At 34.4% G+C, this 72089-nt stretch overlaps 1 protein-coding gene, 1 non-coding gene and 1 pseudogene across 2 annotated transcripts in view; all 3 read left to right on the forward strand.

Moving 5' to 3' along the window:
• The first annotated feature begins 13040 nt into the window (after positions 1-13040).
• On the forward strand, positions 13041-57566 carry LOC141664882 (uncharacterized; annotated as a pseudogene).
• LOC141669118 (small nucleolar RNA R71) lies at positions 33503-33609 on the forward strand. Its single transcript, XR_012553412.1, has one exon. It is a non-coding gene; the product is annotated as a small nucleolar RNA R71 (small nucleolar RNA).
• A 14423-nt stretch (positions 57567-71989) lies between the features above and the next one.
• Positions 71990-72089, forward strand: part of LOC141664883 (uncharacterized) — a 1143-nt gene continuing 1043 nt past the window's right edge. Inside the window, exon 1 of the mRNA XM_074470841.1 lies at positions 71990-72089. This exon is cut by the window's right edge and continues 1043 nt beyond it. Within this exon, the coding sequence (XP_074326942.1) occupies positions 71990-72089 (100 nt within the window).

Here is a 72089-nt window from a genome sequence, read left to right on the forward strand (position 1 = left end):
ATTTTTGAATATTTTTCGGAATAAAAACAGTCTCCGAATCATTTAGTAATAAAATAATAGGGCTCGAACACTCAAAAATAATTTTATAAAAATTATCGAGCCTGGAAAATAATTTAAAATAATATTTTAAAACTCGAAACTATTTTTTTGGAATTTTTAAATCAAAAATAAATAATTAAATCTAATTAAATAATCAATTAAAATTAATTAATAACTAATTAAATTAATTAATCAATTAATATTTAAATTATTTGACTAATTAAATAATTAATTATCAACTAAAATTAATTAACTAAATAATTTGGATTTGTTTTTGGAATTAAAAATAAATTTGTAGAATTAAAATAATGATTTTTAAAATAAAAATGAATTTTTCAGAAATTAAAATAGGATTTTTGAATTATTTTTAATAAGGAAAATCCAGAAACAGGTTTTTGATTTTAAAGTTGGGTAAAATAAGATCAAAACCGGGTTGCAATTTAACCCAAACGGGTCTTAACCGGGTCACCCAACCCCTCCGGGTCGGGATGAACTCCGACGACACCTACCCAGATTCCGGTGACGGAGTTCACCGCCGGCCGCCTCCGATACAGACCAAAACAACTGGGTTTCTTAACCTTTTTGCATCAAAATCGATCATTACTGATCGAAAAACACAACGGAAACAACAACCGCGCAAATCATCACCCAAATCGTCGGAATCAACGATCCCCGACTTAACGTCGGCAACACATTCCGGTGAACAACGAAAACAACAGTTTCTTAACCAACCTCGACGTGCTATACATCAAAATGACGCTTACAATTCGTACAATCTATCCATAATATCAGAATATACAAACAATCATCGATAAACCCAGAAAATAGAATAAAAACAATTGATTGATATGTCTAACTCGACCTATACGAATCTGTACTATAATGTCAATGAAATTGATATAAATCGATTGCATATATCAAGATAAAGCCATATAGAACATCAAAATCATCCAAAGATTACTCAAGTAAAAATCCCCAATTCGGTTCAAGAACCCTAAAATTCGAGATTGAATTTTTACCAATCGTTGAAACGATTTGATGGCAGATTAACAAAGAGAAGATCGAGGGCTTCAAAACGGTTACTAGAGCATCAGAATCTGGGTTCACTATCATTGTCAGATTGAGCTTTAATCCTTAGAGAACTCAAGAACAACCAAAAACAAATTAAAGGATTTTATGATTTTCTGAAAAATAAAGTAAACATCTGATTTTTTTAATAATAATTAATAAAAAAAAACTATTTATACTTATAGAATATTGGTACGCATTGGGTCATATTGGATCGATAAATTTGTTGTTTAGCCGCTAAGTAACTGTAAAACGATCCAATTCAATACCAAAATTGGATAATTATCCAAACCGAGCTTTTTATAAAACACTATATACGAAACTAACGTAAAAATATCCCGTCTCTCGAGAATACGGGTTTTATTGATTACCGAAATGATTATCATATCGAAAATATTGCGCCGGGCCACGCACGGGTCAAACCATAATCCGGATCGAAAAAGTCAAAACACGGAAAATGTCCGGAATTACCAGATTAGGTTAGGAAGGAATTTTCGGAAGAGTTTCGGGTTATAAAAACGCAAAAACGGTTGAAGTCGGATGATTCCCGGCTTTATAAAATAATTTTGGTAATTATTCAGAAAATAATTAATAATTCATAAATCAATATAAAATCATCTAACAGTCCAAAAATTACTAGAAAAATATCACAATTATCTATATTCTATTCTGAACATATAAAAATTAGAACACTCAAGGAATATCACATATAAACACCCAAACATCAATTCCACTTATCATATAATTCACAAAAATTTACATAAAAATCACATAATAATTCCAAATAATTATAATAATAATATTTGAAAATATGGGATATTACAATTATCATCTTGTCTATATCTTCAACCTTTTTTCTTGTAGTTCAATTGGGAAAATTATATTGTAGCTGATACTTTTTAACAATAACGAATTGTAATCCTTTATCAATAAACATATTGCCGACTTGAAGGGATTGATATTTCATACAGTGTTAATAACAAATTCTATCAAAATCTTTATTTTTTATTCAATTTATTTTAAATGAGTAATTGAGCTCTTATTCTAAATATTCAAATTTTGAACTTACATTCTAATATGTTGGAATTATATCATATCAATTTTCACGTTTAAAAATATCATTCAAGCAAATTTGAAGTTTAAAATAAATTTCATATTCTAATATTTGCCTTTAAGGCATTTGTACAAACAATGTTAAATTACAAGTGACTGAGTACCGAGTTGTTGAAAATAAATAAAATAAAGATACATGAAAGGTTTATTGTTACAACTCTTTTCAATGCAATCTTATAAAAAATATTCAAAATTTGGAAAGTAAGCCTTTTTGGGACTAAAAAATATTCAAAATTTGGAAAGTAAGCCTTTTTGGGACTAAAAATATTCAAAATTTGGAAAGTAAGCCTTTTTGGGACTAAAAATATGTGTTTACTTTCTTTCTTCTTTTCCTGAAAGAAAAAATATGTCTCATGTAACATGTGATATTAATGCATTAATTAATACTCAATGTATGAAATGAATGGATTGTTCCTTCGATCATTTAATTATCAGAAAATCATAGATATCGACAACCTGGGAGTGCCCTCTCAATCAGCGAAGGAGGACGTTTTGGGATAGGTAACTAGAATACAATTATTAATAATGTTTTTCGTGCAAAAACTTCATTTTAATTTGGATAGTGCCAAAGGGCAATTTTCCCAAAAAACTTTTATCATCAACTTTTCAGCGACATCTGGGTTTTTTGGAATATGTATACTTTTTTTGAATGTTAATTAGACTTACTTCAGATGAAGAATTTTCGTGTCTCTGGCATCGGATATGAAGATTACCAACTTCATATTTCCTCAAAATTTTCAACTTCAGTTTCTCGTATTTCCTCATCTTTTTTTTTCTAAACTAGAAGTAGATACACAATGCCTGATTTTGCCTATCATTTGTTCGACAAACTGTATTTTCAAACATTTTATAACATTCTACGCTACTAGCAACATGTTATGATTGGTTTGGATACTACTGAAATTTTCTCCTACGTCTCAGAAAGAACTCGTGTTTGACCAAAATTTATATGTTTTTTGACTACTAATATATATGCTTTCTCAGGGATAATATGAAGGAAATCACAAGGAAGGATTTTATAAGTAATCTGTCTGACGACATCAGTGAAATTATCCTAACGAAACTCCCAATAAGGGATGCTGTCAGAACCTGCGTTCTGTCAACCAAGTGGAGGTATCGATGGTCTACTATGAAACAACTTGTGTTTGACGAAAATTGTGTGTATGTTCCTAATGGCAGTACTTTTAATGAAAAAAAACTCTATAACTTTGTTCTGAGATGTCTTTTTCTTCATGATGGACATATTGACAAGTTCAGGCTATCTTCTCCGTGCATGGATAAAAATCCTGCCGTGGACCAGTTCCTACTTTTCCTGTCAAGGAAAGGTATTAAAGAGATAGAACTTGAGAAAGACATTCCCGACCCATTAATACCTACACCTTCTGCTTTATTTTCTTGTCAGCAACTAATTAGCTTGAATATTTCCGGGTTTGAGGTGAAAACTCCTGTAACGTTTCGAGGATTTCCATTTTTGAAATACCTTAGCCTAGAATATGACTTAATTACTCGCAAGGATGTTGAAAACCTTATTTCAAGCTGCCCTCTTCTTGAGAAATTTATATTTGCAAATTGTGAATATCTAGCAGCTCTTAGAGTCCATGCCCCAAATCTGAAGCATCTTACTCTGGATGACAACTTTGAACACATACATCTTGAGCATGCTCCACTTCTGGTTGCTATAACCATAGACATCGATACAGAGGTAATATGCTGAAAATATTTTCAAGCTTTTAATAAACTTAATAGATATAAAAAAGATGCTTTAATAATATGTACTCTAACCTTCGATCTCTTTGAGTTTACAAAGGCTTGCATTATTGCTGTACTTTTTTCCTGTTTTGCATCAGGCTTCAGAAGGTAACAGCCTTGTGATGGTTCCAGCTACATTTTACTATCTCAAGTTTATTGAACTAAAGTGCGTAAATTTAAATGAACTGAGTGAAGTGTTATATGTTCATCACTTGATTTTACAGTCCCCTAATCTACAGGAACTTCAAATTTCAGTAAGTGTTATATGTCTCCGCACCTTTACCTATCCATCATTATGTACTTCTAGCACTGTTTGTTGTTCTTTTATTAGCCCGCCCGTAGTTATCGTGAGTCATGTAATCCTTCTTATTTTTTGTTAATTAGGAGATTAATTTATTATCCCTTTTGATCACATAGGTTACAACAGACAAATCATTTGTTTTTTATTTCATATATAGAGTGATGCTAATTCTTTTTTAATGACACAGACTGCAGATTTCGAATATGCCTACTTAAAAGCTGCTGATATGGACTTCTGGGAGAAAGAATGCCCTGCTGATTTCATTTTTAAGCACCTTAAAATGGTAAAGATATCGGATGTTTGCAGCGAAAGAGACATGGAATTCATCAAATTTGTCATGGGACGTTCTCCGATTCTCGAGATGATGAGAGTTTCATATAATGAAAAATACAAATTTTTCAGAAAAAATTTGAGTATAGAAAATAACGTTCTGAATTTTCAACGAGCTTCTCCGAAAGTTGATATAAAATTCTTTACCTCTTCAACTTAGATAATTTCTCGTGCCTTTCGGTTCTTCCTTTTGTTTTAATCTGTTTATTTGGTCAGCTTTTCAGATGTAATTGAATAAGCAATGTATACAATAAAACAATCAGCTTGAAATCCAGTTGTGCATTACACAACTGCCACTAAGGTCCTTTAGTCAATTACAATAAAGGGTACTGGCTCGGGACCGTGAAAACTTTTATAATAATAAATTTATTATTTTATTGATCTTTTCATATGTTGAGATTAAAAAAAATATTTGTTTTAATGACTTTATTATTTTGACGGTTAATATTTATCGAGTTTCTAACCGTAATTTTCCTCCTATCTTGTTTTGTGTATGTTATTAAATATTTTGATAGCAGGGAAGCTTATTTTTTAAAAATAATAGAATCCATTGATTTATTAGAGCAAGTTCAATCCAAAATGCAAAATTGTTATAGTCGTTATAATTTAACAGTAAAATATGTTTTTAGTACTAATAAAAACTTTAACTTTAAAGCAAGATACATTTTGAAACCAAATATTTTCAAATTTACCTAAAATTTTGCCACATTTCCGTAAGTTTCATTTATAGCGCACTAACAATTATATCATTTGTAGTTGTTTGATGATACTTTGGTTATACATCATTGATATTATATTTAGAACTAATAATACATATATATATATATTTGTATTCAAGTATAGAATTCTTTTATAGTTCAAATTGTTGACACCAAAAATAACATTGCATTGGACTTGCTATTAGAGCCAAGTGTACACATTGTCAGATCAAATTATATTTTGATCAAATAACACAATTTTGTCCAAGAACAACAACTCTGACAAACCGCAAATCAGATTATTAACTGCTTAAAACATATACACTTGGCTTTATAAGATTAATAAATAAGGAACACGTGTTATGATTTTTTCTCTTCCCTAACTTCGCCATGTTGACTGTTGCCAACTGTGTGCTATTTTTTGTATCGTGACCATATGAAAAATTTGTACCTTCTGCACAGATTGTGAAGGTAATGTCCTTCTGAAAGTTCCAGCAACATATGACTATCTAGAGTCTATTTAGCATAAATTTTCAAGAGATGAATCAAGTTTTGTTTGTTCATCAATTGCATTTGCAGTCCCCTATTTGCAAGAACTTGAATTTGATGTAAGGCACACCGCAAATGTTCTGTTAAATATTCATTTATGCTTACATCTGCCTGTTCGAAATTGTATACTTTGGTTCGTATTTATTATTCTTTTATCACCATTTAGTAAATTTTTATCATCTTTGATCATATAGGTCAGACTTTGGAGGCGTGTTCACCTTTAAGCACCTCGAAGAAGTTAATATGTCAGACGTGTCTAACAAATATCACTACAAGAAAATAAGGCTAAATACAACTGCATAAATACAACCGGAATCAAAAACGGTTGCCATATCTGGTTGAATTTAAGAGGCGCGGCTAAATTCAACCGAAAGCAATTATATCTGAAAATGGTTGTATTTAGGCGGTCAAATTTTGAAACAAATACAACCGACTAAATACGACCGAAATCAAATACAACTGCTGCCGGTTGAATTTAGCCGCACTACTTAATTTAACGCATCGATTAATTTTTGCCTCGCATAAATTCAACCGGATAACTACAACCGATACATTTTACAACCGCAAACGGTTGAATTTAGCCGGCCCTCCTAAATTCAACCACACTCGGTCTAATTTAGCCCTCCCAAAAAAATTGGAGGGAGTTTTCCCGCCAAAGGAAATTTTCCGCCAAAAAAATAAGAGGGAAAAATTGGAGCCAAATAGCTGCTCAAAATTTTAAAAAACAATTTTCCAAAATATTTTTTTGAAAAAAATACAAAAAAATAAAATTAATATTTTAAATATTGCTAAAATATGTAAATAGACAATTATAATATATTCATCCTAGACCTTATAATTAATTTTTAATATTTTTACATAAGTTTAACTATTTTTGATTAATTTTACCAAAATTTAATGTTTTGTAATTAATTTTGTAATTAATTTTGTAAAAACAACGGCTTTCGGTTATAATAGTAAATACAACCGCGTGCAGTTTTAATAATAAATACAACCACAAGCAGTTGAATTTAGCCGCTTTTTTATTACAACTTAATTCGGTTGAATTTAGGAGATCCATTTTAGCAACCCTACTGGCCTCTTTTTTCCCAGCAGCCGCAATTCCTTATCTTCTCCCTTCTTCCACCCCATTTTTCATTATGTAATCATCCATTATCATCAAGTAAGTAAACTTATCAATTTTTTTATTATTTTATTTTATGAATTTTGTAAGTCATTGTTTTTTATAATTGAATACCTTTAACATATTTAGAAATGATTTGATTAATTTGAATTTGTTGATAAATATCAAATAATTTTTGTTTACTAACTTTATTGATAGGATGATGATACATAGTGTAATATGTTGATATTATTTTGTTTGGCAAGCAATATATTGATATTGTTAGTAGTTAATAATTACGTATATGTCCGCATTTGTAGATGGCATCCGATCGTAGTTGGATTGGTCGTAATCGATTTAATGAGGCAAAATATATAACAGAAGAATATAAAGCCGAAGTGGATCATTTCATTATATTTGCTATAGAACATGGTGAAGAAGAAGATAATGGTCTTATAAGATGTCCGTGCCAAGATTGTCGAAATAGGTATTTTAAGTTGCCTAATACCGTGAAAATTGATTTGTATCGACATGGTATCATGCAATGGTATACTATATGGAATTTTCACGAGGAGAAAGATATATCACAAGTCGATGTTGGAACGAGTTCTAGATACAAAGATGATGACATGTATGATGCACATGATGATAATGATTTTAAGGATTGCGAGATTCTGAGAAAAAAACCAAACGAAACAACAAAAATATTTTACAAGATGGTCAATACTGCTTCTAAACCAATTTATCCAAACAATGTCAATTTTACACCATTGGAGTTCTCAATGAAGTTACTTGAGTGGAAAAACAAGCATAATTGCAGTAATAATGGCTTTGATGACTTGCTTCATCTTATTGGATTAGTATTTTCTGATGATCATAAATTGCCCCAAAAGTACTACACCATGCGAAAGATGATTAAAGGATTGCATATGCAGTATGAGAAAATTGATGCTTGCGAGAATGATTGCATGTTATTTTACAAGGAACATAGTGACAAGACAAAGTGTGATATATGCAATGGAGATAAATACCAGAAGCAGAAAGATCCTAAAAAATAGAAGATTCCATGAAAAATCTTGCGTTACTTTCCTATTACCATGAGATTACAGCGTCTATTCATGGCCGAGACTACTACAAAATGTATGAGATGGCACCATGATAGAATTGCAATTGAAGGTGAATTAAGTCACCCATCAGATGGAGATGAATGGAAACAATTTGATCAGAGATTTCAAAGATTTTCAAAAGAGATTCGAAATGTAAGACTCGGGCTCTCTACAGATGGATTTGACCCTTTTCGCAACAAGCACGCGAAGGAGTATACGGTATGGCCCGTGGTAGTTGTTGTGTATAACCTTTCTCCCTCTATGTGTACAAAGGCTCCATATATGTTCATGCCTCTTCTTATTCCTGGGCCGACAGATCCAACAAAAGACTTGCATGTTTATCTTAGGCCATTGATTGATGAATTGAAAGTGCTGTGGAATACCGGGGTTGAAACATATGACATGTTCTCACATACAAATTTTATCATGAAGGCGGCACTTTTGTGGACTATTAGTGACTTCCCCGGACTTGTCATGCTTAGCGGATGGTCCACCAAAGGTAAGTTATCGTGTCCAGTTTGTATGGGAGAAGTAAAAGGTAAACAACTCAAATATGGTGGGAAAACAAGTTTTTATGGCACTGCTCGATATTTTTTAGAGGCAAATGATCCTCTAAGAAGGAGTACTAAATTTGGAAGTGTAGAGAGGCGATCAGTTTGTGCTCGAAATTCAGGGGCCGTACAAAGGTGGTGTGTGAGCAAATACAGTTTCCCCCTCCGGGAAAGTCACATAAGAAAAAACCAAGAGATTATGGGGTGAAACATAATTGGACTCATTTTTCTCCATTTTTTGAGCTTCCATATTGGGAGACACTAAGCCTTCGTCATAATATTGACATTATGCACACGGAAAAGAATGTCTTTGATAATATTTTCTACACAATTTTTGGTGATGCAAAAAAGACCAAAGACAACACAAAGTCAAGAAAAGATTGTCAAGAATTAGGTGTACACCGTGAGTTGTGGATTCGAGGTGATGGTACCGAACCGCATGCATCATATACACTTTCAAAGGTACAAGTTCATAAGTTATTCAAGTGGATTGTCTCATTGAAACTTCTAGATGGTTATGCCTCAAATACATCTAGGTGTGTCAATTGGGAAAAAAATTATATTCATGGTATGAATTCACATGATGGTCACGTCTTCATGCAAAAATTAATGCCTATCATTTGTCGTGACCTTATCCCGAAGCATGTAGCTGATCCTATCATTGAATTGTGCAACTTCTTTCAAGATATATGCTCTTAAACTCTCAAATTCTCAGATTTAGAAAAAAATGGAGAAAGATATAGTGAGGATAATGTCTGAACTTGAAACCGTCTTCACTTCTGGTTTATTTGATCCAATGGAACATTTGCCACTACATTTAGCAACTGAATGTAAGTTGGATGGGCCAGCTAATGGGCGTTGGATGTATTTTATTGAAAGATACTTGCACAACTTGAAATTGAAAGTAGGAAATAAAGCTCGAGCGGAAGGTTCAATGGCACGACGCTATATTGAGGAGGAATGTGTACACTTTTGCACATTGTATTTTGATTCCAGAAATGGAATAATGCAAAATGAATTAAGGCGAAATGAGGCACCTTGAATGTTTTATGATGAGGATTTGTTAGAAGTGTACACATATCCAACACATCCTAGTCTTCAGACTAACGATCGAATGTTGAGTGGTGATGAATATGAACTAGTGGCATACTATGTTCTTATTAATTCGCCAGAGGTTGTAAAGTACTTGCAGTATGTTATTTGTTTGTATTACTTTTGCATTTATCCGGATTACAGTATAGTTTTTGATTTTTAACTTGAATATGTAGTGGATTCCAAAAGTTGGTAGAACAACAATACCCATATTTCAATGATGCAGAAAAGGAACAATTTCAAAAAGTTATGTGGAAGGGACTTACGAGGAGGATGAAAGCATTCGTAAGATTATATTTGAGAGGAAAAGGCGGAACTGTTCTGAAGGGGACTACCCGAGGAAACCAGCAAGAGATGAAAGGCCAACAGTTCATTTTCTTCTGAACGAGAAAGGGTAAGGGATTTTACGAAACATACTTACACAACTGAGGGATAATTACTTGACCATTTTTTAAAAAATAATATTTTTTAAACAATAAATACTTATTTTTGTGAGAAATGCTTGTGTTGATTTTTTACAGCTTAATCTAATTTGTTTTCATTTTTGTTACAGCTTCTTGGAAATTACTCCCAAGAAAACTCTAGGGCACATTTTTCGTATGAAATTTGATGATCAAACTATCTGCACAAGGGGAGATTCACGTGAAGCTTTTTATACCTCGTGTATCAAGAATTTTAAAGTAAGTAAACACCTATATTTTTTCCACTGTACTGCTTGTTTAATTTCATTTAACATACTTTTAACTATTTTATATATTCCCTAAGTAAAAATTATGTGATGAAAGGGTGATGATTCACGCTTCTTAGTTGTTATGTTAATATTAACTCATTAATTTGCCTCTGTTGAGACTTGAGACATCAACTAAAATTATTATTCCCTGGCCATCTCACCCTAGGCCTTGGCTCTGTTATACCAGTATTTCCCAATGACAAAATCTGTTCTTATGTACACTGTAGATTTTCTTAACTCGACCTTGAAAGTACTTAAAAGAAATATTATGTCATCACAGACAATGAGTTCCTCTGGTTGATAGCAAAAACAAGAGGAATTTTAACTCCTATTGGCTTAACTCCCTGTGAAATTGGATATCCTATTCCAGTGAAGAGTTAACTAAAAAATTTGTTATTTTTTTTCATGTTTAGGACTCACTGTCATATACATGGCATAGCGAGCCGTAATTTGATCATTGTTTAGAGAATTTGTCTGATACATTTGTTCCTCCTCTTAAATAAAAGTACTATTTTATCTAATCAAGTTGGACAGATACATATGTTTTAACAAACTTGAAGTATGATACATTGTTGTCAGTCATGAATATAGACATCCTGACTCACTTTTACTTGTCATCACTCTTACTACTTTTTATTATTAATCTGCATCTCTCATTTATCTCTGTACATCGCATCTAAATTCACTGTTTCTCCTAGTAAAATATTACTTAACTAAATTTTGTTAAATGCCATCTATCAAGTTCATATTTATGTAGTTTTTCAAACACTTCTGCGGTACCCTTTTGCTTCTGAGATAAACTTGCATTTTTTTCAAGCAACGCGAGAGGTCCAGTTTCTTCCATATCAAAATGGGGAAAATGTCAATACCCTATTCGTAAAATAATTTGTTTAACTTTTAATTATGTTTTTCCAGCGGAAGTTCTGTACCATTAAAGAATATCAAATGCATACTAGCCTTTGTAGTGCATCATATTAATAATATTATGCAATTTAAAGTTTCATTTTTTTTAATATTATGCAATTTAAAGTTCTATTTTTTTAATTAATACTATGCCATTTTATTTGGCAGAAGTATTATGCTTATCCCTTTCCTTATGGTGAAGAAGACGGAGACCAAGTTGTGAGAGCGTATCTGCATATAAATTGAAAGTCTTATCTCAGTGCTGAGAGGAGCCGACTCGTGGAAAAAGTGAAGCATCTCTTGGAAGCTGGATATACTGAGAATGGTTTTAACATTAGGGACGAAGGATTGAAGCTCTACTACTACTCGCAGCGCACATGGAATTCTATATATGAATATTGGGAGGCTGAGGAGTTTAAAACAACAGTCCAGAAATGGAAAGAATGCCCGAAATAAGGTTGAATTTGTATCTCGCAGCAGGGCCAAACCATTTGAGCAGAGATGTTAGGTAGTTTCTCTCGTGCAAATAGATTATTTAATCTGTATTTTAATTTTTAATTGCTTCATGAACTGTTTCGTGAATTTTTTTCATATTATAGGAAATTAATGAAAAAAGAGAGGCTAAAGGAGAGTTGCCTATCTCCGAAGAAGAATTCTTGGGTATATCGTATGATCCCACTCAACCAGCTGTGCAAGATCTGGAGGTTTGTAATATATATGTATCTTAAAAGAAATATAGTTTTTATGTATTGGCACATTGTTTTTGTGTTTTTATGTGTATTTTTTTTTCTTTTTTGCTAAATATTTTTCTATGTACTTGATTGTATTATGTTGTGCTGATATGTTTTTGTGCTGATATGTTAGATATATAGTTTTACTGTTATACAAAATCTACCAAACACTAAATGTATTACAGTCTTCAAGTTCAGGTGCAACTACCTCTGTGAATCGATAGAAATTAAAATGCAGATACATTAATCTATTTGTAAGATGAATTATTTTGGTTTCGGGGTATGTATGATTGGTTTAAATTATTTAAAGAAACAGGATAGTGGCTATGAACTCAGCTATGAGAGCCCTGTAGAAAGACTAGAGCTTGAGCTCACATTAATATTATTTTAACTGACTATAATTTGTATCTCACTATCCTCCGGTTTGTTATTTAGAATTAATCTCATATATTAGCATTCCACGAGATCAAAGAATATAGTGCGAATGTTCCACCTGCATTTTTCGAGTATATGTATTAGTATGCATTCATGCATGTTTTGATTTCAATAAGTTTACATGTATGAGATTGATTAGTTCAGTTATCATAAGATGTTCAGGTTCTGAATTTACTTTCTTTTGGCTGCTTATTTCTTACTGATTTTGAATTATTGTGTTCTTTATTTGTGATATAAGATGGATTTCTTATTTCCAAACCCTGCAGAAAAAACTGAAAAAGGCGAGAATCGAGTTGGCACCTGAGTTTGAGCGTATTGAAGAACCAACATTCCCCCGTTCCCGAAGGGAATTCCATGAAAAGAGAGAGGTTATTGTGATGGCTGATGCAAGATCCCCAAGGAAAAGGAGGATCAACTTTCGTCCCCAAGACACTTTGGCTGAGCTTTTGGGTCCACGAGATGCGCTGCAAATTATTAAGAAATAAAAAATGAGCAGATCTGTAGTTGATGTTCCAGCCCGTTCCTGATGAAATATACAAGATGATGTCGGACATCTTAGATAGAGTGTGGCAAATTGTTCTTTCTCTACCCACGCGGGAAGTGAAGCAGTCCGTTCTTGACGATGAGGTGTTTAAATTAGCCTATGCTGCTCTTCCGGACCCGAGTCAACAATCACTACACAATCATTACGTACGGGCAACAAGTGGTTTGCTTGGTCCAATCTTGAAGAAGAATGACAAGATAATTGTAGAGGTAATATTCATTATTTTTTTAAATAATTAAGATGATGATTATGTTTTCTGTATATTATAACATGAATAATACTTTAGCTCTGTTAGAAGGACTATAATCATGCGATTATGAGAAGATAAAAAAACACGATTAATTCCCAGATTATTTTCCCTGTTTCATGGTAATATAATCAATAAATATAAGTGCCTGTTAGGCGAAAACACGCGCTAAAATTACACGCAAGTATACGCATTCGCAAGTAGTATAAGATATAAATCAGATTCGTTCCCACATAGACTCTTTATGGTTAACTTAAGATTATGCACCTATGCAACAATGGTATAGCTATCGCTCAATGCTAAGACAATAACAAGGTGAGATATTTACAACTAAGATTAAACTAACATGCAATTAACTAAGAATAAAAGTGATTGAATTAACTATATGAGACAAACATGAGATTCTAACTTCATTAAATACTTCATTTAAAGTCATTGTTCTTAACCTTAACATGCAATGATGATGACAATTAATCAGATAACACGAAACTAGTAAACACCAACTTTCGTTGTACGAATACCCTACTACCAGACATCCACAAAAGAGATGGAAGCTGAATAGACACCAATTATATTGAGACCCTATATGTCTATAGAATTTGACAACATAAAGGTTTAATGAACAAGTTATCTATCGTGATTACATAGGGCAAGTAAGATGGTTAAAATTACCTACGAATAATGCATAATAAATACAAGAACCTATGCTAACATGACAAGTTTTAAATATCTATATTCACTCTTACTTCAATAGAGATTAACACGCTATCTTATATGTTAGCTATGCACATAAGACGAATACGCACAACCAATACTAGGATATCAATCAATCACCACACACCAAGATATTGAAACAAATTAACTATAAAAATCCATAAGTAAATCCGTTGGAACCCCACGATAACGATTAGTTCATAACCGAACTCATCGTCACCATGGGTTCCAATGAAAACATGATATAAAACAATATAAGAGTACTAGGGTTTAAAGACAAATCGAAAACAAGCATCCAAAGTATCAACTATATTGAAGAATATGAAAGTCTTCTTCTCCGTAGCCATCTCGTGCTCTCTAGGTCTTCTTATTGCTCTCCCCTCGCTCCTTGTCGTTAAAAACATCTTTTTATTGGTATATATAAGCCCTTAGTGGACCTGGACCCTCAAAATCATCAATTTCTACTAAAATCAGGATTCTGGGGAAAAAAGGGTGGGGCGGGCGCGCTAAAATCAGCGCGGGTGCGCTGTTTTTTGGCAGAAAGTCGGGGCTGCCGCGCTGGTTTTGGCGCGACCGCGCAGGATTTCTGGATTTTTTTGCTGATTCTTCTTTTGTCCGTATATTGAGTTCTGCTCGTCAGAATTAGGTCATTCAACTGCCCACGCGAAGCTAACGAGATTCTCTATAACTTGAGAGCTAGGCTTCCAATTCTTAGCTCTTTTTAACATATTTCCTTAAAAAACTCCTTTCTTCATTTAACAGATGCCTGAAATATATAACACAAAAACATATTAAAAATACCAACTTGAGTCCAAAACACCAACTTAAGCTTGTAATGAAGTGTTCCAAGTAGATATAAAATCCACTTATCATACCCCCAAAATTGAATCGATGCTTGTCCTTAAGCATAAACAGACTCAAAAACTATAAAATAAACCTAATGCATGAAAGCAACTACGTGAATGCAACTAAATGATAATGCAATCGATCCCCTCAGAATAATCATAACCAAATGAATAAGCCGATGCCTCTAAGAATGCAATGACTTAAAACAGAGCTTGAATAAATCCCACAAACCCACTCATAAACCAGAAATGTGCGATGTGTGGAATGCTTAACAGAAATACTCTCGATACTAGATCAATAACCATAACTTATCTTTCATCAAAATAATCACAAGTTTATAACTAGAATAGACGTTAAACACATAATGACTCACAACACCTCCTTTCTGCTAGAGTTATACAAGGATTCATGCTATTATTGAACACATAACAAAGATGCTTATATTGACCGTGCAATGAATGAGGTCCCAAAAGACTTATACAATAATACCCATGTACCGAGCATTATGTTAGCGGATTCCAGACTATGAAAAACCTTAGGTCACTAGGCACAAAGTCCCTTAGGAACTTAATAACTCGAGTATTAAGGAGCTTGTAACGACCGAGGAATTACGCTTGTATTATATTATAATAATAATAAATTATGTGTATTATTATGTGATTAAATGTGTTAAGTTGTTGAACCCTGACTGCTATGTGTTATGTGTTGGTTGTTTTGATCCAAACGTGTTTTGGATATTTATTGAGCGTTCTATCGTCAGTTATATATATTATATCAAAACCTGTACAGCTCAAAACTATGTTTTAAAAGCCCGTATTTCAAACAAAATCATTGGCCCTATTTTGCCAAAAATGCCCTATACCGTATCGCTATTCTGAACCCCTAGACGTTTTACCAATTGACCTTTTTCGCGAAAAACGACTTTTTTTCCGGACCCCTTCGGGTACCAAAAGCCCCACAAAAATCACATTTTTATTTTTATATGATCATGAAATTATCATATATCATTTTTCTTTGCATTTTTGTAATATTCGCAATTTTTGGGAATTTTAGTATTTATTTTGTATTTATTGGCTATTTAAAAATTCAATATCAATACCCAAAAATTATAAAAATTGGGGCCAAATATTTTTATTAGGAGTGTAATTAGCCCCTTAATTTTATTTAGGGGTATTATTTTCCATAATATAAATAGCCTAATTTTTATTAATTAATTCAGTTAATTACAATAAAAAAATCAGAAAATCAAGAACTAGGGTTTGTTGGTGAAGAACACTCAAGGAATTCAACCTCAGAGTTCATAGTGATTCCGGAATCCAAATCCTTCATGTAAGTAGTCAAATTGAAGCTTATGAATCTTAGTTTCTAATTATGTAATCATTTTAGTTGTTTGATATCTCGATTTTAATTTCGTAATTTTCGGATTATTGCTTGAATTCGGGTTTTTCAATTGAGTGTTTGTTAGCTGTTTTGATTGCCTTGAGAGTGTAGATCGTCGAGTAAGGAATCGAACGACACCGGTTTTGTGCCGGTTGGGTTCTGTTTTCGATGTGGCCGGAAAGCGTCGCCGCCGCCGCGTTTCTCGGTTTTCCGGCTGCTGTGTCGTTGAACAAGGAAGGAGAAGGTAGGGATGTTGATACGATGTTATGGCTGACTGAAATCACTGAAAAACGAGACCGAACCAGTCGTTTTGGGCCGATTTTCCGTTCACCGGAGACTTCCCCGCCGCGCCGGATTCTGGGCACATGTTCTTCATCAACCCGGAGTCGACCTGGTTTCGACCCGGGAAACGATCCGGGGTTTGATCCTCCAGAACCCGAAACTTTTCCCTGTTTTCTGTTTTTGCATTTTTAATTATTTAGTTAATTTTGTAAAATCAAAATCAGTTTTAATAATTCTAAAAATTAAATAAAAATCAGTTTTAGATTCTGAAAAATATAATTAATAATTTCAAAATTATTTTAGTAATTTAGAAATTCAAATTTAATTATTTAATTATTTAATTAATTATTTATTAGTTATCTAATTAATTAATAATTAGGTAATTAATTAATAAATAAGGATTAAATAATATTAATAATAATCCGATAATTAGTTAAATATTACGAGTAACTCGAACCTATTCAAGTCGTGATTCGTTAAATTAGAATTATTATGCGATCGTTAATTTATTTGAAGAATATCGTAATAATTATTCGTATCGTATAATTAAATACCGATAGTTAAATAATTAATTAATCGTATAATTATAGTAATAATATAATAGCTCGATAATTATGTGAGGATCGTGAGTAGCTCGTATTTGTACGAGTAATTGATCTTGAGTTAGATTATGATTCGAGTAATAATTATTGATTCGATAAATAACGTATCAGTTAATTGTATCGATTGATTATTTGTAAATAATTGATATGATCGGGTAAGTGTTAATAATTTGTAAATAAGTGTAGTAAATTGTAATTAATCCTAATAATTAGGGATTAATTATTTTAAAATAAAATAATTATTAAATAATTATTTAAAAGTATAATTAAAGATTATTTAATTATAATTAATTATTTATAATTGATTATTAATTAATTAAATCTTGTTTAATTCATAATAATTCAACCGTTAGTCCGATTTGAGCAAAACGAAGACCCCTAGACTCAGAAAAATGAGACGAATCCAATAAAAATAGTTGTGAGTTATAATTTCCTCCAAAAGAGAATGGTTTGGTGATAATTAATAGTTTATAGGTCCTAGTAGGGATATAATTGAGCCGAATAAATCCCGAAAAATTATAATAAAATCAGATACGACTAGTAATGCAGGTATAAGTCCAGAATTGATTCTAAAAATAATTATAAATCTAGAAATTAATTATGTGCTTTACGTGCTACGTGCTTTATGTGATTATGTGAATAGATGTGCTGTATAAATGTATGTATATATATATGCGAGTCAGATAGAAACGCATGGGTAGACTGATAAGGTTGCGTGATATCAATTCAAGATACACGTATGTAGTAAATTATCTAAACACCTATCTTTCCATGATTTGTTCAGTGTTAGCAAGACAAAGCAAGCTAGGGTCAGAAGGCAGTGAGTTAAACCAGGTTAAGTACGCGCAAGGCAAGTTTTTCCCCTATTCTAAATTCAGAATAGTGATTTATATTTCCTTTCTATCGTATCGATTCTCTTTGATAATCATTGTTCATATACACTGTTACCTACTTATTATCACTTGTTCCATTTCATTTCAATGCTTGATTTACCCAATTTATTGAATTCCCTGTTCATATTTCAATTCCTTTACCCTTGTTACATATAGTCTGGTATATCCTGGTGTTGGGATATATCAATAGCATTCCGATTATTCCGGATGCTAAGCCTTGGACTGGATGGTTACTTTACGGACTGGGTTTTACCCAGACCATTATTTAATAGGCCATAGTTGCCTGAGTACTCCTAATGTTGGTTGGGTCTATGCAGTTGGGTATAGATCCGCACTATATTCTGACTGATCAGCAGGTTATAGTGCATATGTTGGTTCTTGTTCCAGTCTTGTTCATTTGGCACTCGCCAGTGTTGGCAAATTATTATCATATACAGATACAGATGGTTGTTCAAACCAGCAGCTTATTGGTTCATTTATTTCTCTCTCTTTATAATATATATATATATTGTTGCAGGCTTGTTGAGCAATTTTGGCTCATTATCATATACTGACTCTGACTGATAGTAGTAGCAGTACGACTGTTATATCATAGGTTTTTGTATCAAGCACTGACACCTGTAGCTGGTGTTCTACCTATATATATATGAGATAATCTTTTGCACGTTTTCTTTATTTTATTTCCAGTCATTTAAGCATTTACATTTATTTCAGTACCATTGCATATTTACAAATGTAGTTTTATTCACGATCAGGTTGTAAAAAAAAAAAAAAAAAATTTAAAACATATCATACTGTTTTATCTATTCAGTTATTTAATAAGTTATTTTATTTTCTCGAATCGACTGTTTTAATATATGTTTAATATACTGTTATTAAATAAGATCCATTATTTATTTACCAGAAAAATGGCACCTAAGAGAAAAGCGCAGCCCGACTCATCGAATGGAAACACCGAGGGCCAAAACAATAATAAACAGATGGATCAGATGTTTAATCTCATGCAACAGCAGATGTTGATGATGCAACAACAAATGCAGCAGCAGCAACAGCAGTTCCAGCAACAGATGTTACAGCAAGCCGCTCATCCAGGACATCAAATACCACCAGCAGCACCTACGACTACTTTCAAGCAATTTCAGTCGGTGAAGCCACCGGAATTTATGGGTTCCACAGATCCTACAAAAGCGAGAGCTTGGATGAAAGAGATGGAAAAGGCTTTTTCGTTGGTAAAGGTTGAGGAAGAGCAGAAGACAGATTTCGCTAGCTATTTTCTAAAAGGTGAAGCTAATTACTGGTGGGAATCAAAGAAAGCTTTGGAAGAAGGTGTGGTGACCTGGAACAGATTCACTGATCTTTTCTTGGAGAAATATTTTCCTCGTTTTATGAAGAATCAGATGGAGATCAAGTTCCTGGAGCTGAAACAAGACAACTTATCGGTTGCGGATTATGAGACCAAGTTTACTGAATTGGCAAGGTTTGTTCCAGAGCAGGTGGATACGGACGAGAAGCGGGCCAAGAGATTTCAGCAAGGACTGAAACCATGGATTCGTAGCAGGGTAGCTGTGTTTGAATTGACAACTTATATGGCTGTTGTTCAGAAGGCTATGATTATTGAAGGAGAAAGCGAAGCAGCTCAGAAAGAGAAAGGACCAGGAAATTTTCAGAATCGTTTCAACAAAAGGCCGGGATTTCAAGCTCGGGGAAAAGTAAATTTCAAAAGGCCAGAGCAGAACAATCAGAGGATGGGAAATCGACTTCCAGCCCCAATTCAGCAGAGACTTATCCGACCGCTTATACCTGATTGCAGAACGTGTGGTAGAAAGCATACAGGAGTTTGCAACAAGCTAAATGTTACGTGTTTCAAGTGCAAGCAAAGGGGACACTATTCTGGAGAATGTCCAATGGGAAAGGTAGAAGTTACTTGTTTCCAATGTGGGAGAAAAGGACATATCGCCAAAGACTGCAGAGGAATTGCAATGGCTGCCAGTATTCCAAGAATTTTAGCATTACCTCCACCTCCACTACCACAGCAAAATCAGCCCAGAGCAAGGACTTTCAACATGTCAATGAAGGAAGCGGTACAGAGTCCGAATGTGGTTGCAGGTACACTCCCTGTAAATTCCGTAAATGCTTTGGTATTGATTGATTCAGGAGCTACTAGATCTTTTATTTCTGAAGCCTTTATCTCTAAGATAGATTGTGAGATTCAGTGGTTGGATGAAGTGTTAGTCATAAAATTAGCGAATAATGATCAGGTTGCAGTAGATCGAGTATGTCCGAGCTGTGATATTGAGATAGGGAGATGTCATTTTTCAGTTGATTTGATACCTTTTAGGTTAGGGGAGTTTGATATTATTTTAGGAATGGATTGGCTGTCTAGTAATAATGCTCAAATTGACTGTGCGAATAAGAGAGTGAAATTGCAAACTGAAGAAAATGAAACGATAATATTTAAAGGTGAGAAGCAAAAGCAGAAATTCCTATCAATAATGCAGACGAGAAGATTGCTACGTCAAGGATGTCAAGCTTATTTAGCCTATGTACGGGATATGGATAAGGGAAATTTGAAGATTGAAGATATTCCTGTAGTTTGTGAATTTCTTGATGTTTTTCCGGACGAATTACCAGGACTTCCACCAGATCGAGAAATCGAATTCACTATTGACTTGACGCCAGGGACTGAACCAATTTCGAAAGCTCCATATCGAATGGCACCTGTAGAAATGAGGGAATTAGCAAAGCAGTTGCAAGAACTTCTTGACAAAGGAATTATAAGGCCAAGTGTATCCCCATGGGGTGCGCCAGTATTGTTCGTGAAAAAGAAGGATGGTAGTATGCGACTGTGTATTGATTATCGTGAGCTGAACAAGTTAACTATCAAGAATAAATATCCTTTACCTCGCATTGATGATTTATTTGATCAACTAAAAGGAGCAGCATGGTTTTCGAAAATCGACTTACGATCAGGCTATCATCAGTTAAAGATCAAGGCCGAAGATATTCCAAAGACAGCGTTTAGAACAAGGTACGGACACTATGAATTTCTTGTGATGTCTTTTGGATTGACGAATGCACCTGCAGCATTTATGGATTTGATGAATCGAATATTCAAGAAGTATTTGGATAAGTTTATCATTATATTTATTGATGACATCTTGATCTATTCAAAGACGGAAGAAGAGCATGCAGCGCATTTAAAAACGACATTGGAGATATTACAGAAGGAGCAGCTTTATGCAAAATTTTCCAAATGCGAATTTTGGTTGAAAGAAGTGCAGTTTCTAGGGCACATCATCAGCAGAGAAGGCATTCAAGTTGATCCAACAAAGATTGAAGCTGTGTTGAATTGGGAAAGACCAAAGACGCCGATAGAGGTTCGAAGTTTCTTAGGTTTGGCAGGATATTATCGAAGATTTGTCAAAGATTTTGCGAAGATAGCTACACCGCTGACCAAGTTAACTCGACAAAGTGAAAAGTTCGAATGGAATAGTAAGTGTGAAGAAAGTTTTCAAGAGTTGAAGAATCGGTTGGTGACGGCACCAGTATTAGTATTGCCAGACGAGCAAGGAAATTTTGTTATCTACAGTGACGCTTTATATCGTGGTTTAGGATGTGTGTTGATGCAACATGGTAACGTCATTGCATATGCGTCGAGACAACTTAAACCTCATGAACAGAAATATCCTACGCATGATCTGGAATTGGCAGCAATTGTTTTTGCATTGAAGCTTTGGAGATATTATCTGTACGGTGAAAAATGTGAAATCTACACGGATTATAAAAGTCTGAAGTATATCTTCACGCAAAAGGAACTAAACATGCGACAACGTCGATGGCTGGAATTGATTAAAGATTACGATGTTACAATCAGTTATCATCCAGGAAAAGCAAATGTTGTAGCAGATGCGCTAAGCAGAAAAGAAAGATTGAATCGGTTGACTTCATGCGAAGAATTGGCCAGGGAATTCGACAAATTGGAAATCGAAATTCGTATTCCCAATGAATCTGCAGAAACTATCTACGCTATGACTTTCCAACCAGAATTGCTGGAAAAGATTCGCCGTTGTCAAGAAGAAGTGATGAGTCAAGACGACAACTTAACAGGAGAAGAGATTACAACTCAGAAAGATAATGAAGGAATTTTACGTTTTGCGTCAAGAATCTGGATCCCTAACGTGGCAGAATTAAAAGAAGAAATTATGCGAGATGCGCACAATTCGAAGTATTCCATTCATCCAGGAAGCACGAAAATGTATCGCGATTTGAAGGAAAACTTTTGGTGGCCGAATATGAAGAAGGAGATAGCAGAATGGGTGAGTAAATGCTACACATGCCAGCGAGTTAAAGCAGAACACCAACATCCGAGTGGGTTATTGCAACCATTAGACATTTCAGAATGGAAATGGGAACATCTAGCGATGGATTTTGTGGTAGGACTACCGAGGACTAGGGCAAATTATGATGCGATATGGGTAATCATTGACAGACTTACGAAGTCGGCACATTTTCTACCAATTAATGAAAGATTTTCGCTCGACAAATTAGTGCACATGTATCTCAAAGAAATTGTGATGCGTCATGGAGTACCAGTATCAATTGTATCGGATCGAGATCCTCGTTTCAATTCAAGATTTTGGAGACAATTCCAAGAATGTCTAGGAACAAAGTTGAATATGAGTACAGCTTATCATCCGCAAACTGACGGCCAAAGTGAAAGGACGATTCAAACGATTGAAGACATGCTACGAGTTTGTGCGATCGATTTTGAAGGCAGTTGGGATGAACATTTACCCCTAGTGGAATTTTCTTATAATAATAGCTATCACGCCAGTATTGGAATGCCACCGTATGAAGCATTATATGGGAGGAAATGTAGATCACCCGTGCATTGGGATGAAGTTGGAGAACGCAAGATTTTGGGTCCAGAATTAATTCAGTAGACAAAAGAAAAGATTAATCTTATTCGAAAACGAATCGAGGCAGCACAAAACAGACAAAGCAGATATGCAAACCAAGCCAGGAAGGATATGGACTATCAGAAAGGAGAACACGTATTGCTCAAAATATCGCCATGGAAAGGATTGACCAGATTTGGCAATAAAGGGAAATTGAAGCCACGATACGTTGGACCATTTGAGATTTTGAAGAAAATTGGGAAGGTTGCGTACGAGTTAGCTCTACCACCCCATATGCAGCACATTCACAACGTATTTCATGTATCTATGCTTAAGAGGTATAATCCTGATACAAGGCATGTAATAGAGTATGAACCAGTAGAACTTCAGGCAGATTTGTCATATGTAGAACAGCCAATAAGAATTCTAGATAGGCAAGAGAGGGTATTAAGAAATAAGTCTGTGTCATTAGTGAGAGTTTTATGGAGAAACCCAGTGGTTGAAGAATCAACCTGGGAGCTTGAAAGTGAAATGCTAGAAAAGTATCCTCAGTTATTTGCATAATTAGATTCTGAGGACAGAATCTTGTTAAGGGGGGAGAATGTAACGACCGAGGAATTACGCTTGTATTATATTATAATAATAATAAATTATGTGTATTATTATGTGATTAAATATGTTAAGTTGTTGAACCCTGACTGCTATGTGTTATGTGTTGGTTGTTTTGATCCAAACGTGTTTTGGATATTTATTGAGCGTTCTATCGTCAGTTATATATATTATATCAAAACCTGTACAGCTCAAAACTATGTTTTAAAAGCCCGTATTTCAAACAAAATCATTGGCCCTATTTTGCCAAAAATGCCCTATACCGTATCGCTATTCTGAACCCCTAGACGTTTTACCAATTGACCTTTTTCGCGAAAAACGACTTTTTTTCCGGACCCCTTCGGGTACCAAAAGCCCCACAAAAATCATATTTTTATTTTTATATGATCATGAAATTATCATATATCATTTTTCTTTGCATTTTTGTAATATTCGCAATTTTTGGGAATTTTAGTATTTATTTTGCATTTATTGGATATTTAAAAATTCAATATCAATACCCAAAAATTATAAAAATTGGGGCCAAATATTTTTATTAGGAGTGTAATTAGCCCCTTAATTTTATTTAGGGGTATTATTTTCCATAATATAAATAGCCTAATTTTTATTAATTAATTCAGTTAATTACAATAAAAAAATCAGAAAATCAAGAACTAGGGTTTGTTGGTGAAGAACACTCAAGGAATTCAACCTCAGAGTTCATAGTGATTCCGGAATCCAAATCCTTCATGTAAGTAGTCAAATTGAAGCTTATGAATCTTAGTTTCTAATTATGTAATCATTTTAGTTGTTTGATATCTCAATTTTAATTTCGTAATTTTCGGATTATTGCTTGAATTCGGGTTTTTCAATTGAGTGTTTGTTAGCTGTTTTGATTGCCTTGAGAGTGTAGATCGTCGAGTAAGGAATCGAACGACACCGGTTTTGTGCCGGTTGGGTTCTGTTTTCGGGGTGGCCGAAAAGCGTCGCCGCCGCCGCGTTTCTCGGTTTTCCGGCTGCTGTGTCGTTGAACAAGGAAGGAGAAAGCAGGGATGTTGATACGATGTTATGGCTGACTGAAATCACTGAAAAACGAGACCGAACCAGTCGTTTTGGGCCGATTTTCCGTTCACCGGAGACTTCCCCGCCGCGCCGGATTCTGGGCACATGTTCTTCATCAACCCGGAGTCGACCCGGTTTCGACCCGGGAAACGATCCGGGGTTTGATCCTCCAGAACCCGAAACTTTTCCCTATTTTCTGTTTTTGCATTTTTAATTATTTAGTTAATTTTGTAAAATCAAAATCAGTTTTAATAATTCTAAAAATTAAATAAAAATCAGTTTTAGATTCTGAAAAATATAATTAATAATTTCAAAATTATTTTAGTAATTTAGAAATTCAAATTTAATTATTTAATTAATTATTAATTATTTATTAGTTATCTAATTAATTAATAATTAGGTAATTAATTAATAAATAAGGATTAAATAATATTAATAATAATCCGATAATTAGTTAAATATTACGAGTAACTCGTACCTATTCAAGTCGTGATTCGTTAAATTAGAATTATTATGCGATCGTTAATTTATTTGAAGAATATCGTAATAATTATTCGTATCGTATAATTAAATACCGATAGTTAAATAATTAATTAATCGTATAATTATAGTAATAATATAATAGCTCGATAATTATGTGAGGATCGTGAGTAGCTCGTATTTGTACGAGTAATTGATCTTGAGTTAGATTATGATTCGAGTAATAATTATTGATTCGATAAATAACGTATCAGTTAATTGTATCGATTGATTATTTGTAAATAATTGATATGATCGGGTAAGTGTTAATAATTTGTAAATAAGTGTAGTAAATTGTAATTAATCCTAATAATTAGGGATTAATTATTTTAAAATAAAATAATTATTAAATATTTATTTAAAAGTATAATTAAAGATTATTTAATTATAATTAATTATTTATAATTGATTATTAATTAATTAAATCTTGTTTAATTCATAATAATTCAACCGTTAGTCCGATTTGAGCAAAACGAAGACCCCTAGACTCAGAAAAATGAGACGAATCCAATAAAAATAGTTGTGAGTTATAATTTCCTCCAAAAGAGAATGGTTTGGTGATAATTAATAGTTTATAGGTCCTAGTAGGGATATAATTGAGCCGAATAAATCCCGAAAAATTATAATAAAATCAGATACGACTAGTAATGCAGGTATAAGTCCAGAATTGATTCTAAAAATAATTATAAATCTAGAAATTAATTATGTGCTTTACGTGCTACGTGCTTTATGTGATTATGTGAATAGATGTGCTGTATAAATGTATGTATATATATATGCGAGTCAGATAGAAACGCATGGGTAGACTGATAAGGTTGCGTGATATCAATTCAAGATACACGTATGTAGTAAATTATCTAAACACCTATCTTTCCATGATTTGTTCAGTGTTAGCAAGACAAAGCAAGCTAGGGTCAGAAGGCAGTGAGTTAAACCAGGTTAAGTACGCGCAAGGCAAGTTTTTCCCCTATTCTAAATTCAGAATAGTGATTTATATTTCCTTTCTATCGTATCGATTCTCTTTGATAATCATTGTTCATATACACTGTTACCTACTTATTATCACTTGTTCCATTTCATTTCAATGCTTGATTTACCCAATTTATTGAATTCCCTGTTCATATTTCAATTCCTTTACCCTTGTTACATATAGTCTGGTATATCCTGGTGTTGGGATATATCAATAGCATTCCGATTATTCCGGATGCTAAGCCTTGGACTGGATGGTTACTTTACGGACTGGGTTTTACCCAGACCATTATTTAATAGGCCATAGTTGCCTGAGTACTCCTAATGTTGGTTGGGTCTATGCAGTTGGGTATAGATCCGCACTATATTCTGACTGATCAGCAGGTTATAGTGCATATGTTGGTTCTTGTTCCAGTCTTGTTCATTTGGCACTCGCCAGTGTTGGCAAATTATTATCATATACAGATACAGATGGTTGTTCAAACCAGCAGCTTATTGGTTCATTTATTTCTCTCTCTTTATAATATATATATATATTGTTGCAGGCTTGTTGAGCAATTTTGGCTCATTTCTTTTATTGTCACTCCTATTGTTTTACAGTTAAGGTAGAGAATGAAACCCATCAGGACCCGCATAGTCAAGAAGCGAGTCAAGCAGCGGGACCCTCTTATACCAAGAGTGTTCCTTCCTATTCCCGAAGAGAGTTTTGAAGTGCCAGATCAGGTGTAGCAGGATAAGTAGTAATGTTGGGTTGAATAAAAGTTTTGTGTAGTTTGAATAAAAGATTGTGTAGTGAAACTGTAGATAGAATAAAGTTTTGTAACAAAGGGAGTTCTTGAGACAGGTTTTATTTAGTTGGGTTTGTAATAAAGTGTAGTGCATGATTCTTGTTTTCAAACTCAACCCTTAAAAGATCCTGAGTAGTGATAGTTCGGGGTAATTATTGTAATTATATTCCGCTTGTGCAGGTATAGTTGGTAATTGTTGTTAATAATGCCCCAAATCTATACCCCGGATTTGGAGGGTGTTATAGAGCTCACTCTTGATTAATTATGCATAAATACATACCTTTTTTTCTTTTTTCTTTTCTTTTTTCTTTTTTTCTTTTTCAATTTCTGAATGAGTGCGTTTCGCTCCATCTCATTCAACCCTAGACTACTCATAAAAATATGAGCCGACTACTAGCCATTTGACGTCTAGCCTTATTCAAAACAATGAATGAAATCCAAGATGTTCTCCAGTTTAAAAATCAGTATTTTTACATCATTACGAGAATAACAAAAATTCTAATTATAACCTAGTGATTAAATTCAACAAATAAACAAGTATGATCATATTCTAGTTCCACAGCAATCTATAAGACTTATTGATTTTTTTTTAACTCTGGCATGCAAATAAGTTCATTAGAACTTAATTATTCCTCTGCTCTTCATCACCACACTCAAATCGACATCAACTTAACAAATAGAACAACTCAACCTAAAGGATCATGTTATATGCATGCAAGTGCAACTATATGAACTCACATAAAACACCAACAAATATGCAAACAAATATGTCCTAAATGAAAAATCATGTAAAAATATGAATGAACTACAACTAAACATGCAATATGAATCTGTATGAACTACATGGACATACACACACTAATCCTTACATTATCACCACCAAACTTTAAATTTTCAATGTCCGCATTGAAGGTAATAATAAGAATTTCAGGCATACCTAGTTGTCAGGAGGATCACTGTAATATCCGGGATATATCGTGTAATTATTTTTGCTATTAAATAATTATTATGTGTGTTCAGTATCTATTCTGTGAATTAACTGTTAAGTGTTATTTGTATCTGAATATTCAAAAATAGTATTAATTGAATATTTCAATTTTTATATGTCCAAAATAAAATATAGATAATTGTCATATCTTCCTAATTATTATTATGTTGATTTATGAATTTATATGAATCATATGAAATTTATAAAATCTTTTTTCGAGTATTTAAAATCTATTTTATAAAAACGGGAACCAACCAACGTCAACCGTTGTTACGTTTTTGGAACCCGAAACTCTTCCGATAACTCCTTCCTAACCTAATTGTAATATTCCGAGCATTTTCCATGTTTCGACTTTTTCGATCCGGCGTACGGTTTGTCCTGCGCGGGTCCCGGCGCAACATTTTCGATACAATATTCGTTTCGGTAAATCAATAAAACCCGTATTTTCGATAAACGAGAGCTTTTTATTAAACTATCACAATTATCACTTCGTAATACGTGTAACCAGGCGCTGAGACCAAGACCGCAGTACAAATTGTACTGATTTGGATAATTATCCCGAAAACCGATACCGTTTGGATCAGTTTTTACAAATAAACGTACCGTTTTATATCTGGAATGATCCAACGGGATACTAATTTCCCGTAAATATAAATAGCCTTTTACCGTATTTTATTTCGTATCAAAATCATTTGCAGACAGATAATTATATAATTTTACAGAGAAAAATCATATATTCATAAACCTTTCTGAGAATCAAACCACAAATTCAAGGTGTTAGTGAAATCCGTTTGGAAAGTTGGAGTAACCAATTTGAAGGTCTCAAGGAGTACTATCAGATTCCAGGATCTGTTTTACTCCAGAATCAAAGGTTGATTTTATATAAATTTAATTATGTTCGAATTATTTTTATGAAAAATATGAATTTTTGTTCGGATGATTGTTTGTATGATTTGATGATTGCATGTGGTAGAACTTGTTTTCCTGATGATTTTGATATATTATATGTCTGATTTGGAGTTCAATAACATGCTCAAAAGTAGGTTTAATTTTCGAATTTCAAAATTAGGGTTTATAACCCGTATGAATGTTTTCAATTGAAATTTGGAGGTTTTTGATCCAGGAGTTATTAGCTGTTAATTTATAGTGGGTTGTGTTCTCTATGAAATTTGCAATCGATTGATATATAGCTCGTTAACAGAGGATGCTTGAATCGTAGGGAGTTGTCTTTTTAAGTTTTCATCGTTTCGCCGGAATGCGGCAATGTTCTTGGCCATTTTCCGGCCAGGACAGGGGTTATTGTTGTGTTTTGATTGCAGATATAGATTCCTGTTGAGGTGTAGTGTTGATCTGGAGGTGTTGGTGGGGTGAGGACGCCGGGATCGTCTTCTCCGGCCATCCCCGACTTTTTCCGGCGACTGGACTGCAAAATTGCAGTTTGGTCCCTGCAGTTTTGAAAATGATGAAGTTTAGTCCCTGTAGTTTGTAAAGTTTTCAAAAATGGGATTCCTGTTTATAAAATATTTAAAAATCATATTTCCTATTTATTTTTATTATAAAAATTCATTTTTAATTTCTGAAAATTCTAAAAATTAGTATTTTAATTCCGAAAATTATTTTTAATTCAAAAACAAATCTGAATTAATTAGTTAATTAATTTCACTTGATTTTTAATTGATTAATTGGTCAATTAATTCAAAAATTAATTGATTAATTGATTTAATTAATTATTAATTGATTTTAATTAATTATTTAATTAGATTTAATTATTTAAAAATGATTTAAAAATTTCCGAAAAATAGTTTCGAGCTTTAAAATATTATTCTAAATTATTTCCAAGGCTCGATAATTATTACAAAATTGTTTTGGAGTCAGAATTGGTCAACCGAACCCTGTTTATTAACCCGAAATTGATCCAACGACCCGTATTAATTCTGAAAAATATTTTAAAAATCATTTTAAATACCCGAAAGCATATTTATGACCCGAGACTTCTTTATAAATGATATGTCATTGATTACGTGATGTATTATGTGTTATACGTGACTTGTTGATTGACTATCGGTCTATATATTCGGTGTTTACTTGGTTATTGCATAACTTTCAATCCGTTAATCGGATTTGGGTGAAACGAAGGGTAGATAGAAGTATGTGTTGAATAGAATCCTGTGAGTTGATGATTGATAGATGCTTATCATATGTGAGCAGAAGAGGCAAGACATAGGAAAGGGAAACAGGTAGTTGAGGAGTAAGACGATTGTGATTGGAAGCGAGTGCAGGATAGTAAGCTAATACCAGGCAAGTGTTCTGAACTTTCTCGAGATATTGTAGTACTTGATAGTCCTGTTGATATTGCAAGTGCTTTGAAGCACTGAAACCTAAACCCTGATTTCAGTTATTGTTCTTGAGCCATGAACCTTATTCTTTCTAAGCCATTGATTATTGTATACCCAAAGACGAACCATAAATCTACGATACTACTCCACAAGTATATACAAACTAAATACCAAACACTAAACTGAATTGCTTATATACTCAACGCATTACATTTTATGCTTTGAAAGACCAAATCCTTAAAACCCTGAAACGTTGAGTCCTTTGTTATCCAATTCTTTCATTACGCAGTATCCAAGCTTTGAAATTACCTAATTGATCCTTACAAGGGTTGAAACCCTTTCATTGTTAAGTATTCACTGTTGTTAATGATTCTGATTATTGTTATTATTGTTCATTCTGTTATTATGTTAGAATTGGATTGCTTTTATAAAATTGTGGACCAGATTCGTGGTCAGACCATTTAATGGTCAAGTTAGGCCAATGTGTGCCTTGGATCCAGTAGTTAGAACAATGCTGTGTGCTTTGCTCGGGGTTAGTGCGTGGCTGATCAGCAGCCTAACCTTGTTTTTTTAAAATTGAAATATAGTATCCAATTCTAAATCATAATCCATTGTTCACTTGATATCATAACCATATTCACTTGATGATCATTATTCTCAGTTTTGTCATTGTGACTTGCTGAGCTAGTTAGCTCATTTGTGCGATGTTGTCTATATTCTTTCCAGTTAAAAAGGAACCAGTTGGTAGCAAGGATCCCCAGTCCAGTGTGAGAGCTAGGGATTAAGGCTGTTGAAGCTGAGCTAGTAGGCTTCTTTTGGAATAATTTAAAATTGTAAAAGTTTGTAATTAATATGTTTAATACTTAGTTTGAGTTTGAATGGTTGGGATTTGATCGGTATGTAATATACTAGAGTGTTTGGCTTATGTGCATACTTTAACCTGTTGCGATCCGTGGTAATTGGTAATTAGGGTCATTGCATATTATTATTATCTTTAATATTGTTATAAGCAGGTTATAAATAAGGTATGTATGTGGACCCCAAACTTCTGACCCGGGTTTGGAGGGCACCACAATCACCCTCCTCAGCAGGAGGATCACCCTCCTCGGGTGGAGGATCAGGTGGCCAATCCACCTCGACACCAGTGTCTCGGAAAATAGTACCGAGAGCGTGTGTCAAATCTTTAGCAAAACGTCGGTGGATGTCATGCATGGCCTCAATACGCCGAATCAACCTTCTATGCTGTACATCACCAAGACCAAATCTATAAACTGTCTGTGATGCATGAGAGAGACCATCTGCAAGCACGGGAGGAACTGGTCGGTCACCCTTTAGATTATCATAGATATATTCCAACCCCTTGTCAAGGGGTGTACCTAAAAATGTATAACTAAAATGATCTGGTAGCGGTTTGAGCCCAAGTGCGGGAGCTTCTTCAATAGACGGCTCGAGACGCTCCTGAGAAATTTTTAGCTCTGCCAACCCAAGAAAATCGAATGGCATATCCAACTTCCTCTTCCACGGAGGTGCATTCAAAACCTACAGTTGCTCCACTCTTTCTTCATCTTCAATAACTGATTCCCCTATTAAGGATCTCTCTAAGGTATTTGACTTTGACAATTGCTCAAGCTCCGAATTCACGACATAGTCGACCCCCTCTACTTTAAAGCACTCCTCTTTATTTATGTGTAACTTTATTGCCTTAAACACATTAAAAGTGACCTTCTGATCTTGAACCTTCATAGTAAGCTCTCCTTTTTGCACATCGATCATAGTTCGTCCTGTAGCCAAGAATGGTCTCCCCAAGATAATGGGAATCTTCTTATCTTTCTCAAAGTCCAGAATTACAAAATCAGCAGGGAAGATGAGTTTCTCCACCTTAACCAAGACATCTTCCACTATTCCTCGCGGATAAGCGATGGAACGATCAGCTAGTTATAATGACATGTATGTCGGTTTCAGATCAGGTAGACCAAGCTTCTTGAAGATAGACAAGGGCATCAGATTGATGCTAGCTCCCAAATCACACAAGCATTTGTCAAATGACAAGTTTCCAATAGTGCAAGGAATAGTGAAACTTCCAGGATCTTTAAGCTTCAGAGGCAATTTATGTGCAACACAGACTACACTCTTCCGTTAGAGCAACGGTTTCCAACTCCTCAAGCTTCAACTTTCGAGATAGAATACCTTTCATGAACTTCGTATAACTCGGTATTTGCTCTAGAGATTCTGTAAAAGGTATGTTGATGTGAAGTTTCTTGAAAACTTCCAACAACTTGGCGAATTGCTTATCGAATTTCTACTTCTGAAGTCTTTTAGGATATGGCGGAGGTGGGTAGACCTGTTGATCCCCTGTATTACCCTCAGGAGGATTGTTTTTAGTAGCCTTTTTCTTCTTCTGTTCCACCTCGACATCCTTCTGAACAACTTTTTCAGCTACAATCTCATTTTCTGGAATTGGTAAGGGTGCGGACGCTCCTGCATTCTGGATAAAATTTTTAGACTCTTCGTCTTGCTGAATTTGGGGGATAGCGACCTTTCTAGACCTCAAGGTGATGGCGTTCACCTGTTCTTTAACTTCCCTCTTGCCTGGATTGGCTTCTGTATCACTAGGAAACATTTTTGGTTCAATAAGGCGTTAGAAATTTGCCCTATTTGGTTCTCCGGAGTCTTGATAGAAACAGCCTGGCTTTGACATATAAGAGCCTGGTTTTTGCACATAAGCCTCAACTCCTCCAATTGAGATTTTTCATTCGAATATTGACCTGCACCTCCATGAGTTTGCTGTTGCATTCCCATTAGCTAAAATTGTTGCCTTGGTGCAAATTGTTGCTAAAAACTAGGAGGATTGAATTGATTGTTCACAAATTGTTTGAACAACTATTGCATCACATTCTGATTTTTGCTCCAGCTGAAGTTAGGATGATTCCAGTTGTCAGGATGATAAGTGTCTGGAACTGGTTGCTACGATCTCTGAAAGTTGCTCACAAACTGAGCTGATTCATTAAATATAGTGCATTGCTCCGTCACATACGAACCTGCACACATCTCGCAAACACTGGTTATCTGATTAACACCATAGTTAGCCAGAGAATCGATCTTCGTAGACAACGCCTTTAGTTGAGCAGTGATAGCCGTAGCTGTATCCACTTCAATAACTCCTGCTACCTTGCCTTGTGGAAATCTCTAGGTTGGATACTGATATTCATTAGCAGCCATCAGTTCAATTAGATCATAAACTCCCTCATAGCTCTTAGCCCATAAGGCTCCACCTGATGCTGCATCGAGCATGGATCTGGACTGTGCTCCCAAACCATTATAAAAATAGTTGATGATCATCCAGTCAGGTATTCCATGATGAGGACACTTCCTAAGCATCTCCTTGTAGCGCTCCCAAGCTTTACATAAAGATTATCCCGATTGCTGCGTAAATTGAGTAAGAGCGTTCCTGATTGCAGCTATCTTCGCCATATGAAAGAATTTAGTGAGAAACTTTTAAGCAAGATCTTCCCAAGTAGTGATAGAACCTGGTGGTAGAGAATGCAATCAACACTTACTTTATCCCTCATAGAAAAAGGGAAAAACCTCAGCTTCAAAGCATCTTCCGAAACACCGTTGAACTTGAAAGTATCGCAAGTCTCTATGAAATCTCTAATGTGCATATTTGGGTCCTCCGTTGGGGAACTCCCAAACTGGACTGAATTCTGTACCATTTGAATTATGCCAGGCTTGATCTCAAAGGTATTAGCTGCGATAGCTGGCCTGACAATGCTAGATTGAATGTCATTGATCTTTGGATGAGAAAAATCCATCAACGCTTTCGTTGGTGCTGCTGGATCTCCCATTGTAATGAGTACCTGAAACACAAACAAGTAACCCATGAAAATAAAAGAATCCGAGTCAGTGAACTTAAACTACGACTGATGTCAAGCACATAAACTAAAAATTAACACCGAGTCCCTGGCAGCGGCGCCAAAAACTTGTTAGGGAGAAAACACGTGCCAAAATTATACGCAAGTATACGCGTTCACAGGTAATATAAGATATAAATCAAATTCGTTCCCACAGAGACTCTTTTTGTTTAACTTAAGATTATGCACCTATGAAACAATGGTATAACTATCGCTCAATGCTAAGACAATAACAAGTTGAGATGTTAATAACTAAGATTAAACTAACATGCAATTAACTAAAAATAAAAGTGATTAAATTAACTATATGAGATAAATATGGGATTCTAACTTCATTAAATACTTTATTTAAAGTCATTGTTCTTAATCTTAGCATGCAATGGTGATGAAAATTAATCAGATAACACGAAAATAGTAAATGCCAATTTTCGTTGTACGAATACCCTACTACCAGACATCCACAAAAGAACAAGTAAGATGGTTTAATGAACATAAAGGTTTAATGAACAAGTTATCTATCGTGATTATATTGGGCAAGTAAGATGGTTAAAATTACCTATGAATCATGCATAATAAATACATGATCCTATGCTAGCATGGCAAGTTCTAAATCTCTATATTCACTATCGCTTCAATAGAGATTAACACGCTATCTTATATGTTAGCTACACACATAAGATGAATAAGCACAACCAATACTAGGATATCAATCAATCACCACACACCAAGATATTGAAGCAAATTAACTATAGAAATCCATAAGTAAATCCGTTAGAACCCCATGATAACGATTAGTTCATAACTGAACTCATCGTCACCATGGGTTCCAATGAAAACATGATATAAAACAATATAAGAGTACTAGGGTTCAAAGAATAATCGAAAACAAGCATCCAAAGTATCAACTATATTGAAGAATACGAAAGTCTTCTTCTCCGTAGCCATCTCGTGCTCTCTAGGCCTTCTAATTACTCCCCCCTCGCTCCTTGTCGTTAAAAACGTCTTTTTATTAGTATATATAAGCCCCTAGTGGACCTGGACCCTCAAAATCATCAATTTCTACTAAAATCAGGATTCTGGGGCAAAAAGGGCGGGGCGGCCGCGCTAAAATCAGCGCCGACACGCTGTTTTTTTTGGCAGAAAGTCGGGGCGGTCGCACTGGTTTTGGGGGAGGCCGCGCAGGGTTTCTAGATTTTTCTGCTGATTTTTCTTTTGGCCGTATCTTGAGTTCTGCTCATCAGAATTAGGAGATTCAACTTCCCACGCGAAGCTAACGAGATTCTATATAACTTGAGAATGGCCTAGGCTTCCAATTTTTAGCTCTTTTCAGTATATATCCTTGAAAAGATTCTTTCTTCATTTAACTGATGCCTGAAATACAACAACACAAGAACATATCAAAAATACCAACAACTTGAGTCCAAAACACAAACTTAAGCTTGTAATAAAGCGTTCCAAATAGATATAAAATCCACTTGTCAGTGCCTGAAGAATAAAAATATAGAAATGAAAATTAAAAGATTGTTAAATTAATTACATTAATCCGCCTAATTAAATAACTCCTGGACTGCAGTCTTGTAAAATGAACAAGCTGATTATAAAGATAAGTACTGTATATGTTTTGGAATTTGGTAGAAAGCTTATTATAACAAACATTTTACACACTGCAATGGAATGTGAAAATGGAAAGTAAATGGCATGTGTTGCTGTGTGACTTGTTTACCACGCACTGGAGTAAGACTAAAGCTTAAGAACTTGGAATCACCAGCAGCTGCCTAGTCCTTAGGGATCTGTATAACTAGGGGTATTTCCTCTAGGATTCTTCTCTCACCCACAAGTGAGAGAAGGTAATGTAGATACTTAAATACTTAATCGGTTAACTATGTTAAACTGCATTATTTTCGTAATCAAATAATAATGATGTTTATTATTAAGGATAATGAACTAATTTAGTTGACTATTTAGTTTAATTTAAATGAAAATCTTTAATATATTCATATATAATTCATATATAATATATTATAATTCTCCAAATCCCCATTTTTTTAGATTTACCGAAATTCTGTATCCCCATACTATGATACTACGCACCCCTGCCGCCCCCGCACTCATGACTCATGCTTTCTGGACTGGATTGTAACAAGTTCTTGGGTATATTTTTGGGTATATATTGATTTAGCAGCCCGGGACAAAGGGTTAGTTAGTAGATAGCATGACAATATTTCTTGTTCTGTAAACAGTAAAATCATTATGTTATATGTTCATGCAGAAATCCTCATTAGTTGTCGGACATGATTGTCAGTAATATGGTGAAATTGCAGTTATTAATAAATCGATAATATGTAGGGCACTATGATGGCTGAGCGGGTTCCGAACAATAGCGGCAACAACGGAGATGAGGTACGAGGAAAAAATAAAGATGGAGATGAAGATCTCGATGCACACAACTATCCGTTAATGTAGTAGGCTTTGTCATATTAGCCTGGGAATATCTACTTAGCTTTTTATGAACTAAAAACTTGTTGAGTTTTAGAATTCTGCTCCTCTTTTGTAAAGCTATGTCTAGCTGTTTTGTTAAATTATATGGGGCAAGTAACTAATGGTCATCAAACTTTCTAGTTCTAAACATCGATGACCAAGCTAGCTGGGCATAACTATAACTAACCAGTTTAATGATTTTAAAGCTAGTGTTGGTCTTATATATTTTCCTCTGTTATTTTATGATATCTGGTGCTTTAAGGAAAATAAATGGCTTTTCATTTAAACATGGTTTAAAACAAGTTTTTTTTGGGATTTTGTTATATTAATTCGACCAAAACCAGTTGAAAATAATAATTCACCAAAATGGTTGAAATTGAATATCTACTGCAAACATTAGAAATTAAATTTTCACTAAAAGTGGTTGAATTTGATAAACGAGCACATGTAGTCAAATTTAGTATTTTTGGCGGGCTTTTCAAAATTTTACAGAAAATTTGAAAATCTTAATTCAAAACTATCGGTGGGAATTTCAAACTTAAATTCGACTGAATGCAGTTGTATTTATGCGGTTATGTTTAGCCGCTCGTTTGACCAGTTGTATTTAGTGTAAATACGATCGGTCTACTAAATATGACTCGAGCATTTTCGACCGGCCCAAATTAAGTTATATTTAACTAAATACAACCGTTTTCTGGGCGGTTGTATTTAGGCATTTTTTTTTGTTGTGTATGATGTCAAATTTCTTGATTTGTGTTTGGATGTTCTCCGGTTCTTGAGATGATGTTAATTTTTCCTGATGAGGATTACAATGAAAAATGAATATGACCGATAAAGTGCTGCATTAATCTCTTAAATGTGTTTGGACGTTCTCCGGGTCTTATTTTCCTTTTTATACCAATTAATCTCTTCATTCCTCGAGTTTGTGACATCACACACCAGGGGTTTATACCTTCACTATCATCTTGTGTATATCTTTAACCTTTTCTCTTCAAGTTTAATTGGTAAAATTGCATTGTAGGCTTGTAGCTAATACTTTTAACGATAACGAATCGTAAGCAAGCCTTGACCAATAAACAGAATGTTGTCTTAAAAGCATTGATAAAGTGCTAATAACAAATTCTATAAAAAATTTTGTTTTTATTAACATTCAATTTATTTTAAATGAGGAATTTAGTTCTTATTTTAAATACTCAAAATTTGAACTTATATTCTAATGTGTTGGAATTATATCAAATCAATTTCCCCGTTTAAACATGCCATTCAAGCAAATTCAAAGTTTAAAATATATTTCATATTCTCATATTTGCCTTGAAGGTATTTGATGATAAATTAGAAATGACTAAACAAGAATCAAGTTGTTAAAAATAAAATAAAAGAAAGATATATGAAAGGTTTATTGTTACAATTCCTTTTAATACAATCTTATAAAAAATGCCCAAAATTAGGAAGGTAACACTTTTCGGATTTAAAAAAATATGTGTTTACTTATTTTTTTTATTCTGAAAAAAATATGTCTCATATAACACATTAATTAATACATAATGTATGAAATGAATGCGGTATTCCTGCATTTAAATATCAGAAAATCAAAGATATCAACAATTGGGGAGTGCTCTCTCAATCACGGAAGGGGACTCTTTGGGAGAGGTAAACATGAATACAATTATTAAATATTGTTCTTGTGCAAAACTACTTCATTTTATGTGATTAGTGCCAAAGGGAAATTTTCCCACAAAAGAAATATATCTTCAACTTTTTAGTTCGACCGTTTGAATTATGTATAATTTTCTTCCTATTTGAATGTTAAAATAGACTACCTTCAGATGCGGGATTTTTGACTAACGGAAAGCATATGAGAAGGATCTCTGGCATCAGATATGAAGATTTCCAACTTCATATTTCCTCGTGATTTTCAACTTCAGTCTATCGCATTTCCTCAGTTTTTTTTTCTAAATTAGCAGTAGATAGTAGATACACAATGCCTCATTTTGCCTATCATTTGTTCGACAAACTATAATTTCAAACATTTTATAACATTATACTACTAGTAACATTTATAACTGATTTAGATGGAGAACTAATATACTGATATTTTCTCCTACATTTTCAGAAACTACTCGTATTTGACCAAAATTTATTTGTTTTTGACTAATAATTTGCTTTCCCAGGAAAAATATGGATGAAAGCACAAAGAAATATTTTATAAGTAATCTGGCTCAGGATGTGGCGCCCTCCAAACCCGGGTCAGAAGTTTGGGGTCCACACACACACCTTATTAATAACCTGCTTATAACAATGATAAAGATAATAATAATGATATGCAGTGACCCTACTTATCGATTACCATGGACCGCAATAGGTTAAAGTATGTACACAAGCCAACCACACTTACTTATATTATAATCGTTCAAATCCCAACTATCCAAACTCATAACTGAGTATTAAACATTATTACAAACTTTTACAAACTTAAATTATTCCAAAAGAAGCCTACTAGCTCAACTCAATCAACCTGAACCCCTAGCTCTCGCGCTGGACTGGGGATTCTCGGTACCAACCGGTTCCTTCTTAACTGGAAAAGAACATAAACAACATCGCACAAATGAGCTAACTAGCTCAGCAAGTCACAATGACAAAACTGAGAATACTGATCATCAGGTAAATATGGTTATGATATCAAGTGAACAATGGATTATGATTTAGAATTGGATATTATATTTTCATTTTAAAAACCAAGGTTAGGCTGCTGATCAGTCACGCAATAACCCCGAGCAAAGCACACAACACTGCTCTAACTACTGGATCCAAGGCACACATTGGCCTAACTTGACCATTATATGGTCTGACCACGAATCTGGTCCACAATTTTATAAAAACAATCCAATTCTACCATAATAACATAATAAGCAGTAATAAACAATAAACAGGATCATTAACAACATTGGACGTTCAATAATGAAAATGGTTTCAATCTACATAAAGATCAATATGGCATTTCCAAAGCTTGGCTGCTAGGTAGTGAAAGAATTGGATAACAAAAAGATCAGTGTTTCAGGGTTTCAAGGATTTGGTCTTTCAAAGCATAAGATACAATGGTTTAAGTGTGTAAGCAATCTGGTTCAGTGTTTGATAATTAGTTTGTATGTATTTGTGGAGTAGTATCGTATATTTGAGGTTCGTATTTGGGGATACAACAATCAATGGTTTAGAAAGAATCAGGTTTACAACTCAAGATCAATAACTGGAATCAGGGTTTAGGGTTCAGTGCTTCAAAGCACTTGCAATATAAACAGGACTATCAATCACTATAATATCTCGAGAAAGTTCAGAACACTTGCCTGGTACTAGCTTACTACACTGCACTTGCTCTCAATCACCACTGTCTTACTCCTTGACTATCTGTTTCCCTTTCCTACGCCTTGCCTCTTCTGGTCATATATCATAAGCATATATCAATATTCAACTCATACGATTCGATTCAACACATACTGCTATCTACCCTTCGTTTCACCCAAATCCGATTAACGGATTGAAAGTTACGAAATAAACAAGTAAACATCGAATATATAGACCGACAGTTAACCAACAAGTCACATATAACACATAACACGTCATATAATCAATGGTATATCATTTATAAAGAAGTCTCGGGTCATAAATAGGCTTTCAGATATTTAAAATGATTTTTAAAACATTTTTCGGAATTAAAACAGATCGTTGAATCAATTTCGAAGTAGTAAACAATGTCCGGTTGGCCAATTCTGGCTTCAAAACAATTTCATAATAATTATCGAGCCTTGAAAACGATTTAAAATAATACTTTAAAGCTCGAAACTATTTTTTAGAATTTTTAAATCATTTTTAAATAATTAAATCTAATTAAATAATTAATTAAAATCAATTAATAATTAATTAAATTAAATAATCAATTAATTTTGAATTAATTGACTAATTAATCAATTAAAAATTAACTGAAATTAATTAACTAATTAATTCAGATTTATTTTTGAATTAAATATAATTTTGGAATTAAAATAATAATTTTGGAATTTTCAGAAACTAAAATCGAATTTTTATAATTAAAATAAATAGGAAATATGATTTTTAAATAATTTATAAACAGGAATCCAAAATATGCAAACTCTGGAAACCTGGGGTACTAAACTGTTTCTTCCCTAAAAGTCCAGGGGCCTGTTTGCAATTTTACAAACCCCCGCCGTCGACTCGCCGGAGTGTGGCCGGAGAACACGATTCCGGCCACCTCAGGCCACTAAACTATCCAGAATTAATTTACACATTACCAGGAACTTATTTATGCAATCAAAACACATCAATCATCCCTGTCCTGGCCGGAAATTGGCCAAGAACATTGCCGGTTTCCGGCGAACATCGAAAATCTTCAAAACACAACTCCCTTCGATTCACTAATCCTCTGTTAACGAGCTATATACCAATCGATTGCAAATTTCATAAGGAACATAATCCACTATAAATCAACAGCTAATAACCCCTAAATCAAAAAGCCCCAAATTTCAATTGAAAACATTCATACGGGTTATAAACCCTAATTTTAAAATTCGAGAATTAAACCCACTTTTGAGCATGTTATTGAACTCCAAATCAGACGTATGACATATGAAAATCATCAGGAAAACAAGCTCTACAACATGCAAGCATCAAATCATACAAACAATCATTTGAACAAAAATTCATATTTTTAATAAAATTAATTCAAAAATAAATAATTTTTCAGAAAATAAACCTTGATTTCTGCACTGATTTGGAACACAGAATTTGATAGAACACCTCAAGACCTTCGTTTTGAGTACTCGAGCTTTTCAAACGGACTCCAGTAACACCTCCGATTGTTGGTTTGATTCTCAAAAAGGTTTATGAATTTAGGGTTTTTCTCTGGAAAATTATATATTAGCTGACTGCAAATGATTTTGATACGAAATAAAATACGGTAAAAGGCTATTTATAATTACGGAAAATTAGTATCCCGTTAGATCATTTCAGATATAAAACGGTACGTTTATTTATAAAAACTGATCCAAACGGTATCGATTTTCGGGACAATTATCTAAATCAGTACAATTTGTACTGCGGTCTAGGTCTCAGCGCCTGGTTACACGTACTACGAGGTGATAATTGGGATAGTTTAATAAAAAGCTCCCGTTTATCGAAAATACGAGTTTTATTAATTTATCGAAACGAATATTGTATCGAAAATACTGCGCCGGGACCCGTGCAGGACAAACCGTACGCCGGATCGAAATAGTCGAAACATGGAATATGCTCGGAATATTACAATTAGGTTAGGAAGGAGTTCTCGGAAGAGTTTCGGGTTCCAATTACGTAACAACGGATGACGTCGGTTGGTTCCCGTTTTTATAAAATAGATTTGAAATACCCAGAAAAAGATTTTATAAATTTCATGTAATCCTTATAAATTCATTAATCAACATAAAAATAATTAGTAAGATATGACAATTATCTATATTTTATTTTGGAGATATAAAAATTAAAATACTCAATTAATAATATTTTTAAACATCCAAACACATTTAACACTTAACAAATAATTCACAGAATAGATACTGAACACATATATTAATTATTTATTAGCAAAAATAATTACACAATATATCCCAGATATTACATCCTTCCCCCCTTAAAAAGATTTTGTCCTCAGAATCTCCTAAGAAAACAAATGAGGGTACTTTTCTCTCATATCACTTTCTAACTCCCAGGTTGACTCTTCAACCTTTGGGTTTCTCCATAACACTCTTACTAGCTTTACCACTTTATTCCTCAATACCTTCTCTCTTTTCTCTAGAATCTCCATCGGACTCTCTACATATGACAAATCTGCCTGAAGCTCTATTGGCTCATATTCTATTACATGCCTAGAGTCTGGATTATATTTCTTGAGTATCGATACGTGAAAAACATTGTGAATGTGCTCCATGTGCGGAGGTAACGCCAATTCGTAAGCTACTTTGCCAACGCGCTTTAGAATCTCAAAAGGTCCAACATATCTTGGGCTCAACTTTCCTTTCTTTCCAAACCTCATTAATCCCTTCCACGGTGATACTTTCAGTAATACCAAGCTTCCTTCTTCGAATTCTATGTCTTTCCTTGACTGGTCTGCATATTTCCTTTGACGGTCCTGTGCGGCTATCAATCTTTTTTGAATAATTTAACCACTTCTTTTGTCTACTGTACTAGTTCAGGTCCAAGTATTTTGCGTTCTCCTACTTCGTCCCAATACACTGGAGATCTGCATTTGCGTCCATAAAGGGCTTCATAGGGTGGCATCCCAATACTGGCATGATAACTGTTGTTATAAGCAAATCCTACCAGAGGTAAATGCTCGTCCCAACTTCCTTTGAAATCAATAGCACAAACACGTAACATGTCCTCAATCGTCTGGATCTTTCTTTCACTTTGGCCGTCCGTATGTGGGTGGTAGGCTGTACTCATATTCAGTCTTGTTCCCAAACATTCTTGAAAACTCTTCCAAAATCTTGAATTAAATCTTGGATCTCGATCAGATACGATAGACACAGGAACTCCATGACGAACCACAATTTCCTTCAGGTACATATGGACCAACTTATCGAGTGAAAATCTTTCATTTATAGGCAGAAAATGAGCTGACTTGGTAAGTCTATCCACTATAACCCAAATGGCATCATGATTAGCCCTTGTCCTTGGTAATCCAACTATGAAATCCATGGCAATATGTTCCCACTTCCACTCTGGAATCTCCAATAGCTGTAGCAATCCACTTGGTCTTTGATGTTCGGCTTTAACTCTCTGACATGTATAACATCTGCTAACCTATTCCACAATTTCCCTCTTCATATCTGGCCACCAATAGTTTTTATTTAAATCTATGTACATTTTGGTACTTCCTGGATGGATTGAATACCTTGAATTATGTGCTTCTTGTAAAATTTCATTCTTCAGCTCCGTCACCGGTGAAATCCAAATTCTTGAAGAAAACCTAAGAATACCTTGATCATCCTTCTGCGTGCACAATTCCTCACCTACCAAATGATTTACATCTTGATCCATTACATCTTCCTGACACTTCTTTCTTTTCTCTAGCAACTCCGGCTGAAAAGTCATACTATACACTTTTGCTTCATTAGGCCTGCAAACTTTAATTTCCAATTCAAGTTTCTTAAATTCTTTATATATCTCTTCAGGTACTGATAACATATTTAACTTTTCCTTCCGACTCAACGCGTTTGCTACAACGTTCACTTTACCCGGATGATAATTAATTGAGCAGTCGTAATCCTTGATCAATTCTAACCATCTCCTTTGCCTCATATTAATCTCCTTCTGTGTGAATATGTACTTTAAGCTTTTGTGATCCGTGAAAATCTCGCACTTTTCTCCATACAGATAATGTCTCCAAATTTTCAAAGCAAAAACTATGGCTGCTAGCTCCAAATCATGAGTAGGGTATTTCTGTTCGTGTGGTTTCAATTGCCTTGACGCATACGCAATCACCTTCTCGTGTTGTATTAGAACGCATCCTAGTCCTTTATGCGAAGCATCGCTATAAATTACAAAATTCCCTTGATCGTCTGAAAGTGACAAAACAGTTGCTGTGATTAATCGTTGCTTCAATTTCTGAAAACTTTCTTCGCACTTGTCGTTCCATATAAACTTTTCATTCTTCCGTGTGAGCTTTGTCAATGGTATTGCAATCCTTGAAATTTTTTGAATGAATCGACGATAATATCCCGCTAATCCCAAGAAACTGCTTACCTCGATGGGTGTTCTCGGTCTTTCCCAATTTGTAATTGCCTCAATTTTTGCTGGGTCCACTTTGATCCCTTCGTTACTGACTATGTGTCCTAAGAACTGAACTTCCTGTAGCCAAAACTCACACTTCGAGAATTTAGCATATAACTTCTTTTTCCTTAAAATCTCCAAAGCTGTTCTCAAATGTTCCGCATGATCCCCTTCCGCCTTTGAATAAATCAAAATATCGTCTATAAACACAATAACGAACTTGTCCAAGTATTCCTTGAAAATTCTATTCATCAGGTCCATAAACGCTGCCGGGGCATTGGTCAATCCAAAAGACATCACTAAAAATTCGTAATGTCCATACCTTGTTCTGAAAGCTGTCTTCGATATATCTTCTGGCTTAATTTTCAGTTGATGATATCCTGATCTTAAATCAATCATGGAGAAGTACTTGGCTCCCTTCAATTGGTCAAATAGATCATCAATTCTAGGTAACGGATACTTGTTCTTGATTGTAAGCTTGTTGAGCTCCCTATAGTCGATGCACAGTCTCATGCTTCCATCTTTCTTCTTGACAAATAATACCGGTGCACCCTATGGGGACACACTGGGTCTGATTACTCCTTTCTCTAACAGCTCTTGCAATTGCTTCGCTAGCTCTTTTATCTCAACGGGCGCCATTCTATACGGGGCCTTGGATACCGGTTCTGTTCCTGGTGCTAAGTCGATTGTAAACTCAATTTCTCTATCTGGAGGAAGTCCTGGTAACTCGTCGGGAAACACGTCTGGAAATTCATTCACTACTGGAATATCTTCAAGTTTCGCTGGCTCCTGACTCCTATCAATCACATATGCCACGAAATGCTTGAATCCTTGTCGTAGTAACTTCTTGGCTTGAATCATCGTTAAGAACTTCTTTACTTGTTTCTGGCCCTTGAACGTTACTATTCTTTCATCTGGCGTTTTCACCATTACTTTCTTATTTCGACAATCTATCTGGGCATCGTGCTTAGATAACCAATCCATTCCTAAGATAACGTCAAATTCTCCTAACTTAAATGGTATCAAATCTACACAAAACTTACTACCAGAAATCTCAATCTCACAATTCCCACAAACTTGATTAACACATACTTGTTCTTGATTTTCCAATTCTACAGTCATTATTTCATTTAAATACACAACTGGACAATTTAACTTACTAACAAAATCTTGTGAAACAAATGATCGAGTTGCTCCCGAATCTATTAACACTTTGGCACATAAAGAATTCACATTAAGCGTACCTGCCACGACATCCGTATCCTGGATAGCATCCTTCACAGACATGTCAAAAACTCTAGCCCTTGGAGTCTCATTCACTGCTGGGGTAGACCCCATAATCCTCAATGCGTTACTGACTGGGGCTGGTGTCTTGCAATCCCTGGCTATATGTCCTGGTTTCCCACATTTAAAGCACGTAAATCCAATGGCTAGAACCTTCACTGCCGGATTCCGGATAGGCTGATCCTTATTTGCTGGCTCTCTTGCTGGCTGATTTCGGCACTCCCTTGAATAGTGCCCTTTCTGATTGCACTTGAAACAAACTACATTCAACTTATTATAAACTCCCCCATGCTTCTTCCCACATACTTGACAATCTGGAAAAGTTAATCTCAACTGATTTGGCTGATTCGCATTAACTGGACGGTTGCCCTGGCTTCCGTCGCCTGCACTTTGTCTCTTGAAATTAAAATTCCTTCCTGGCTGAAACTTGCCCTTCTTAAAATTTGGAAACTTCCCTGGTTGTGACTAACCTTCATTCCCTTCAAATTTCCTTTTCTTACTTTCTTTCTCTTTCTGTGACATCTCACTCTATGCCTCTGCGATCATAGCCTTCTGTACAACTCCTGCATAGGTATCCAATTCAAAAATGGCTACCTTCCCTCTGATCCATGGTTTCAAACCTTGCTGGAATCTTTTAGCCTTCTTCCTGTCAGTATCCACATACGACGGCACATACCTTGACAATTTCTCAAACTTGCTCTCATAATCTGTCACCAACATGTTTCCTTGCTTTAGTTCTAAAAACTTCAGCTCCATCTGGTCTTGGACAAACTGAGGAAAATACTTTTCTAAAAACAACTCCTTAAACCTCTCCCAAGTAATAACATATGTTCCTTCCAACGTCTTCACCATCTCCCACCAATAGGTGGCCTCATTCTTCAAATAGTAACTTGCAAACTCAACCTTCTGTTCGTCCTTTACTTTTATTAAGGCAAATGCCTTCTCTATCTCCTTTAACCAAACATTTGCTTCAATCGGTTCTAAGGAACCCTTGAATTCTGGTGGGTTTACTGCCTGAAAAGTTTTGAAAGTTACTTGGGGATTGGTCTTTCTTTGTTGTTGTTGTGCCAGGTGAACTGTTTGTTGGGCCAAGATTTGAAGAATCTGGGCTATTGCTGGGTCTATAGGTCCTAGGTTTGCATTATGGTTTGTATCATCTTGGTTGTTATTATTGTTGTTGTTGGTTTCTTCATTCTGGGTGTTGGTGCGGGTATTTCTTCTGGGAGGCATTTTCTGTAAAGAATCAAACAACTCATTTAGCTTTTAAATCAAATTCTTTGCATAAAAGAAAAGTTTTGTAAAACAGAAATATCTCTTTTTGAAAACAGTTGTAACTAAGTAAATTGCATGCTTCTTTACAGAATATAAACAGTTATGAAAAACAGGGTACATGGTATCACAGGGGTATAACTGGTGCAATAAATAAGGTAAAGTAAAACAGGTGCAGTAAAATGAATGACAATACTGGAAAGGAAAAGGTACAGATATATATAGATCAAAAGTTTTGGATAGTACAAGTGTAAAGACGCTTCGGAAGTAAAAGCAAAAAAGGGTACAACAACCTACTCACTAGTCAGCATAGCTAGTCTATAAATATAACTCAAACATAACAACACTGCTCAGCATCTCTATCTCCGGATCTCTGACTCAACTCCAAGGAAAATCTGGTCCTGCCTGCCTCTCGAAGTCCTCCATCTCCTCAGTAGCCCAGCCCATCAGTGCATCAGGGCCTCTGCCAGGTAGTGTAGCTCCATGTAGCCTAGCCTCAAGAACCCTCCGTGTCACATGAATCTCCTCTCGAAGCTCCCTCACACCATGATCAACATCAGTAGTCCTAATGATATGCTGTAGCTCTCTGATTTGGCCCAACATGGAAGCACGCTCCAAGAGAAGAGCCTCATACCGGTAGTAAGGAACTGGGGGAAATGTAGACTGGAATGGGGCACTCACAACTGAATGCCCAGTGGAATCTGAATCAGCTGGTGGAGGTCCTCTGATAGGTGGCCTCATGCCTGGAGGTGGAATAGCCTGCAATGGTACGGGCTGCAACACATGTGGAGGTAGTATAGCCAACACTGGTGGAACAACAGGACGTGGCTCCGAAGACGGTACTCCAACTGAAGGCTTTGAGTGATCAGCTGATACGGGGATAAAAGAGTCGGCCATCGCTGCTATCTGAAATTATATCACAATATAAGAATCTCGAACCACGACGTGAATCACACTAATACCTGTTATACTGAAGCACTCAACCTCTCAACGTTCTATCTTTCTATTCCCTACTTCTAATCCTAACCCTCTACCCATTCCCGTCAATCCTAGGCTTGTGTCAGTGACTTATAACCTGCAGCTCTGATACCAAACCTGTGGCACCCTCCAAACCCGGGTCAGAAGTTTGGGGTCCACACACACACACACCTTATTAATAACATGCTTATAAGAATGATAAAGATAATAATAATGATATGTAGTGACCCTACTTACCGATTACCACGGATCGCAACAGGTTAAAGTATGCACATAAGCCAACCATATTTACTTATATTACAAACCTTTCAAATCCCAACTATCCAAACTCAGAACTGAGTATTAAACATTATTACAAACTTTTACAAACTTAAATTATTCCAAAAGAAGCCTACTAGCTCAACTCAATCAACCTGAACCCCTAGCTCTCGCGCTGGACTGGGGATCCTCGGTACCAACCGGTTCCTTCTTAATTGGAAAAGAACATAAACATCATCGCACAAATGAGCTAACTAGCTCAGCAAGTCACAATGACAAAACTACGAATAATGATCATCAGGTAAATATGGTTATGATATCAAGTGAACAATGGATTATGATTTAGAATTGGATATTATATTTTCATTTTAAAACCAAGATTAGGCTGCTGATCAGTCACGCACTAACCCCGAGCAAAGCACACATCACTGCTCTAACTACTGGATCCAAGGCATACATTAGCCTAACTTGACCATTATATGGTCTAACCACGAATCTGGTCCACAATTTTATAAAAAATAATCCAATTCTACCATAATAACAGAATAAGCAGTAATAAACAATAAACAGGATCATTAACAACATTGGACGTTCAATAATGAAAATGGTTTCAATCTAAATAAAGATCAATATGATATTTCCAAAGATTGGCTGCTAGGTAGTGAAAAAATTGGATAACAAAAAGATAAGTGTTTCAGGGTTTCAAGGATTTGGTCTTTCAAAGTATAAGATACAATGGTTTGAGTGTGTAAGCAATCTGGTTCAGTGTTTGATAATTAGTTTGTATGTATTTGTGGAGTAGTATCGTATATTTGAGGTTCGTATTTGGGGATACAACAATCAATGGTTTAGAAAGAATCAGGTTTACAACTCAAGATCAATAACTGGAATCAGGGTTTAGGGTTCAGTGCTTCAAAGCACTTGCAATATAAACAGGACTATCAATCACTATAATATCTCGAGAAAGTTCAAAACACTTTCCTGGTACTAGCTTACTACACTGCACTTGCTCTCAATCACCACTGTCTTATTCCTTGACTATCTGTTTCCCTTTCCTACGCCTTGCCTCTTCTGCTCACATATCATAAGCATCTATCAATATTCAACTCATACGATTCGATTCAACACATACTTCTATCTACCCTTCGTTTCACCCAAATCCGATTAACGGATTGAAAGTTACGCAATAAACAAGTAAACATCGAATATACCGACAGTTAACCAACAAGTCACATATAACACATAATATGTCATATAATCAATGGTATATCATTTATAAAGAAGTCCCGGATCATAAATAGGCTTTCGGATATTTAAAATGATTTTTAAAACATTTTTCGGAATTAAAACAGATCGTTGAATCAATTTCAAAGTAGTAAACAGGGTTCAGTTGGCTAATTCTGGCTTCAAAACAATTTCATAATAATTATCGAGCCTTGAAAACGATTTAAAATAATACTTTAAAGCTCGAAACTATTTTTCGGAATTTTTAAATCATTTTTAAATAATTAAATCTAATTAAATAATTAATTAAAATCAATTAATAATTAATTAAATCAATTAATCAATTAATTTTCGAATTAATTGACTAATTAATCAATTAAAAATTAACTGAAATTAATTAACTAATTAATTCAGATTTATTTTTGAATTAAATATAATTTTTGGAATTAAAATAATGATTTTTGGAATTTTCAGAAATTAAAATCGAATTTTTATAATTAAAATAAATAGGAAATATGATTTTTAAATAATTTATAAACAGGAATCCAAAATATGCAAACTTTGGAAACCTGGGGGACTAAACTGTTTCTTCCCCAAAACTTTGGAACACGATTCCGGCCACCTCAGGCCACCAAACTGTCCAGAATTAATCTACACATTACCAGGAACTTATTTATGCAATCAAAACACATCAATCATCCATGTCCTGGCCGGAAATTGGCCAAGAACATTGCCGGTTTCCGGCGAACATCGAAAATCTTCAAAACACAACTCCCTTCGATTCACTAATCCTCTGTTAACGAGCTATATACCAATCGATTGCAAATTTCATAAGGAACATAATCCACTATAAATCAACAGCTAATAACCCCTAAATCAAAAAGCCCCAAATTTCAATTGAAAACATTCATACGGGTTATAAACCCTAATTTTAAAATTCGAGAATTAAACCCACTTTTGAGCATGTTATTGAACTCCAAATCAGACGTATGACATATAAAAATCATCAGGAAAACAAGCTCTACAACATGCAAGCATCAAATCATACAAACAATCATTTGAACAAAAATTCATATTTTTAATAAAATTAATTCAAAAATAAATAATTTTTCAGAAAATAAACCTTGATTTCTGCACTGATTTGGAACACAGAATTTGATAGAACACCTCAAGACCTTCGTTTTGAGTACTCGAGCTTTTCAAACGGACTCCAGTAACACCTCCGATTGTTGGTTTGATTCTCAAAAAGGTTTATGAATTTAGGGTTTTTCTCTGGAAAATTATATATTAGCTGAATGCAAATGATTTTGATACGAAATAAAATACGATAAAAGGCTATTTATAATTACGGAAAATTAGTATCCCGTTGGATCATTCCGGATATAAAACGGTACGTTTATTTATAAAAACTGATCCAAACGGTATCAGTTTTCGGGACAATTATCTAAATCAGTACAATTTGTACTGCGGTCTTGGTCTCAGTGCCTGGTTACACGTACTACGAGGTGATAATTGGGATAGTTTAATAAAAAGCTCCCGTTTATCAAAAATACGAGTTTTATCGATTTACCGAAACGAATATTGTATCGAAAATACTGCGCCGAGACCCGCGCAGGACAAACCGTACGCCGGATCGAAAAAGTTGAAATATTGAATATGCTCGGAATATTACAATTAGGTTAGGAAGGAGTTCTTGGAAGAGTTTCGGGTTCTAAAAATGTAACAACGGATGACGTCGGTTGGTTCCCGTTTTTATAAAATAGATTTTAAATACCGGGAAAAAGATTTTATAAATTTCATATGATCCTTATAAATTCATAAATCAACATAAAAATAATTAGGAAGATATGACAATTATCTATATTTTATTTTGGACATATAAAAATTAAAATACTCAATTAATAATATTTTTAAACATCCAAACACATTTAACACTTAACAAATAATTCACAGAATAGATACTGAACACATATATTAATTATTTATTAGCAAAAATAATTACACAATATATCCTGGATATTACACAGGACATCAGTGAAATCATTCTAACGAAATTCTCAGTAAGGGATGCTATTGGAACCTGCATTTGGTCAACCAAGTGGAGGTAACGATGGTCTACCATGTAACAACTTGTGTTTGACGAAAATTGTATGCTTGTTCCTAATGGAAGTACATGGATAGAAATCCTGCCATGGATCAATTCCTACTTTTCCTGTCAAGGAAATGCATAAAAGAGATAGAACTTGATAGTGGCGTATATTTTCTTGTCAGCAACTAACTAGCTTGAACCTTCGCGGGTTTGAGGTGAAAACTCCTCTAACGTTTGGGGGATTTCCATTTTTGAAGTACCCTAGCCTAGAATATGGCATTATTACCCGTGAGGTTGTTGAAAACCTTATTTCAGGCTGTCCTCTTCTTGAGAAGTTTATATTTGCAAATTTTGAACATACAGCTTTAAAAGTCCATGCCCCAAATCTGAAGCATCTTACTCTTGATGGGAATTTGAACATATATCTTGAGCATGCTCCACTTTTTTTTTTTGACGAATAATAAGATTTTATTGAACATAAAACATAAGAACACAGTCGGGATAAACCCCCAAACTGACAACTACAACCTGATTGTGAAACAAAAACCGAGCCAAACAAATAGCCATTTTGTTTTCAGATTGCTTAACAGATAGAATATAAATATTCTTGATAATAAAAGTGATTACAAAAGTTTCTCGAGCAATCCAGTCGACACCACTATCACTGAAAATAGTAGAATCACAATTGAACCGCGCACTTAAAAAACTGGTGATAGACCAGTGTTCATATCCATCGGTTACACCAACTGAGGTTGGGGTACAGATGCCCCATATATTGAACAATCCTTTATTGTGCGAGGTGAGCTCTCGCGATAAGTACCACAATTCCAGATACACTACAAGAATTCTCGATAATGCCAATGATAAGTACCACAATCCTTTGTTAGTCCAACTAAGGTTGGGGGTACAGATGCCCCATATATGCTCCACTTCTGGTTGCTACACTAAAAGAATTCTCGATAATGCCAACGAAAATTAACAAAAGATAACATTCCGTTGACAGTTCTAACAAATTGCCAATAAAATTTAAGATTTTAATAAATCAGTAGAATAACAACGAAAGCCCAATTGAACACCAACAATTATTTACTGACGGAATTTTTCGTGGGTAAAATAAGTGCCAAAAAAGCCCGCCTAAACCTGCCAACAGAATTGCCAATGGATTACAATCAGAATTTTGGCTACGAATTAATAATGGAATAACAACTAATTAGTAAAAAAAGTTAACAATTTGCTCACGAAAATGATAAACTGTATTCTGTTAGTATTCCGTTACTAATTTTTTATAAATGTAGATCGCTTAACGTTATATCCGTTAGTAAATGTAATAATTAAATTTAATGGCAGCACCTACCTTCTCAACCTTCTCAACCAACCTTAATTCCCAAATTTTGAGTTCAGATTTACTTTATTTATTTTCTTCTTCTCATCTGAAAATATAAATGGCACCTCAACATTCTCAACATTCTTCTTCTCATCTGAAAATCAAATTAAGGTCAGTGTTTTTCTTTAACTTCACTAATTAAACTGTGTTTTACGTTATTAATTAATTTTTTCAGTAGATCACTTCAAGAATTCTTACTTATACCAAGGGAAAATGGTAACGGAAACAAACCTGTTGGTAATTACCAACGAATTGTCAACGGAACTTAAAAACTTGAAAAACTAACCGTATACTAATTGATTAGTAACAAATTACTGACGAATATTTAGTAATGGATATTTTCGTTGGTAAAAAAGGCGCCAAAAAATCCCGCCACCCCATAACAACGGAAAGGTAATGACATGCCAACAGAAATTCAACCTAATTTTCCACATATATTCCGTTAATAATCCATTGTTATACTAGATCGGTTAAAAGAATTCGGTTACCATTCCGTTGAAATGTTAAGTGTTTTGTTACTATTCCGTTATTATTTCTTTGGTATATTAACTTTGTATATTTAATGCCAACTACTTGTTTACCGTTCAGCTGATACATATTCGATCTCATCTTTAATTATATCCAACCTCTTCTCCTAGTTTTCTACTCTGCAGATCCGATAAAACCACAGTTTTTCTTCCCCAAATTTCAGCACAAAGACGACTCACAAATTTCAGCTGATACATTTATCACTTTCGGTTTTCTCCTGTAACTATCCCTCCGGTCCTTTGTCTCCTTCGCCGGAGACTGCAAATATTTCTCTAAATACCGAGACGGATAAACGTATGTTTCCATTCTATATTTATCACCCGAGATCTATATTTTAGTTTAGTGTGTATATATGATTAATGATACTATATATTATTTATCTATGTTGCTAATGCGCATATTATTAATTAGGTAATTAATTACATGATTAATTAGTCAATATCAACCTTTGTCTAAGTATGATGATAAAATGAAACTAATTAATTAGTTTCCTATTTTTAAAATGTCATGCGAGTAATTAGCATTTGCTTTTGGTATCTAAATGGTTAACAATGAATTATAACAGTTAATTAACACCATACTCATGTTATGTTATGGCAAAATTGTTAACTTTAGATGGGTTGTGAATAATTTTTTTTGTAGGAAATTAAAAAATTCAATATGAATAATGGTCGAGATTGGATGTATCAAAGGATCGATAGTAGAGGATTCTTAACTTCGGCTTTTTTAAGTGGGTTGGAGAAATTTATGAAATATGTTATATCTCAAGAATCGTCCATAAATGGGACAAATATTCAGTGTCCATGTTTTAAGTGTGAGAATGGCAAATTCTGGAATGCGGAGACAGTAAAATTACATTTATTAAAGAAAGGGTTTGTAAGAGATTATTATGTGTGGGATCGACATGGAGAGCCATATGTTGCTAGACAGAGTGAAGAACAATCTTCTACACATTACTCCAATACTCAAGGCAGAAGAGACGAGGAAAACAAAATGTACAACATGGTGATGGATGTTGCCGGTCCAAGTTTTGATCCAGAGATGCCGAATGCAGAAGCACAGAAGTTGTATGATATTCTAAAATCATCTGAGATAGAGTTATATGAAGGTTGTGAAACTTCTTAATTGTCTTCCATGTCTCAGATGTTGAGTTTGAAATCTGACCATCATTGGTCAGAGTCATGTTATGATCAGACGTCACGATTCATTAAAGACATCTTGCCTCAAGATAATTCATTTCTTGACAGTTTCTATAGTACGAAAAAATATATGGAAGAATTGGGGCTTCCTTCTGAGCATATTGATTGCTGTGTTAATGGATGCATGATATTGTTCACATGTAAGATACAAAACCAAGCTTAACAGATCCAAGAAGGAGAAAAAGAAAGTGCCTTTTACGAAGATGATCTATTTTCCACTATCACCGAGATTGCAAAGGTTGTATGCTTCACCTACAACTGCAACCCATATGAGATGGCATGCTGAACATTATCAAGAAGAAGATGTGATGCGCCATTGTTCAGACTCAGAGGAGTGGAAATAATTTGATAAAGCACATCCCTCATTTTCCTCAGAGGTGAGAGATGTTAGACTTGGACTTTCTGCTGATGGGTTTCAACCATTTGGTGAAACAGGTAGAAAATATTCTTCTTGGCCAATTATAGTGACTCCATATAATTTGCCTCCGTGGATGTGTTCAAAAGAACAATACTTGTTTCTTCCTGTACTTGTTCCTGGGCCAAAAAATCCAAAACAGAAGATAGATGTTTTCCTTCAACCACTGATTGCTGAGTTAAAATATTATGGGAAGATGGCGTGGAGACTTGGGATAGTTCTTTGAAACAAAATTTTCGTATGCGAGCTGCGTTGATGTGGACTATTAGTGACTTCCCTGCTTATTCAATATTATCTGGATGGAAAACTGCTGGTCACTTAGCTTGTCCTCATTGTACTCATGATCATGATGCTTATAATCTTAAAAATGGTGGAAAAACTACATGGTTTGATAATCATCCAAATTTTTTACCTTCCAATCATCCATTTCGAAAGAATAAAAATTGGTTTACCAAGGGAAATAAAGTGACTGAATCTGCCCCACCAGTGCGAACAGGTGAAGATGCATTTCAAGAAATTGAGGCACTTGGTTTGACGAAAGTTACTGAATTAGGAAGCGATGAACACAATGCTATAATCATCAAGGCTTATAATTGTGGATGGAAGAAACGAAGCATCTTTTGGGATTTACCATATTGGAGGACATTATCAATTAGACACAATCTTGACGTTATGCATGTTGAGAAAAATGTCTTTGAAAATATCTTCAACACAATAATGGCCATTGAAGGAAAAACAAAAGATAATTCCAAGGCAAGAGATGATATTGCAATGATTTGTCGGAGACCCGAGTTAGCAATTGATGAATTGACACGAAAGTATCCCAAATCATGTTATAGCTTGGACAAAAAACAAAAGCAAAAAGTGTGTGAATGGCTAAAAGATCTAAAATTTCCAGATGGATATGTGTCCAATATGGGGAGGTGTATAAACATGAAAATATACAAGTTATTTGGAATGAAAAGTCATGATTGTCACGTGTTTATGTAACGTCTTCTTCCAATTGCTTTTCGGGAATTTCTTCCGAATAATGTTTGGGAGGCTGTGACAGAATTAAGTCTTTTCTTCAGGGATCTCACATCAACTACTTTGAGGATAAGTGATATGTGTAGACTTGAAGAACAAATTCCCGTTATACTTTGCAAGTTAGAGCGCATATTTTCACCATCATTATTCGACTCCATGGAATATCTTTTAGTGCACTTGCCGTATGAAGCACGCATTACAGGTCCTGTACAGTATCGATGGATGTATCCCTTCGAAATATTTTTACGTAATTTGAAGAATAATTTGAAAAACAAAGCTCGGGTTGAAGGATCAATATGTAATGTTTTTTTAGTTGAAGAATCTTCCACTTTTTGCTCACACTACTTTAAACAACATGTTTAGACGAAATATAGAAAAGTTCCGAGGAACGATTCTAGTGGAGGTGGAGAGAGTTTTGGGGGAAACATTTCTATATTTTCTCATCCTGGACGTTCACATGGGAGTGTCATTACTTGTTATCTTGATGATCGAGAATATATGGCAGCTCACAATTATGTCTTGTTTAATTGTCCGGAGGTTGCCCCTTATACCGAGTATGTTTTTTTTATCACAATACATACTTATTTGTCCAGGTTAATGAATATTGTTCTTATTATCTAATTTTTTTTGGTTAATCAGGATTTTTAAAAATCAACTTCGGGAGCACAATCCATACATAACTAGTGTTGAAGTTGACAGGTGCTTAGAAAGTGAGTTCGCCATGTAATTTAAACATTATGTAAGTTACTTGATACTTTACTAATCAATATAGTAGATAATTATTAACCATTTATTTCATATTTTAATAGTCACCACTAATAATTTCAGGTTCAAAATCCCTCACAAGTTTCGAATGAATACATTCGTGATATATCATTTGGACCTCTTCGTTCAGTTAAGTCTGTACCGGTTTACTATGTGAATGGATTCAAATTTCACACGCAAGTATATGGGGCTAATAGATCAACATTCAATAGTGGAGTATGTATCAAGGGATCAAATTTTAGTGAGGCATCGAATGATTACTTTGGAATAGTTGAAGAGATTTTGATTATCGAGTATCCCCGGTTTTCAGTCAAGAAAACAGTTTTGTTTAAGTGTGAATGGTTTGATCCTACACTTGATACCGGAACAAGAATTCATCCACGCTATAACATTATTGAGGTCAATAAAAGAAAGATATTGAGCGTGTACGAACCATTTATACTAGCAATGCAAGCCATGAAAGTTACTTTTGTAATTATCCAAGTCTTAAAAAGACAAGTTTGATTGGTTAGTTGTATGCAAAGTAAAGGCTCGTCCACTTGTTGATCTTCCTCAAACCTCAATATCACATCAAGAGCCGTTCCAAGATGATATTTCTACACATCTAAATGATATTAGTACAAATGATATTCCCACACATTTAAATGATGAAAATGGAGTTGAAATAGATTTAGATGATGATGACGGAACTCCGAATGAAGAAATGGAATATGAATCGGAAGAAGATGGATCTTCACAAACCGATGATAGTAATAATTGTGAAGATAATGATGATTCCTCCGAGTAGTCTATCTTCGCCATCATGTATGTAAATTTTATTTTATCTTATCATATATATATATTATAAAAGACATTTTAATATATATTACAATATTGAAATATTAAGTTACAAAATATTTTAATATTATGTATTGATATGTATTGTAAATTACTACATATATCTTATATTGTAAAGTACAAATTATTATTTAAATCATATTCTGATTTTAAAAGTAAAAAATATAAATACAGGACACAAAGCAGGTTGAGTTTGGAGACACATGTTAATTAGGGTTTACTCCTCTCTGGAGGCGGAAACAAACTGAACTCTAAATTGAGCAGCGCAGGGACGAAGTTCACTGAATCTAAGATAAAAAAGCTAGCATCTCTTGTTAATGTCTATTCGAAGGTATATATATTTACCCTTTCCTGTTTCTGTATTCAAGAATTTTTCATTTCCCCCTTTTTTGTGTATTAGGATTTATACTCGAAGGTATATGAATGATGGTTCCTTTAACCAATTAACATTTAACAGCAAGGAATTTGACCAGTTAACAGTTTTCTAGATGGATTGAATCTTGGTTATGTTTGTGAATTGTGATTAATCAAGCTAGCTCGAGCTTTCTTTGTAATGGGTACTTGGATTTTGAGAAAAAAATTGTATCTTTGTTGTGTTTGGGATTACTAGGGCTGTCTCAGGCTTTTATCTATTTTGGGTACTTGGCTTTTGAAAAAAAATTACATCTTTATTGTATTTGTTCTTGTTATTGGATGGTTAATTAGAGCCCTTTATTTATTTACTCCGTTTGCAGCCTATGACTCTTGATACAAGTCCCAGTGATGTAGGTATTCGTGACAAGGGTATTGGCTTTGCTCCTTTTTCGAGTCCTTACAAAGGTAGTGGGGGCGCAAGTGTTGCTTATGATGGCTTTGTTAAGGTAAATAAAAAGAAGCACTTCCAGAGTGCAAATATTGGAAAAGTGGATGGCCCTGCTCTTCTCGTTGCAGGTGACAAAGAATTGAGGCAAGCAAGTTTGTCTCTTGTTGATCATACAAGTAGAAGCAGCCATGGACAAGATATAAATGACAGAGGTTTATCTGAGCGCCATAAGAGTCCAGAAGTTAATGATTTAATAAAGAGAAAAGATGCAAAGGTAGAATTCAATATCAGTTTTTCTGCCACTATTTTTCCTTTTAAGTGTAGATTAATTTCTCTTCAGGAAGTCATAGTTTGGAAGCAGTTGTTTCTTATAATTTAGTCTTTGATGGGACATGTATTCTAAAATATAAATTCTATCAGGTTGTGATTTTTATGTTGTCTTTTGCATTGACCAATTATATTTTTCGACTATTTAGTTCTAGAACTTTTTTTTACTGATAGCTCTACTTAGCTTTCGGTCTAAGGACTTCTACCCGTGTTTAGTATAGTAGCAGCTTGGATGGTAAGGAGAATTATAGTTTTTCATAAGAGTCAGACTTGACTTAAATTTCTAGTATTTTTTTTAATAAATTCCTTTAAAAGAATTACCGCTGGTCTGCAATTTTGCAGTAGTCTGTAAGGGCTTTGTATCCTGTACATTAAATTTATCCTTTCTTGTGTTGTAGTCCCAATACTTTTATGTTAAATTGAAATATTAAATAGCTTTATCATATACATGACTTAATGCAATTTATTCTATTATCTTCTGTATTACAGGCACCGATGAAGAGGTTTAAGAATGTTGTTGAAAAGGCACCGTCTCAATCTGCAAATGTTGGAAAAAAGGATGATGTTGCTCTTCATAGTCAAGTTACCAAAACATTCGTTGAGACAGCGGGTTACACGAACCAAGTAAGTTAAATCTTTAACTCATTCAGTTGAGTGTTGTGGGAAAATCAATTTTAAATGGACATTATATAACCTTTAGATCTATCTTAAATGGTCATTAGTTATTATGTTCAACTTATAACTTTGTTTTATAAGGAATTTCAGATCAGTTCTAATTAGGGGATATGTTGTTGTGGGATAATTAATATATGTGAGTTTTATATCCTTGCAATCGGGACTTATGTTGTAGTTTTATATCCTTACAATCAGGATAATTAATATATTTTTATCATGTATAAATCCTTGAACAGATACTTTAAAAAATTATAAATCCTTCCCCTTGAAGGACACTTTAGATAACGATGTTAAGAATTAACACTTTTTTAGCTCGTGAGACACTTGAAGTTGATTTAGGCTATGTAATTGACAAGTAAACCATGCTGTTATACATTTTCTTTTTATGCATATTTGTGACATGTGTTGTTTTTTAATTAAAAGCACTTAAATATAATTTCTTACAGGACTGATTGCTGTCACATAATTATTTATGATATATCTGTTTGTTGACTCATCAAAGACTTCAGTATTCATCCATATGTAATGGATTAGTAAACCAACCTGCTAGATTTTGTCTGTACCGGTTTGTAAAGAGGCGAGCTGAGTTTGACGCTTAGTTTTCTTCTATATTACATGCACCTATGAGGAGGTTTAGACACACTGTTGAAAAGGCACCATCTCAATCTGGACGGGGAGTACCAGCTAAAGCTGGACAGCGCGTACAAACTCAACATGGACAACGCGCTCCTGCTCAATCTGGACAGCGCGCTCCTACTCAATCTGGATAGCGCGCTCCCTCTCAATCTAGATGGGTTCAAGCTCAATCTGGACAAAGTTTTTCTACTAAATCTCAGTCAAGATAAGATAAACTGCCAATACATGTACCATCTCAGTCTGGAATTCACCCATCACCAATGCAAGCAAGACAACGTGAATCTCAATCCGGACAGAGCACACATAATAAATTACTACAAATCAGTGCTCAATCATGCCAACGCACACCTGAACCCCAATCACGACAACGCACAAGTGGCGCTCAACCAGAACCAATTGAATACACACCAACTCCATCACATCCAAGCACACTAAATTTTTTGTGTGGAAGCAAGAAGATGATATTATTCATGATGGTTGGATGACAAGTGCAAGGAGGAAATATTCTGAAGTTGTTTCTGTAGCTCGTGTTGGATTTTAATCGCAGCGGAAGCATGTAAAAGCACTTTTACACATACAAAATCCAAATAAAAGCATATAAATCATGGTAAAAACATATGGATCGATTACTAACCTTTAATATGCGATCCAAAAGCAACGATCGGAGATCCTTAGCAGCTGCTTCTCAAACGTGAAGCACTCCACCGGTATCCACCAAGAAAACGACGTTGAGGAGGAGGAGGTGGAGAGAATTAGGTTTTATAAAATTTTGGGGTTAAAATAAAAATAGGGTTTATAATAGTATATTTATAGGCAAAATTTTCAGCTGAAATTTTTCCATAAAATATTATTATTATTAACCCATTTATTATTCTTATTAATAATTAAAACACCTTTTAATTATTAATCCTTTTTCTAAACACTTTAGAAATAATTCTCTCTCTTGATTTAATTTCCAAAATTAAATCCTTTAATTAATAATATTAAGAACTTTTCCTAATTAATTTATAATCAATTAAATCTCATTTAATCAATTATTAAATTTTTTAATTAATTATTTATTTCATAAATAAATAATTATTAGCCATTATTAATTAATTCCTCCACCATTAAATTATTCTCTTTTTATGGTGTGACCCTGTAGGTTCAATATTAAGCCGGTAGTAGAAATAAATAATAATAAAACTATTTTATCATCATTTATATAAATTCTCTAATTTATTAAATATGATTAATTAATTAATCATATTTATTCTACATCGTGAGGGATACTTCTCAGCATATCGCGACTATCCGGATAATATGAATTCACTGCTTAGAATACCAAGAACCTATTCAGTGAATAGTTACCGTACAATAAACTCCTTCTACCCTACAATGTCCCGATTAAATACAAGGCATGGATCTCGTGTCAAGCCTATCTAATTCAATCACTTGCTTACCATTTACTATGCTTAGTTCCATGCAAATTAGAAACTCCTTTCTAATTTCATTCACTCTGGCCAGAGATTCCTGAACAAGCATAAGTGGATCAGCCTTGAACATTTGCTTCCTTCATTGGAAGGGGTAGATCCTTTATTGATCATACACTATCTTCGTGTACAAATTCCTATACCCAGTAGAGCCCTAATAATTGTCCCTGGAGACTAAGAACTAAACCAAAGTATAGTTCAGTGTACACAAGATGACTATGATGACCTCAAGTCTATGGATACTTGTACAACTATCACTATGTGAACAACTACTGATACGTGAGTGAACTCCATCAGTTGTTCAGCTGTGCGAGTCATGTTCAGTGAACTTATTCTATAATAAGCACCTACATACTAGCTATAGTGTCACCACACAAATGTCTATGAGAACAGACATCCTTCATAATGAAGCAAGCATAGTATGTACCGATCTCTGCGGATTATTAATTACCAGTTAGTAATCCTACGACCAGGAACTATTTAAGTTTTGAGTTATCATCTTTTAGGTCTCACTATTATGATCTCATCATAATCCATAAAAAACTTTACTCTAAACTATGGTATATCTTATTTAAACACTTAAATAGATAAAGCCCGTAATAAAAACAAAACAAGTCTTTTATTAATATCAATGAAATCAAAACAGATTACACAGGAAGTTATTCCTAAATCCTAATACATGATTGGATTTAGGACATATTCCTTTCAATCTCCCACTTGTACTAAAGCCAATCACTCTGGTATCTAATATCCATCTTGTCTTTATGACGATCAAAGTGACTTTCATAAAGTAGCTTTGTGAGTGGGTCTGCTATGTTGTTATGTGTGTCAACTCTAGTTCAATATAACACAAGAAATGTTATCGCGCTCCCACTAACCCTTTTGTAGACGCATGGTTCATCTACGTTTTTCATAAAATCAAACTCTTTGATTGTCTCATCAAAACGGATGTTCCATCTACGAGAAGCTTGCTTTAAACCACATATGGTTCGCAGCAGCTTACACACTAGGTTTTCATTTCTCTTGGAAAGAAAACCATCTGGCTATTTACCAGATCACATAGTCGTAGTAAGCAGCATTCGCAAGCAAAATCCGAACTGATTATAACAGGGCTACAGGTAAAAGGTTTCATCAAAGTCAATCCATTGCCTTTGTTTGAATCCTTTTGCCAAAAGCCTGGCCTTATAGGTCTCCACCTGCCCATCTGCTCTAATCATTCTTTCGTATACCGTATACATAGATTCCATTCTGGATTTCATGGCACTTTGCCATTTCTCTGAGTCAACACTACTCATAGCCTTATTATAGGTCACAGGGTCGTCATCATCAATGATCGACAACTCATTGTCATTCTTAATGACAAGGCCATATTACCTCTCAGGTTGGCGAGACACTCTTCCTGTTCTATGAATGGGCTGTTCCACAAAAGGTTGTTCAGTCAGAACAGGTGTTTCCACTTGATCCGTAGTAGTTTGTGCTTCTTGAACTTCATCAAGTTCAATTTTGCTCCCACTGTTTCCTTCAAGGATAAACTCCTTTTCCAAGAAGGTAGCATGTTTGGAGACAAACACCCGATGATCGGTGTAAAAGTAATACCCTAAAGTCTCTTTAGGATATCCCACAAAACTACATTTTACGGATCGATATTCCAGCTTATCTGGGTCAACTTTCTTGACATAAGCTGGACATCCCCAAATCTTAACGTGTTTAAGACCCAGTTTCCTTACTTTCCATATCTCATATGGAGTTTGAGGAACAGATTTGGAAGGCACCTTATTCAGTAAATATGCTGAGGTTTCCAATGCATAACCCCATAGGAATACTGGAAGATTCTCATAGCTCATCATGGACCGAACTATGTCTAACAAAGTTCGATTTCTCCTTTCAGATACCAATCTGGAGGAGTCCACTGGGACACTATACCATTTACTTTGAGATAATTTAGAAACACTCCATTAAAGTATTCACCACCTCGATCTGATCGAAGAGTTATAATACTATGTTTTGTTGTTTCTTCACTTCATACTTATACTCTTTGAACTTTTCAAAGGCTTCAGACTTGTGTTTCATCAAACACATATCCGAATCTAGATCTATCATCTATGAAAGTAATGAAGTATGAAAATCCACCAATGGCTTGCTTAGACATTGGTCCACATACATCTGTGTGTACCATTCCTAGCAAATTTGCAGTCCTCTCTCCATGTCTACTAAATGGAGACTGCAGTGCCACTATAAAGTGAGATTTTCATCATCCCTTTTCTTTTATTAGTTTGTTCAATCTAAAGTAAATTATGTTACATATATATAGACCATTATTTAAAGCACCACGTCCATAAAGAATATTATCTCTAAGAATAGAACATTCATTATTCTCAATAATAAATGAAAATCCAGCTAAGTCTAACATGGGAATAATATTCCTCACAATCGAGGGAACAAAATAACAATTATTTAAAAACAATAGTCTTGCCCGTAGGCATATGTAAATGAAATGATTCTACATCTTCAGCAGCAGCAACTCTTGCTCCATTTCCCATCAGTAGAATCACCTCCTCTTCCTCAAGAGTCCTACTTCTCCTTAGTCCCTGCAACAAATTGCAGATATGAGAACCACAGGCGGTATCTAATACCCAAGTAGAAATTTGATTTAATGACATATTCACTTCTATCATGAACATACCTGAATCAGAAGCGATAGTCTCACTACCCTTCTTCTTCTTCAATTCTGCAAGGTAAACCTTGCAGTTCCTCTTCCAGTGCCCCACCTTGTTACAGTGAAAGCAAACAACTTTGCTCTTGGGGTCTTCAGCTTTTGGTGGAACCGGCATTTTCTCACCTACTTTCTTCTTCTTGGAAGGGTTCCTCTTCCTTTTCTTAGGATTGGAACCTTCACCAATTAGAAGAACAGAACTCTTCTTAGGGGGAAAATTCGATTCCGCAGTCTTCAACATATTGTGGAGTTCAGGCAGGCTGACATCCAACTTATTCATGTGAAAGTTTACAACAAACTGCGAGAACGAACTCGGAAGCGATTGCAAGACCAAGTCTTGGCTCAGCTCCCCATCCATGGCAAAACCAAGTTGTCCAAGACGTTCAATCAAATTGATCATCTTAAGTACATGGTCATTCACAGATGATCCCTCAGACATCCTACAACCGAACAACTCCTTCGATATCTCATATCGAGCTGTCCTCCCCGCCACATCATACAACTCTTGTAGATGCATGAGGAGAATATGAGCATCTATATGCTCATGTTGCTTCTGTAGCTCAATGTTCACGGAAGCTAGTATGATGCATTGAGCAACATTTGCATCATCTATCCACCTACGATACACAACATGTTCATCATTATGCGCATCACTAGCAGGTTCAGTAGGCTTAGGTGAGTCAATCACGTATTCCAGCTTCTCAATCCTGAGAACAATTCTCAAGTTTCGAAGCCAGTCAGCATAATTAGGACCAGTCAACTTGTGAGCATCTAGTATGCTCCGGAGTGATAGTGCAAAAGACATAACGTACAAAGTAAATCTGTAAATGATAAACACATAACAACACTTAGCAAATATTCGATTTCATTTCAAAACACTATATGAATCGGGTCTTTATTCATAAGTGGCTCCCACTAGTTTATCTAATTTATTCAACCCCCTACGTGAAAAATTAAGCATTCATAATGCTAGTGGAAATAGGGATCCTACATTCCATTACACAACCCCGGCTGTAGCACGAACTGCCATGTAATGTTCAATAGGCAGACAACTCTTGTCAATTACATCTTATGTTATTCCCTAATCAAACTTTAGCCTCTTGAATAATTGAGTCTCGGCTGTGGCACGATAAACTCAATATTCTAAGTCAAGTCTAACCCAACATTCCGTACAGTTGAATCAGTCCCCAAAGGCCCACGGCTGTGGCACGTACCGACCTTTAGATTCTTATTCAATGTACACATCTCTATGTAATAGACAAGTATTTCTTATTTCAAAATCAAAGCCCTCGGCTGTAGCACGAACCGACAATGATTCAAAAATAAGAACTACTTTTCTATCATGTTGGAAGGCTATGCCCGACACAAGCTCGTTGTGTCATTGGCCAATTACTACTTGATATTATTTAATTTTAGAGGGATTATATTACGTTACAATCATAATCATATTATAAAGAGATTCTTCCTTTTAAATTAAATATTTCAAATCAATAATCGATAATCAGATGATTCCCAGATCGGGTGGAGCATTGTCAAGAGGCGTCACTTAATAACCCTTTCTTACAGATAGAAATCTGTTATTGACAGAATCATCCTTTCTCTCATATCGAAAATTCATATTCAATTACGTGTTTCATAAACACAAGAATCTCATGATTATATTCATAATATTATTATTAAGGTTATGAAACAATTTCACTATACTAGGTTGTCTAACAAACGCCTTATGTTCATTTAAGTTCACCTAAATCTATCATCGCATGATAAACTAAGCATATATCATATATATAAACATGAATAAACATCAAGGTAGGCATGTTATATCATCTAGCACATTAGTCTAAGCATTATACATCTCTATGTATCACATGAAGCATTTAAAAGCAATTAAAACAGTTAAAACAACTTTTAAAACACTTCCGGGAATATAAACAGTTCAAAACCTTTATATAAACTAAAATTTGATCACACCATTAGATTCGTCTCGGAAAAACGAATCCAACAATATATTGTACGCCCAAAACGGAGTTACGAAACTCCCAGAAAATCAAATTTAATGTGGACAGTCGGGCTGTAACGCAATACAGGAACGCGTTACAAGCCCTGTAACACATTCCGGTGATGCGTTACAACCCTTTTAACCAATTAAAAGGTGTAACGCATTCCGTGAATGCGCCACAGGGTGTAACGCATTCCCGGAATGCGCGACACCCCCCGCGCGCGCGTGCGCTGCACGCGCCTGCAGCAGCCGCACCTGATCTGTCTTCTTCGATCGCCGTGCCTGTCCTTTTTCTGCCGTACCTTTGCTTTTCTTTTCTCTGTCTGTGCTTCCGTGCAGCAGTAACAGTAGACAAACAGATGTACAAATATATATACATACTTATAGTTCATATATATATGATTATTTAATTACGAATTTAATTGCAAGATCTTCAAAAAATTCATAATAAAAAATCTATACATCATAAAATTATGAAAAAAATACCCAGACGATCTACAACACTTATAGAACCCAGATCAACATTCAAAATTATTCTGAGAAACGATTTCTCATCAGACAAAATTAATCCATAATATAACTTATAAAAATCATAATTAATTCATACAAGTACATAAAATTCTGAAATTTTTACCACAGATCTATATGCATACAACCTATGCTCTGATACCAATGTTGGATTTTAATCGCAGCGGAAGCATGTAAAAGCACTTTTACACATACAAAATCCAAATAAAAGCATATAAATCGTGGTAAAAACATATGGATCGATTACTAACCTTTAATATGCGATCCAAAAGCAACGATCGGAGATCCTTAGCAGCTGCTTCTCAAACGTGAAGCATTCCACCGGTATCCACCAAGAAAACGACGTTAAGGAGGAGGAGGAGGTGGAGAGAATTAGGTTTTATAAAATTTTGGGGTTAGAATAAAAATAGGGTTTATAATAGTATATTTATAGGCAAAATTTTCAGCTGAAATTTTCCCATAAAATATTATTATTATTAACCCATTTATTATTCTTATTAATAATTAAAACACCTTTTAATTATTAATCCTTTTTCTAAACACTTTAGAAATAATTCTCTCTCTTGATTTAATTTCCAAAAATTAAATCCTTTAATTAATAATATTAAGAACTTTTCTTAATTAATTTATAATCAATTAAATCTCATTTAATCAATTATTAAATTTGCCAATTAATTATTTATTTCATAAATAAATAATTATTAGCCATTATTAATTAATTCCTCCACCATTAAATCATTCTCTTTTTATGGTGTGACCCTGTAGGTTCAATATTAAGCCGGTAGTAGAAATAAATAATAATAAAACTATTTTATCATTATTTATATAAATTCTCTAATTTATTAAATATAATTAATTAATTAATCATATTTATTCTACATCGTGAGGGATACTTCTCAGCATATCGCGCTATCCGGATAATATGAATTCACTGCTTAGAATACCAAGAACCTATTCAGTGAATAGTTACCGTACAATAAACTCCTTCTACCCTACAATGTCCCGATTAAATACAAGGCATGGATCTCGTGTCAAGCCTATCTAATTCAATCACTTGCTTACCATTTACTATGCTTAGTTCCATGCAAATTAGAAACTCCTTTCTAATTTCATTCACTCTGGCCAGAGATTCCTGAACAAGCATAAGTGGATCAGCCTTGAACATTCGCTTCCTTCACTGGAAGGGGTAGATCCTTTATTGATCATACACCATCTTCGTGTACAAATTCCTATACCCAGTAGAGCCCTAATAATTGTCCCTGGAGACTAAGAACTAAACCAAAGCATAGTTCAGTGTACACAAGATGACTATGATGACCTCAAGTCTAAGGATACTTGTACAACTATCACTATGTGAACAACTGCTGACACGTGAGTGAACTCCATCAGTTGTTCAGCTGTGCGAGTCATGTTCAGTGAACTTATTCTATAATAAGCACCTACATACTAGCTATAGTGTCACCACACAAATGTCTATGAGAACAGACATCCTTCATAATGAAGCAAGCATAGTATGTACCGATCTCTGCGGATTATTAATTACCAGTTAGTAATCCTACGACCAGGAACTATTTAAGTTTAGAGTTATCATCTTTTAGGTCTCACTATTATGATCTCATCATAATCCATAAAAAACTTTACTCTAAACTATGATATATCTTATTTAAACACTTGAATAGATAAAGCCCGTAATAAAAACAAAACAAGTCTTTTATTAATATCAATGAAATCAAAACAGATTACACAGGAAGTTATTCCTAAATCCTAATACATGATTGGATTTAGGACATATTCCTTTCATCTCGTTCCAACTGGGAAAAGAATAAGAAAGAAGATACTAGAATTGGAAAGAATGTTTATGCGAGCTGGATTAAGTTTTGGGAATCTGAGGGATTTCAAAAATTATCTTTCATTCAAAGAAGTAATCAGCGCGGCGAGATTGATGGTGCCTTTTTAACACATACGAGTGGTTCCGCTTCACATAGGCTGGTCGCAACTCGTTTGGTAAGCTGTATAATGCAATTTTCACAGGATTTTTTAAATTATTCCTTAAAAACAAAATTGTTGTGCTCTAAAATTTGCTCTATTTTGTTTTTACAGAAAATTCAGTTTAAGCGCCCCCCACTACTGACCAACTATTTTATGAGACACACACCAGACATGTAAAGAAAAAGAAGAATTTTATTGGCGAGGGTGATGATATCATGGATGACGAGAGTGAAGATGAGGAGGAAGTCGTGTAGATTGACAAAAAAAGTCAACAAACATACGTGATTCAACAAACATATTTATGCACATATGCTTGTCTATTGATTAACATATGCACATATGCTTGTCATCAATCTGACACTCTTGTCTGTTCATTAAAAAAATTTAAAAGTTTATTCACCTATCATACTGTAATATCACTGATAAACAAAAAAAATAAAAAAATAAAAATTCTTCCTGATGTTAAAATACCTTAGAAGTTGGGCGGGCTGCTTGTAAAATGGTTGGAAAGTTGCTTAAACAGAGAATAGTAGTATAGTTTTAGGTTTAGTTGTTGGAATTCAATGTGATTACGCGTCTCTGCAAGCCCACTTGTTTACTAGTTTAAACAAGTGTGCTGATGTTTGCAATTTGCCCTGTCTTGGACTGTTTTGTGTTTGATTAAGTTTAGCAAGTAGACTTGTAGATGTATAGCAAAACTTGTATATTGTGTGATAAAGGATTGTACTAAATAAATACACTGTAAAACTCCCCGAGTTCTCTAAAAAAACCCAAGTTTGAAAATTACCTGTTTCTTTTTGTGATTATTTGAGGTTAAGAATTTGATGATTATGGTAAAATGAACTCTCTCAACCTCTGAAAACTCCGTGAATTACCTGTAGATGTATAGCAAAACTTGTATATTTTTGCTCATGTGTAACATGGATTAATGCAGGAAACTTTTTTAAAACTCCGCGAACTGTATGAGGCAACTAGGCAGCCAGTGGATAATAATGCATTATTTCTTGAAGCGGTTGGAAGGCTTGACAAGAAAAAAAGAGCATATGGAGTTGGTTCTTCTAAAAGACTTTTCTATCAGTCCAAGAATAAGCCTTGCACGTCATCCTTTGCTTTTGCTGGTGAAGAAGAAAATCAAAGGCTGAAGCGCCAATTACTTGAGATGAATGAACAGATGAAAGAAATGGAAAATCAGTTGGCCAGGATTATTGATGCTACTTCAGTCCGACTTCAATATGATCAGTCCCCTGCCAATTTAGATGGTGAAAATGATGACAACTAGTATTTAACTACTTATTAGCATGTCTGGTATGCATTTGACTTGAAATTATAAATGTTTGTGTGCGTGTAACGTAACACTGGGGAAATCTGGTATTCTGGTTTAGTACCCGTTCAATTATTAGGCTTGATAATTTTGGTTACACTCATCTGGAAAAATCTAATTTAGTACCAGTGTATCTGATTTGCTAACTTTGGATGTTATGTTTGATCCGTTTTTAAGTATAGGGCTAGAGAGATGTTGCAACTCTTAGCCCCATTTTGAATTAGTTATCGGTATTTAAGAATTTCTATATCTGTTTGCTAGCGTTACAATAATATAAAAAGACTTTTGTATTTTTTTATCTTTATTTGTAAAATTGTCTAGGTTTTAAAAATCTTATATATTGAATATGTTATGCATCTGTTGGGACAATAACATAATAAAGGATTTTCTTTGAAAATTTGTCACCAAAATGAAGATTTAGTGGATATTTTGTTACTAAATAAAATTCAAATCAACAACGCATTTTCTGTTACGAATTTGTTACTAAAAATTAACCAGAGATAATAATACCAACGGATTTTTTGTTGATAATTTGTTATAAAATTTAACAACGAAAATTTCATTTTCATTTCTGCCACTAAATTTAACAACAGTTTTTTTGTTGGTAATTTGTTATAAAATTTAACAACGAAAATTTTGGTTGTTAATATTAGCAACAGATTTGTTGTTGCAAATCTTTCACTAAATTTAACAACGGATATTAGGTTTCCATAGGGTTGCTAATAATATCAACAGAATAATTGGTTGTTAGGTTGGTTGGGATGTGTTGTGGACTGGAATAAAAATTCTGTTGTTAGTCCGCTGCTATTCCGCTGTTAAATTTAGTAACGAAAATAAATCTGTTGGCAACGACTTCCCCACAACGTTTCCTCTAATGGAATTTTTTTGTTGTCATTCCGTTAGCAAGCAGTTTTACTTACGGATGTCCATAACATAAAAACGGAGTTTTCTGTCATTATAACTAAATATTCTTGTAGTGGATGGTTTGCAAATTTTTACTGATGTTGCTATATATTATGCATTGTAATTATTATAGCTTGCAAGCCTTTTGACAAAGTTTACACGACGTTCTGGTGGCAATTCTGTGGTATTTCTGTTACGAATATATTTTACCAATCGATTTTCTACTCACCAACGGAATAGGTGGTTAGCAATAATGAAATGAATTATAGTTTTTGTTAATTTTATGCATTAAAATGCCGTATATGACAATTAGTCTACTCATTTGGGAATTTCTTAATTTTCTTATTATTGTCAATTTCAATAGATATTGCATTTATCTTGCTAGTTACCAAGTACATTGATCTGTTAAATGTTGTTAAAATATGAACATGTACTTTAAGCTTTATATTTGGTGAATGTGGGTTTTAATTAACATATGTTCTATTTTTTCTTAAACTATATGTACGTATAATTATTTGATATTTTTTTGCAGGTTACTAAATGTTTAAAATGAATAATGATCGGGATTAGATGTATCAAAGAAAAGATAGTCGGGGATTTTTAACTCGGAATTTTATTAATGGGTTAGAAAATTTTATGCAATATGTTATTTCTCGAGAAGAGTACATGAATGGGACAAGTATTCAATGTCCATGTTTCAAGTGTGAGAATCGTCAACCGTGAAATTACATATACTGAAAAAAGGATTTGTGAGGGGTTATTATGTGTGGGATCGACATGGAGAGCCATATGTTGCTAGACAAAGTGGAGAACAGTCCTCCACACATCATTCCAATACCCAAGGTGAAAGAGATGATGTCAACCTAATGTATAACATGGTGATGGATGTTGCTGGTCCAAGTTTTGATTCGGAGATTCCAAATGCAGAGGCACAAAAGTTGTATGATATTTTAAGTCTTCTGAGAGAGAGAGTTATACGAATATTGTGAAACTTCTCAGTTGTCCGCCATGGCTCAGATGTTAAGTTTGAAATCTGACCATCATTGGTCAGAGACATGTTATGATCAGACGTCACAGTTCTTCAAAGGCATCTTGCCCCAAGATAATA

This window comes from Apium graveolens, chromosome 6 (assembly GCF_009905375.1).
Source record: "Apium graveolens cultivar Ventura chromosome 6, ASM990537v1, whole genome shotgun sequence".
NCBI classification, from domain to species: Eukaryota; Viridiplantae; Streptophyta; class Magnoliopsida; order Apiales; family Apiaceae; genus Apium; species Apium graveolens.